Source organism: Hakea prostrata, chromosome 7 (genome assembly GCF_041222555.1).
Source record: "Hakea prostrata isolate BN-2017 chromosome 7, UWA_Hpros_2, whole genome shotgun sequence".
NCBI classification, from domain to species: domain Eukaryota; kingdom Viridiplantae; phylum Streptophyta; class Magnoliopsida; order Proteales; family Proteaceae; genus Hakea; species Hakea prostrata.
Window position 1 is genome coordinate 3,861,414 of NC_142606.1, and position 71,257 is coordinate 3,932,670.

Consider the following 71,257-nt stretch of genomic DNA (forward strand, 5'->3'; position numbering starts at 1 on the left):
ATTTGAAAATTGTTTTGATGATCAACGATAATAACCACACGTTACAAGATGCAGCCATGTGGGTCGTCTTATATTGTCTGTGGTAGTACTGCATTGTCAGAGATACTTCTACTATTTTTCAGGTTTCTTTCAGGTTGGCTGTTGCTATTATTTAACTAATGAACTGCTATGCTTCAGGAATCCTTTAGGTGTCCTTACACTGAAACCTCTCTTTCCCTTTTTTATCTGTAGGCCATATATTTAACAGTTTCTGAGATGTAGTTTCCTGGGTTCCTACAGTCCTAATTCCCCCTTAGGAGTGAACACTATAAGAGCTTAAGTATAACACTCTCAGACATTGGAAATGCCTGGAAACCCTCCCATTCAGTACTTGATGGCATTTGAGAGAAACCATCCATACTAGTTAGAAGTGAGTCCTCTTGAAGTTAAGGATGATTTGAAGTATTGATGATGTTGGGATCCTCTTAACATTCACAAACAAAGCAGTTGAGTTCACCATTTGTTGCATGGCAGGCGTTGGGTGATTCCAATTCATATAGGAGATCTTGACCAAATATTAGCCAAATAGGTCAATGGCACATCCAAAGGAGGGAAAAAAATCACAAAATGCCACTAACCACTGAACATCGCGGCAGTTTATAATTCTGTATGACACTGAACTAACATTAAGAGCTCAAGTTTTGGCTGGATGGGCTCGTAAGACAGATTCAATTTTGATCAGAGTTGGGTCATTTTTCTTTCTGTCCATTATATTGCCTTACTTTTGTTGGTCTTGTACTCACTGGTCGTATTTCTTTATTTTCTGGGCTTGCATATTTTTGTTATTGGTGTTCATCTGTATCCTTTTATTATCAAAGTTCAAAGATATTTGATTAGCAGTGATACAACTCTGTAAGAACAATGAATGTTAATGGCATAGTAAGTAGTAACAGTTAATGTAAAAAGTGCTGACTGTTTGTTCTGAAGTTATTTACCCGAATGCACTTAGCTTTTGAGTAGTACTGATGTTGGACAAGTTATATAAAGTCCTATACCCTCTCAAGTAAATGTGTCCATGAGATTTTAATAATTGCGTATCTCACCTATTGTTAAATCAATGAGAATAGGTATCCAATGTTCTGAACTTTATCAAGGATATAAATTCCATTGCATCATCAATCCATATCCAGATGCTGTGACAAAATATGTAGCAATTTTGATCTATTTGTGCTTTTGTTGAACTACTCTGTCGATAGCAATTCATTTCAGATATTAATAATTAACTTGTAAGACCAGATTCAAAAAGGCTGATTTGCTGGTTCTGGGAGACCAAAATCATGCCTTGGTCTCTTTAGCGAGGAAAGGACTGTAAAATAGTAATACTTATCCAATCATGCTAACTACTAGTAAACTGGATAACCAGTAACAATAATTGTAGAACTATAGCAAAAGCCATAGCTTAGTAAATCTGATCATGGACACAAATCTCGGTTGTCTGAGAGATCTTGGCTTTGCAAATTACTGAGGTGAAACCTTGGGGGAGTTTAAAAGCTCCAATTTTTGACATTATTTTAGAAATTTCCACAGTTTTGACAAACATAATACTAAGTTTTACCAATTTCAACCAACCACACGTTGTTGGTAGTTTAGACCAACGTTGATCAGCCCATCACATCTCAACTTTTACACAAAAATACCATGTTTTGGTGAATTTAGGTTTCTGCCTAGTCAGAACTTGGGTTGGCACTGAGATTGTTATCCTCGGATCTTATGAACACTCTTATTACATGTTCCCCCCAAACCCCCAAAAAAGGAAAAGGGAAAGAAGCAGTAGTCACTAGCTCCTTTACAGATCTAGGTTACCCTCAAATAAAAAGAGGGAGTAATTTTATTTTCTTCCCCTACTGTTATAAATAAACCTCCTGTTGGTTAAAGACTTGTCTTGGCCCTTCCTTTTGTGAATTAAGGTCCATGCTTTCTTATTTGGTTGGTTGGCTTTTTGGGTCTCTTCTTAAGTGGAGGAAAATACATATTTGGCTTCTTCACTGCTGACCTGGTGGGTTACTTGGACCTCCATGACAGTGTTCCCTCATCAACTTGAACCAATGAATTAAAGTTTTTCCTAACTTGACTTCCGGGACTTGTTAAGATGATTGAGGGCAAGGGTTCGTGTGGCCGATCCAATTGGTTGGACTAAGACTGGTTATTGTCTTGTGATGATTTAAGTAATGGTAGGGTTTTTCCATTGCAATCTAGTGCTAGTGGGTTTGAGTCAGGAGACGGCCTTTTGATGAAACAGGGTTAATTGTGTATGTTGCGACACTCCTTAGACCCCACACTGGTGGAAACCTCTTGCAGTGAGTACCTTTTATATTGTGATGATTTGAACACTTAAATTCGTATGTGAAAACAAAAGTTATTGCTGTCCATACTTTGTTTTCCTAGTTATTATTGCTGTCTGTATCTCATCTGTAAGGTTGGTAACATCCTTTTTCCTTTCTCTCCAGCCTATTGTCATGATAGTGATAAGAAAACCAGAAATTTCTTCTATGATTGTCATTTGTCAAAGTTCTAGCCTTCTAGGTGATCCAAGGCATTGAAGGCCCTCCCAAGTTTTTGGGCAATAAAGTGGAGGGCTTGTAGTTTTCTTAGTGTATCCATTATCTAGTATTAGTAGTATTGCAAGTACCAAATAGCTTAGTAGTACTGGTATAATTATACTTGATGCTACATCCAAAATCATGTCACTGCAATATGATATAATAATACAAGCATTGATCTAATCTGAGGAAACTTTTACCCCCCAAAAAAAGATCTAATCTGAAGGAACCAATAAATAAATGGATGAAGTATAGGATGTAAAGAAATATATTTATTAGGACAAGAAATCAATAAAGTGAGACCATAATAACATATAGTTAAGTAACAAAAACTATAGGTATATAGAAAAAGGGACCATTAAAACTAAAAGAGTTAAGACAGCTTCCATATATGCTCCAGTCTATGTATCTCACAGGCTGGATGTACAGAGGATAGTAAAACACCATCAGAGCTAGAGCTGTATGGTTAGCAACCTGCAACAAACATGGATATTCAAATCTGGTATTGATACCAATCAGGATGATCGCCATCTGTGGGTGCTGGTCATATACTCATATGCTTCATTCAAGATGAACTCAAGGCAGACGAAAAAACAGCAATCATATTTTCGAGGCTTGGAACTTTCTCTTCAAAAAATTAACGTGAGATTATCAACTTTATTTGATCAATCTCGACATAATCATGTCCATGGAGTCATCCATGAATGTGTCTTCAACCTTCTCTGCTTCTTCAAAGTATTAACTCTTTTAAGTTCTTTGTTGTACGCTGTTCACACCGTTCTTAGTGGTTTCTTTGGCCACCTTACCAATTTGAGTGCAAACTTTCATGTCATCCCCTGCCTCAATTTTGCCTTTTCAAATTGTTCATGGAAGCCTTGGAGCAGGCACAAGGTGGACGACATTTATAGCCTAAGGTCAAGGCATGAAAACAGCCTCTCAGCAAAAATTGCTGAGGTAAGGCTGCGTACGAAAATTGCTCGCCCAGATTCTGCTCGTGCAGAAAGCCTTTCGCACTAGGTTTGCCCTTTCCTTCATGTAAGACCGGGTATCTGAAACATCAAGGATTGGTTATCTCTTGATGGTGGAGATTATTGAATCTTCTTCAACATAAACCTCAATTCTAGGTTCTGGTTCTCAGGTTGGAGGTTTCTTCCCTTGTTTCTCTTTGGAAAATGAAGGTAGTGTTTGGTATGTGTCGACTTTGCTGAATTCAAGTTAACGAAGCATTCAATTGGTTCGTTGACTCGCATATCTTTGTGCTGTTGCTTCATGGCATTTGCTTGACCAGACATCCACAGTGTTGTAAAGTAACCGATTCACTTCCTTGTGGTACAGAACTATTACCGTCTCCAGCCTTGCTCTGGTATCAGATTGGTGTAGCCTAGGAGGCTTTTACACTAAGACCAACTTAGTTAGAGAATGTTATCCAGATCTAATATTAAATACTTGTGATGTTGATGAAAATGATAATGGGATAGGTGCAGTCCAGAGTCCATTGGCTGCAGACCATCAGAGTTCCGAAGTCACGATCAAAGGAATCTCACCTTGATCCTGCTTAGTCCAAGCCGTGTCATTTTGCTTACAATAAATAAAGTCTCAAAGTAAGGGTAGTCATATTCAGATTTTTCTTAGATTATTTAAGAGTGCAGTAGTGCACTAATGATTTCAGCTTATAGATGGAGGAGGCTGAACCTCAATTGATTGTCTCTTCACCAACATTTGCAATTCCCAAACAGAGTCCAAATGCTAGATGCATGGACAACTAAAAATGGTGTTCTTGAAATCCCCAAGACATTCTGAGACTTCCAAATAAAATATCTACTTAGCTAGGAAATTAAAAAAAATAATCAATAGTCAATTCTACCTAGGAAGGTTGAACTGACCACATTAGTTAGCCTAGGAATGAAAATAAATTACTCTAGTCTAAATCTCATGGGCCGTTACAAGGATAACCCATGGAATCAAAGACTCGATGCATAATCCCAAGGCTTCTTCCAATAAAATTTTCACATATGTTTACTTATCTGCATCATATGGGTTCTGGGGAGAAACAGGAAAGGTGAGGCAGAGAGATGATGGGGTTAGGTTGCGGGGGGCAGAAGTTACTTGTTGGATAGGTAGAGGTAGTATAAAGATAAAGTGAAAAAAAAATCACAAGGAGTGGAAACAGAGAGGGAAGCCATGGATTTGTTGAAGGATAAAGGGAGCACAACACAGTGAGTGGCTGATTTATTTCGTGTAGAGGGATGACATGGCTAATATGAACCAATTGATTCGATTGTTTCAAGAAGGCATGTTTTGGTGGGGAATGACTCGTGCAGTCTTGTGGAGTTCATTGGTGAGAAAGGAGTTGGAGATTCTTCTAACATAGCTGATCCACTACAAGGGTATTTGCACATATTAGATCACCTTTCCAGGATTTGGCTTTATTAGCACTGATTTGTCAGCGTCATGGAGATGAGATAAACAACACCATTTTGGTTGATTGAGATGTGATGTATTTTCTTTTTTCTTTCTGATATTATTAGTTGGGTGCTGTTTGGTTAGACACAGTAATAATTTTGGATGTATAAAGCTTTTATTCATTAGACATAATGATTAGGAAATACTTATTTGTTGCATATTCGGCTACAATGAGGGGTTGTTCTTATATGTGCAACAGTAAATCTGGCCTCACATATTCAAAATTCTCTTGTGTAAAAGTGTGCTATCCTTGTTTATTCTTAATGTTCTTCTTTTCCAGTTATTCCTTGCTTGTCTTTCTAAGTAGTTAAATATTGTCAATATTTTTTCTGAAGGGGAAAATGGAAATGATCTCCTCTTATTATATTCCTATATGCTATAAAATACCAAGACCGTACTCATGTTGCTCCGTTTCTCCTTGATAGAAGTCATGTTGACTATTCAGTGATTTTTTATCTGATCCTTGTCTCTGGTTTGTTTTCTGAAGCTGCTATGTAGAGCTTAAAAATAGTGATATCGGTTGTTGCTTCCAGGTTCTTTCTAGGACTTTGAGCTCCATTAAAGATCTTGCGTGTTTCTACCCCTTTTTGGTGTGTGGTGCAGGGTTGGGTTACAAGATAAGACTGGATCTCTTCAAGGATTGTACCTTATCTTTCACCTCATGGGATGATGTGATTTTCGGTGGTCGAGAACCTTGAGGAGTTTGTCAGGTTATATAGTTCATGATCAGTGCTGCTTAAAGGTTCCATCGTCCATGAGTAATGTCAGGGTATGGTTTGCTGTTTTATTTTCAGGTCTCCAGTAGAATGTTGAATGCTAAGGTTACGGCCAGCTGTTTAGTTATCAGGGTTGTGGCATTGATGTTTTGCCACTTAAGTTTTGGAATCCTTTTAATGGCCAAATGTTGGGTTCCTGCAGCCGTTTCACCTGTATTATCAACGCACTGTGATGCCAGTATTGATGGAGCAGAAGAATGTTCTGTTCAGGATGGCCTAAAATCTAATCTCATTGGGTTGGCTGTAACCCAGTTGAGTGATGATCTTGTTTGTATGGTATTAGATACTTGTTTAGGAATTAGGATCCAGACTGATAAGATCCTTAAATGTCGAACACAGTTTAGCTGAGTGAGGCTTACTTCATATGTTCAGCTTGTTCACCTATAAGAGTGTTACACGGTTTGCCTTTAAGCTTTTTTTTTTTTTTTTTTTTTGGGGGGGGGGGGGTGTCAAGCCTGAAGGACTTCTTGCCAACTACCCAACATTACTCACACGTTGGATGTATGTCAGTCAATTATTCAGGTCACTTCATTATTTGTGGCTCCTGATTTGCTTACTTAGATGGTGTAGTAGGTATTATTGTTTTCTATATTAATTTATTTACTGTCTAATTCCTTTTCATTTACCATGATATCTGTAACTTCTTTGTATGATCAATGTTGTTTATGGCATATTCTTCTTATGGTTAATTCTCATGTTTCTCGGCTAAACATATATCTCTGTGGTACAGCCTGTTCATCTGCTAGAGTGTTCAATGTTGAAATGGGCAACTTTTTTAGTTTCATCATGTTTGGAAAGAAACTCTTGTGGCAACATATATTTAAGTGACCCAAGTGGGAGGAGTTCTAACTGCTAACTGAAATCGAGTAGAAATACATAATGTACTTGAAAATGTTAATGAATTTAATGTATTTAAAAAATTTCTATGTACATTAGATCATGCAATACTATTATATTCAATTAGTGCATTTATGCTTATACATTTTAATGAAATTTTGATACGAAGGTGGACCAATTACATTAACATTTAAAAGTTTGTTAGCTCTCATAGACTTGTAGAATCTAATCTAGTTTTTTATTATTAAAAAAATCATTAACGAAAAAAACACGCTGAAAAAAGGGTGAGAATTTAGATTTTGTACAAACACGAGAGGATCAGACTTATCTCATTCCAATCTTCTCTTATGAAAGACGAAAAGGCTGAAGTTTTCGAACAAAAACTTCCGTAGTTTTTTTTTTTTGGGTTAAAAAAGAAGTCCCATAATTACTTACTGTTGAAGGTTTGCTCATCACTCATCAGTAATGAATTTTTACTAAAAAAGCTATTAATAATCTTCATTCTTTATGGTGTATGTAATAGCTTTCATCGAGTCCGGATCAGCTCCCCGACCACACAAAACAGTGGGGTCCACGGAAAAATACTTTTTGGAAAAAAGGAAAAAAAGTTTACCCGTGGGCCCCACTGATTTGTGTGATCTGGAACCTGTCGGAGAGTACTCTGTACTACCCTGACCGGGTGAGGATTCAGATTCGTTTTCATCATGTAATATAAAATTATTTATTTAAAAAAAAAAACAAAAATTCGTCATTTTTACGGGCCGGACTCCGACCCGATCTGGTCCGGATTGCAGATATACTTTGTGACAACAAAGAGAAAGTGAGAAACGTGCGCGGGGAAAATTACAGTCTCACCCTGTTGGTTGAACATCGTCCAGTTTTGTCACCAGCGACCTTCGCCCGTCGCCATTATTGAGCTTTAGGAGTACAGCAGTGGATCGCTTAGATCTTAGCATGGCATCTTCGTTGGTTTTTATGTTCCAATGAAACCCTAAAGGGAGTGAAGCAAACTTGGAATTCGCAAAGGAAGGATCGAGAAAACTGTAGGAAAATGTCAGTTGCAGCAATGAACCAGTTCACCAAGCCACTCTCTCATCTCCTACTCTATCCAACGAATATTCGTGGCCGTCCTCTGAAGACCTCTGCTTTCGCTCTCCCAATAGTCCCACCCAGGCCTAACGAGAATCCTTTACATTTCCCAAATATATCTGGGGGCCTGGTTTTGCAGAAGAAATTTGAACCCTTTTTAACTGATCGATGGCGACTCAGAGCTTTTGAATCCAGCGAGCCCCTTCACAGAGAGGGCTTTGAGAACCTTAGTTTGGATGCCTTCCTCTGTATAGTTGAATTGTTGTGTCTCGTTACTTCGGCTGCTCTTTCAATTGGAGTTGTTCTGAATTGGGCGTTTTCTGGCTCGCAGAAGTCGATTCAGTTGTCATTGCTTAATCGGGTTCTAGTTTGGCAGCCTGCTCTATTGGTGGGTGCTGTTGCTATTGGTGTTGTGATTCGAAGTAGACAATGGAAGAGGATTTGTAGGGATTCATTTAAGTCGGGTACTAAGGGTTTCAATCTCATTGAGAGGATTGAGAAGCTGGAGGATGATATCAGGAGCTCTGCAACAATTATACGTGCGCTCTCGAGGCAGCTTGAGAAGTTGGGCATCCGTTTTAGGGTTACTAGGAAGACATTGAAAGAGCCCATTACTGAGGTAAGTTTACTTCTTTTTTTCTTCTTCAATTTTCTTTTTATCGTTGTTCTGGTTGAGGGGCAGGCTGGTAGCTACAAATTTCCAGCAATGTACATAGAAACGAAAATTGTGTCGTCTAAACTGTGACAAGATGCCTACTAGCTTGTCTGTTTATATAAGAAACTTTTTGCTACATTTACACAATTTCAATACATTGGACTCCTTATTTCAAATTCATTCGTAGTGAATTTTGGAGAAACAATTAAGAAAAGTAGAAAATTTGCCCCTACTAATCTTTGATTCCCGTCCCACCTATTATCATGTTTTCTTTGACTCCCCACTTCATACGCAACTAGTTTTCACTTCGCATGAGCTTAACAAAGTTCTTCTTTTTGGAGGGTAAATGGGATAGAGGAACCTGGGTTGTATTAATATTAATTTAAATCAGGGAGTGGGTTTGTTGGTCTGGCAGCTCGTGTGGTGATTACAGTCCCCTGCTTACATAGTTACATGTCCAACTTTCACCAGATAGGTTTGGGTAAGTGGAAAAGTAAAAGTGTCCAGCACATTGAAAACTTATGTGGAATGAAACTTCCAAAAAACGAAATGGACAACTAAGAAGTACGGGAGAGTTTGTCAATTCACGGGGAGGTAAACGATAAATTTATGCGAGAAATTTTACAGTCATCTTGACTATTTCCTAGATATCTAGCAGTTGAAATTCTCATGTCATCCTTCTGTTTGGCCCTCTTGGATCCACAAACCAAGTATTCCATCTGGACTTGAAGGTCTAGAAAGCCTTTGCCTTAAAAGAAAATTGTATCTTCCCTATTCTATCTAATTATTATAAGATTATCACCCTTTGGTCTGTTCATATTGTTTGGTTGGCTTTTCTTATTTATTGTAAAGAACCTTTTTTGTGTAGAGTCACAGTTGCAACAAAAGGAAGGGTGCAAGATATGAGCATCTGATTAATGCTAAATCACCTAGCAAATCAGTTTCATGCCTTTTAACCTGGGGAGGGAGGAATATTGCACCTTTACTATCATTACTAATATGTACTGTAGCTAATTATATTGTTGCTTTGATGAATATGATCCAGTTTACCATTCATCTGGCCATTTTCTTTTTACTTTTTTGTTATTCCTAAATATTATTCTCCTGTTCAGTTGGCAGCTTTAGCTCAGAAGAATTCTGAGGCAACTCGAAGTCTGGCCGCACAAGAAGATAATCTTGAAAAGGAGTTGGCAGAAATTCAAAAGGTCTTGTTGTTAATGCAGGTGAATCTTACATCCAAGATTTGTTCATGAACTTGTTTTCTGTAAAAAAGATGATTTTTGGTCTTAGGGAAGCAGGTTTGATAATTTTATACTTATAGAAATATTTTATCAATCTAGGAGCTCATTCAATTGCTCAGTTTTTGTATTGCATTTTTTTTTTTGTTTAAGAAATCTAGTTTAGATTGTATGTACTTGGCAAGCTTGTAGATTTTTGCACCCCCTCTGTCTGTCTCTCTCTCTCTGTGGTGGTTTAGTTGTGTATCTGCTGGATAATATGGATTCGTTTCCTGTTTTAGTTTTGCACCTTTCTTGTCCAATTTGTGGATGGAATTGGTCCAAGTTTGGAAGACATAGTGTCAATCATAGTTGTCATGGTGCCTAGGCAAGCAAGGCATTCCAGAGGGAGGGCGAGGGTGGTAAAAGATCAAGATGACACTGACCAAGGCTACAAGGTATTGCCTAGGAGACAAGGCAGCACCTGGATGCCCAGGCACTGACAGATTGACAACTATGGTGTTCATTTTTCTTCATGGCTGACCTACAGCCTCAAGTTTAGTTGCTTGTAGAAAATGTGCTGTGTACCATGCATTCACAAATGTGAATTGCTGAACACTTTTATTGAGGAACAGTATCAAACTCACAGTAACTTCATCTGATTGGCTTTCTTAGTCTATTAGAGACTGACCGTAAGAGAAATCCTGTCTTAGGAGGCACTTTGTAGTGAAAGAAACATAATCTAGCTCCTAGGTTTAGTGAGATAGATATTTTACTTTGCCAGTTGAATATCTGGATGAGGGAAGGCAGGTTTTTTTTCACCCTTGATATGAAACTTACTGACATATAGTTCTTTTGAAACTTCCCATTTGCATTCGTTGAGTAGACTATACAAACTGATCTTGACACATCATACTTGAGAATTTTCATGTCCTACATGCTTCTGTGTCATCTGATGAAACTTGTCAATGTCACACATCTAAGAAGTATGACTTTTAGTGCACGTGAAGAAATATAGGGGCTTAGATAATGCAAACACTATAACTTTACAGTCTAAAACATGGAGCTCAAGCCAGGAGGTTGCATTTCTGGTCCCAGTTCATCTAGAAGAAAAATTTTAAAAATAAAGGGCATACCCAGTGCACGAGGTTAAAATCATTGTGGGTCTGGAGGATAGTGCATGCAGTGATGCAGCCTTACCCGTGCTTCTCAGAGAGACTGTTTCCAAACTTGACTGAGTACCCTCTTTATCTAGGACCAAGTATAAAGAACATAGAATCATACAGAAATGTGGAAGGAAACCATAAATCTGATAATCATTATGTTCTTTTACTTTGAAATTGACATCTTTTGTAACGTTATAGCATCAAGAAATCTCAGCATCTGGTAGACACTTCAAAAATTTTATGATATTCAATGTCCAGCATGCATTCTGAGAAATTTTACTGCGTTTTGTGGGAACTTAAGATAACATAATAATTATTCCATTTCTTAGAGCAACAACCCCCTGGTGCGGGGGTTAACGTCAGTCATTGTGCTGTCGTATTTCATTACTACTTCTGTTGCATCTACATAGCAAGTTGAGCAACCACAAACTAGTAGTTGTTATTCATCACTTCTTATACCACCACAAGAAAATAAGTAAATAAATCATGTCTTATTCTGAATGATATCTTTGGTTGACGTGAGGAGAGAATGTAATGGATCTTCTACGGATTATACTCTCTATTCTTGTGGATATTCCAAGGATCATACCACCCATTCCCATGGATGTTGTAAGGATCACACTTCTACCTGTTACCACCATACTGCTTCAACAAAAAGGAGCCTTAAACAACTCATGTATACTGATAATATACATTATGGACGAGATAAATGACAGGTGGATTAGTACCTAAGCACTACCATTTATCCCACCTCTTCAGAAGGAAAATGATCATCAAACTTATCAAAACCCACCTTTCATCCCCACAAAAACAGGGAAGAAGTCGTGAGGACAAAATTAATGTGTGAAGTGGTCACTTATTTGAAGCCTTATTTGATTCATAGTTGTTAAAGCATAGTCTGAGGTTTGGGCGGGTTTCCAAGGACTTGGTGGTCATCTGCATTCTTCTAATTTAATAAGGCAAGTGCCATGGCATGCCTAATTCTCTAGGCAGATGACTGCCACATCGTAACTCAACGGGATGGTTGCCTTTGAACCCCCGAGTCCCTGGGCGGTTAAAAAAAAAAAAACTGATGTTTTCCTTTTCTCTGAATAACGATGTTTCTGACATTCTCTTTTTATTTATTGGCTTGTGTACAAGTTTGTGTATGGGTGAGAAGACTGGGTTTACTTAGTATGAATAGATAAAGGGCAAGATATCACTGCTGACCAAGTAGCCCCTGCTTCCTTGGGGCAATGAGATCATGCGCAGGGGCACTCACTAGTATGGAATTTTTTTAGTTTCGGATACCCTCTTTTTTCTGAGTCAATGAATTATACGTCCAAGCAGCAGCATTCTTTTCCCCATATATAAGTAAATAAGAAAGAAATCAGAAACATTTTTGGTTCTCTATCTCCTGTTTTTCTATTGTGTGTGCCTTTTTTTATTTTTTATTTTTTTATATTTAATTCCTTCAAACATGTTGTTTTTGGCAGAATCTTGTTGCTGTTAATCCTGTAATGAGGTGCTAAGTATAGTGACAAATTAGTGTTTATATTTATGCTGATTAGGGATTTGGGTCTTTGCTGTTTGGATGAATTATATGGTTCTGGTGTTCTTTTACTGTAATATAAAAAGGAGGGTATCTTTGTAGACGAAAAGAAAATTTTCTGTCAGCATGAAATGAAATCTTACGTACAGATTCGTAACATATATGATGCATGCAAGGAATTTGTCTTAAATTGTCAGACGGAACAAATTATCTCTTGTTTATTTCTATCTGAAAAGGGCTTTTAAGTATAATCTTCTACCTTTATACTTTTGGAATTTCAGGTGTTGACTTGTCGTCTACCCTGTTTTGCTCCTCCTTTTCTTCCTTCGTTTGCTTATATATCTTCATTGTTGAATGCTGCTTTTGTAGGAACAACAACAAAAACAGCTTGAGCTAATTCTTGCAATTGGGAAAGCTGGGAAGCTGAAGGAAAGCAAGAGAGAGACCGTTGCAGAGGAAGAGCCGATGGAGTCATTTCGCCCAGTTGTGGAAGGGGTAAAACAGGTGGAAGTTGAAACTGGGGTTAGAAACGTGGGAACCAACAATGACAAGCCGTAGGACTCTGAGAACAAGAGATTCTGAATGAAGGATATGAGCGTACCTTATGTGGCCAAGGAACTGTAAATTGCTTGATTATATCTGGTTTATATTGATAGTGATCTTTGTGGGGCAACAGTGTGTATGTTGGTGGGAGGCAGAGGCTATTCTCTCCCAACTAAAGGGAAGTTGAAGATTGCTTGATAGGGTGACCACTGCAAAAGAGATGAAGGAAAAGGTGGTAGCTTATTGCACATTTAAGCCAATAAATGGGGGGCTTAGGACACCAAAGCTTCATGTAACTTGCTTTGTTTTTGGTAAGAAAAGCTTCATGTAACTTGTTCCACTATTCCCACCTTAGTGCTTTTTGCTCAAGGCATTGTTGATAAATTTGATATCATGTCATACCAGTTACTCAAGTTCCATATGATCCAGTAGACATGTTTTATAGGTTGTCTTCTATTACAGTATGCCTTTCGATGAGAATCCTAATGTGTTGGTCTTGAAAATTACTCTCACTAGGCGACCACCCTGGGAAATGGATTCCTAGTGGTAAGCCACGGACTCTCAATATGATTCCAATCCACAAAATAATCAACAGTATATTACGATTCTTTTTTTTTTTCTTTTCTGGGTAAAGATTACGAACACTTCAACCCAAGTAAAGAAAGGAAAACAGAACTTGTATAAAAGGATATATATATATATATTTTATTTCGAGTCTGTGTTTGTTGTGTCATACATGACTTCTGCATATTTAGATGAGAAATTTTCGACACTGACATGCAAAGCTAGAGTAAGGCTGAATTGATAATTTCATTTGTCTTTATTTTAATTGGGTAACTTGGGTGTATTGGGTGTATTATGTTTATTTTCTTTCAAATAATAACAGTATTACACTAACACCCTTGAAACACGGTTAGTTTAAGTAGAATCATGAATCAGGGTTGGTAGAGTGGTAAGATCCATACTTCTCAGTGGAAAGGTCATGTATTCGACATTTGCGAACGACAAAAGCTCCCTCTGAGAATGTAATCAAGGTGCGCGCAAGCTGATCTGGATAAATCTTAGACACAAAAAAGAAAAATAAATCATGATATAATTTATGCAATAATAATGACTACACCTAATTTTAGGTCGAATATAAAAAAGACTAGAATACACAGATTTTAGTTCGAATATAAAAAAGACTGGAATGTAAAAGCTCTCACCACCTTCCAAAAAGAAAATAAAAATTTCAAGGACATTTTAAATAAATAGCAAAGAATGAAAATACTTAAAAAAAAAAAAAGTTGGTAGAGACACTTTAAAATGTTTTTTAAATTGACAATCTTTCTTTTAAAATTATAATTATAATTATAATTTTACCATATTCTTTTTTTCTCCCCCTATCAAAATCTCCTATGTTCATATCTTACTTTCAGAAACGATTTGGGTTTTTTTTTTTTTTAAGCTTCAACCAGTGGACCCTTGATTTTTTTTTTCTTTTCAAGAGATTTTAACTTGAGGACGGGTTGGATGAAAATCCCATCAAAATCCACAATTTAAAAATTATATAGAAATGATGAAATTATCTAATAATGACTAAAGAGAATAACTTACTATCATTGTGCTAATTGAAGAAACGTTTTAAGGTGTCTCTGCAACTTCATATATTCTGCTAATTTGAGAGACATTTTACGGTGTCTCTGCCAAATTCATAAAATTTTCTTTTAAGTAACCAAATTCATACATTTTTGGATGTATCAGTGTGTGAGATTTTCACTATTTATTTTGACATGTTTTGAAAATTTTATTGAAAAATATAATAAAATAAAAAAAGGAAAAAAAAAAGGGAACCGGATCCAATTTAGGCCGAAAGACAACGTGTCGGTCTAGTGTTGGTTCTTCTGGTGCCGGCAGGAGAACTGGAAATTGAGATGAGATGACGTTTCAGTTCTCTGTGGCATTTCCCGCCTAGTCGACTTTTGCGGTTCGCTAGTATTAGTAAGAGTGTGCGGAGATTTCTACACAAACACAGAAGCAAGGCGATGGAAGCCCTTCGGAGGTTGGAAGAAGTGCAGAAAATGCTGTCGTTCATGCGATCACGCGACCTCGCGTCAGACCATCCCGATTCCGATCGTTTCCTCGCCGATCTCATGCTTCACTTGGTACTCATCTCCAATTTCTCTACTATTTGCGACCTTTTTCCTCCTAGAGATCTCTTGATTTCTTTTGTTTTCTCTCGTTGGAATTCCATCATTTGATGTATGGTTACTTTTGTAGAAGGATGGAAAAGAGATACGATTGAAGGATCTTCTTAATTTTCATCTGATTCGAAGTCACATATTTAAAGAACTCATTGAATAGGACAGCCTCAAAATAATGATAAATACATGGGGGCTTATATATTCTGCTAATGAACCAATCCTATGAGGTGAAATGGTGTTCAGGTACAAATTAAGTTGGCTTCTAATCTATACAATCAGCCATCTCCATCTGGGTACCTAGGGGTTGAGGATGGGGTCTAGGGAAGGCTACTATCTTGCATCTAGAATGCTGTTAGGCGTTTGCTTCGAAACACTTCCCCCTTCTATCACTGACTTTATTCTTTCTGTTCTATCTTTGATTATTGGCCTACATTAATCCCAACACATGGCCTGTTTATTTCCGGAATGGTGTGTTTCTTTCGTTGAAAAAGAAATGGTAAAAGACTGTCTCTGTTTATTTGCTTTCTTCTTGATTTGAGAGTTGGCTGCTATAGGTAAAACCATGTGGTGCGCTGAACATGGATAAGAAGCTTCATTTGATATCTGAGCTTCTGTCAAGGGTGAGCTAACTCCCTTGTTATTTTTCTGCTGTTTTTTGCCTCTGGTTATACGTTCTGAGTCGATTTTACTTGTTTGGCAGGTTTCTGTTGCTATTCTTGAAGAAGCATTGCTCCTTACTGGAGAAGGTGTGTGGAACTGGAACTGGACACTTTACTCTTTTCACTGAATAAAACTTGATGCTATAATCTTTCATGCTTGAATTTTTCTCAGGATGAATAAAGAACTTATACTTATGGTTTGCTAATTCAGTGAAACTTAACACTATATTCTTACTCATAGAGGTGCTGGAATATTGAATAAGAAATATATATGTTTCCCAAATATCTATTTGTGGAATTCTTAAAGCTATAGAATTGTGAATATCAAATATATTTTGACTAATATGTCTAGAAAAGACCCTTTGGTGTTTTGTGCAGCACTGTGGAAAACTGAAAGACCACAATTGTAGCCTATGCTCAAGGTATCCAACAGCCTCCCAGCAAAACTAGTTGGGGTAAGGCTGCCTAGAAAAAAATTCCCCCCTGGACCTTGCTTGTCGGGAACCTTCGGCACCGGTTCACCCTATTATGGAAAAATGAGAACCCTAAGAAGTTCCACTAAGACTCTTTGCATTCTATTGGAGTTCTTTTGGGGCTGTATTAAGGCTTTTTCTTTCTTGATCACTTTATTCCTTCCAAGTCCCCTCCTCTCCACTTGAAAATTTCCAAATTTCCAGTCAAGGATGTCACAATGTGTGTGGTCAAAGGAACCAAAAGCTCCAATTTTTTTCAGTAATTATAGTAAATTATGAAATCTAACAATCTCATCCAAGTTGTTAAAATAATTATAGGAAGACAGAACCTATAAAAGCTTACAGGGTGCATCTAATGGTTTTAATTTTTCGGGATAAATGTCTTACGGGATCTGAACTTGTATTATTTTCTGCAGAGAGATCCCAACAAAGATGCCATGGCATTTTCAAGTGTTATAATCATAATTTGTTGAATGGATATTGATTTTTGATTTTTTTTTTGGGTAAATCGGAGTTGTCTTCCTTTCTTTTCTGATAATCTTCTAAAGGATATACAGTTCTTTTCCAATCAAACAATTTCCAATGTTGTTTCTTTTGTTTCTTATTATGGACTTAACAACAATCTATAGGTTTTCAACAAGATAATGTTGAACATCATACACAATTACATGTCAAAAATAGAACAGAGCTTGGTTCGTGGGCGATTGGTGCGGAAGAGATGACTGTGGTTGGACTAGATGCAATGAAGCGGGCAAATTCTAGTCTTGAAGATTTTGTGAGTATCACAATTACTGGGGCAATGTGTTTAGTTTTGTCTATTTTATCTTAATTAAAAGAACATGGAAATTTTGAAACATGTGCGACCCACAGGTAGGTTTAACTCAAGTTGGAATTGAAGTTATGTCTCCATCTGGTTCTGTCTGGCTTGAGTCAAGCAGTGTGATCTTGAGGCCTTATAGTACTCATCCAGTTGATTATTATTTTTTCTGCATTCTAACTGCTTGATGAATTACCCTTCTCATTGTGTATTTATCCAATCGAATATTCTATTCTTTTGATTAAAAAAAAAAAAAAATTCTAGGTAAATCATCCATGAGAGCATGATTTCAATGCTTGTAGGAAGGTAGAATCCATCATTTATCTACTTGATGAGTCATAGTCAAGTACTGAACAAGTTGTTTAAATATGACACAAAATGAACTACGTGATTCTTGTTTTGCAAATTAGATGAGCTAAGAACAAGTAATAACTTTGGGGATGAATTTAAGTGGCATTGTTATTGATTTGACTTTGACCTTGGTAATAGTGGCAAAAAAAGTTAGATTACAAAAGAAAAAGAAACTTTGTGGGGGTGATGAGTGTGGACAAGACCAAGGGGACCTAAATCTTACTTCAGTTCTCAACTTATCAATAAAATGGTAGGTTGCTCCAAAACTGAACCATTTAAACTGATTTCTACTTTTTTTTCTCATTATTGCTAGAGAGATGTTCTTTTTTTTCAAGGCAGTCGAATAGAAACTTTCGAAAATATGCCATTTTCCATAAATCATACGCATAATTATCTTTCTGCAATGTTAACGGAAACCACGATGTTGGGCCCTGTATTATGAAGCTCCATTGCATTTTGAGTTCAGAATCTTCCAGCTGATATGTCAATTTACTTTACCGTGTTTTATTTAGAAGCAACTATTGAATTGGAAGAATTAAAAACAGAAAAAGGATTTGCAAGAAATCCTTGATGTTAAAAACACTACATGTTTCTCAGATGAATTTATCAACAACAGCATGCTGAGGGGGTGAAGTTTCATGTTTATACTATCCTTGGTTTTCTTGCAAGCCAAATTTCACAAAATATGTAAGAACCTTGATGAGTTTTCTTGATGTTGTTCTATTTGTGTCTCTTCATTCTTTGTTACAATACCTTTCCTCCAAAAGATGGATATTCTCCTTCTTGGCAGATTAAGCCTTAATTATGTTGTCAATAACATGAATTGTTTTGTCTCATATAGGAGACTTGTTATTCAAATGGTCGTGAGATGATTATGTGGTCTATTGCAGTGCAGGTCCTACTTTATGTTTCATGATCTGGATGTGAGCAAACCACACTCAATATTCATATACCTGCCAGTTCTTTCATTTACTGAGAGTTACATTTATCAAGTAAGTAGCTGAGTAACACTGTTGACAATAATGTTGTAATGGTCTATTGTCTTTCTGCTAAGAGGAAAAGCTTTAAATTAATCTAGTGGAAGTGTTCTTTTAAACTCCATTTCTATGATCCTGCAAACCAGTGGTTGAACTTAGAGTCATGCATAATTGTCATGTCATTTAGGCAAACCAAGGCACGGTAGTTATCAAGGCACCAGGATGCCAAGGTGTGTCACCTAAGCGATGCCTTGAGAACTGTGGAATCGTGTGAAATAAGCAAATTAAAATATTAACTGCTTTTGTGAGATGGTCTAATGACATACTAAATAATATGCCGCATAGGATTTTGAGCATTGGATTTTCTTAATGTTGCATCATATGAGTAATATCTTCTATAGGAAATGAAACACTGCGTGTTCCCATGCGGCCATGCCTAGACACATAACTGCTCCAAGTACCTAGGGATTTCCAATTTTGCATAGGGGTAAGGTGGTCATTTCCTAGGTGGCTGGGGTAGTATGTGTCTAGGCATGGTGCCATGTCAAGCGCATGACCAGTAAGCATTCTTTATCCTGTCCTTTTTTAAGATCTCTTGTTTTTCTTAATAACCATCACCCCTGCTCCCCCCTTTTTTTTTTTTTTTAATTTTATTTATTTATTTTTTTAAAATTTTTTTTATCTTAATACAGCTTGACAGATGTAATGAAGAGATTCTGCACCCATCAATAAAAGGCAATATAACTTCAGAGAGAGGACCTGACCATTCTAATAATGTTTATGAGGTTATAGGAATTTTGGAAGCTCCCTTTCATAAACCTTCAATCACTCAATCAACACCTAATATCTAGTCCATTTGACTTTTAACTGTGGTGCAGGATGAAAAGCAAAGGTCGAGAAAGAAATTCCTGGAGACTTTTAAAACTGATCCATTTAGGCCTCTTCTTCTTCTTCTTGAGCAGCAGGGACTTTTGACAGAGCGGTTAGGAATCCTGCTTACTTGAAATTTAGATGCAAAGATTTATTTCTTAAGAGCGTGCTTAGGACAAGATCTTCTCTAACTTTCCATTGTTTCCGTTGTGCTTAATTGGTTCAGAATTATAGAAGAGCTTAGGTGTGGACACGAGTATTGGGCTCTAGAAAGGAATCTTTGTAATGCACTTTTAAGCAAAGAAAAGGTACTCATGAAATCATGACCATACTAATAATTCTTTTCTGTTTGGTTTGCAATGCTTTTTAGCTTGTAGAATCAGTCTTTTAAGATGTTAGGCACGCCCAGTCACATCTCAGTAAAAATGGCTATTATGTGTGTGGTTCATCATTTGTCCATCTACAGCACTGTCTCCACATAGTATTATCTTCTCTAATGTTGAAATAGGGATTTGGTACATCAGGTCCAGGTTTGTTTCTTTGTTGTAATCTATGATTTGCTAAATCCAGCTGCTTCAATCGCCAATAATGATAGATTTTCCAGTATTAAAGAAAGTGGTGTATTCACCTATGTCTTTGAATGTTGATAATATTGCCTTGGTGTCTAATGTTCAGAATTTTCTAGTTCTAATGATTTAGTATCTTCTATTTATAGGTAGTGCAGGGGAAACAATTCTGATGGCTGTTATTTTTGGGATGCTGGTGGAACGGGGAGTCAGATTATAGGTGGTGTTTAACATATTTATGTTGCGTATGTAGGGGTGGTTTTTGGTATTTTTCTATGAGTGGGTAGCAGGAATTTCTTTTACTTAGGCAGTGAAACACCATCCAGATGCTGGATGAGTTTTTCCTTATCATATCATGCTATTACCTACCAAAAGGAGGGAAGGACTGTACAAATTTAAACCACATGCATCTGGTATTTATAGATGAGAAGATTGTCTTTTGCCAATCCAATAGGAGTCCAAAGCATGGTTGTCAAAGCGTCTGCCTAGGCACAAGCCACACACTTAGGCGGCAAGGCGGTTTTTCAACAGCCTAGTTTTGAACGGCTTAAATGATGCCCAAACTGCAAAGGAACTCCAAGGCCCTAAGTGACATAGGACATATTTTTTGCTCCGGGGGCAACACACCGCCGCCAGGGTGGCCTCCCCCGTGCCTGTCAGCAACATAATGTGAAGCATGAGCCATGCTCAACATCACTAATCAATGAATTAGTAAATGCCTTGGTGGACGCTTTGACAACCAGGGCTTGATGAGATGAACTTATGTTTGTGTTGTTTTTTTGAATAATTTTTCATAATTATGATTCTTGAATGCTTTTTTTTGGGGATAAATGTGACTTTTGAATATTTGTTTAGCTTATTATAGAAAGTAGTTGTATTGAAAAATCTTGACCTAATTGCTTTGGTCGCCTTATTGCCACCTAGGCGCCGCTTTGTCACCTAATCACCCAGGTGGAGCCCCAATCGCTTTGATCACTTTGCCGCCTTGACAACCATATATATATATATATATATATATATATATATATATATATATATATATGCTTGGTAGTTAGATTGAATAGGCCGTTTCTCATTGGATTCTTAAATAATGTGAAATAGGATTATGAGTTCTCCAAATAGAATATACTTAGGTTTCTAACTTGTCCCATGGCCGCCCAACATGTGATCCGCCAGGTCAATAATTCAACACATTTAGCTTTAACAATGCCCTAGCTGTAAAGCCTTGAGCTTTTAACTCCCGAAAGGTGGTACTAAATTGTTTCTAGCTTTAGTGGATTTCTTTTCATATATTTCGTTGATTTTCAAATTTTACTAATCTGAGAAACTAAGGATGTGAGTAGCATATACCTGATCAATAATTCAACATGGTTAACTTTAACAATGCCCTAGCTGTAAAGCCTTGAGCTTTTAACTCCAGAAAGGTGGTACCAAATTGTTTCTAGCTTTAATATATTTTGGTGATTTTCAAATTTTACGAATCTGAGCAACTAAGGATGTGAGTAGTATATATCTGATCATACCGTGTAATATGTTAGTATAGATTCCAAAGCAATGTAAATGAAATAGTATCTGCATTACGCATATGCCTGCTCATTTAGATTCTGATCAAGAACATTCATCTTAGGTTTTGATTGAAGATGTGATGAGGGCCATTGATCTGAAATCCTTTGATTTCCGGGTCTTGAATCTTTTGTTGTATCAGTTGAGAGGAGAACAGGTAGTGTTCCCTTCCCCATGCAATATTAGAATTGTTTATGATATTAATCAGTTCTATGTTCTAATTACTTGTAGCAAATCTCCTTTGTACTACATTTTATGTTTATGTTATTCTGGCTGCAGTGAATGTTAATGGATTTAAATTTGAAGGTCAGTTTCTTGTCTGTCTAGTTGTATTGTTGTAACTTGTAATGCAGTGGAAGGTTTTGCTCTCTTCACCCTCTGCTCCTTGTACTTTTCTCCGTCACTTGAAATGCAGTCTCCTTATCTACTTGCATTAAAAAAATAGAAAGATGCTGATCCATAGAACAGATAACGGCTTCAAATTTTATTCCTTTAATATGAATATAGGATTTAAAACTTCATGATGAGTGGTAAAGAAATCTAGAGGCATGAGACAGTTTTCATAGAAATCTACCTAAATAAATCTCAAGGAATGTAATAAAAGAAACCCTCCTTCGAACTCTAGGATAAATTAAATATGTGATTTTTTTTTTCTCAATTCAGTAGTTTCACCTTCTCAAAAAAAATTGGGTGATATTTTTGTCTATAATTCTCTTAAGTAATACAACTTTTTGAGGTTTTGTTTTGTTAAAAACTCAATGGAATAAGATTTTAATCCTTTCACAACGTTCTTCCTGCATCTATTTGTCTGAGGATTTTGTCATCATTACCTAATGCTGGTTACTAACTCTTGAAATTTCTGCAATTCTCTTTCTTAACTCTGAACTCTTAAACATTATGAATATTTAGCGTCTGAATATGGAGCCAACAGTAAGGTTTGGATTTCCTCACTGACCCAACATGTGCTCAAACTAATGAACTTTAATCAACCAAAATAGTGCAATAACAAGAAAAAAGGAAGAAGAAAGAAGAAGAATTGATAGGAATCACATAAGCTTGCGATTCTAGCTTAAAACCCCTAGAATCGCAGCCTCTTATTTATAGATATCAATAGTCTCCACTCTAGATTACAACTTGAGAAGCAAGGCATCTTGCCCAAAAAAAAGAAAAGAAATAAAGAGTACTACTTGTGGACAGAATTTTTTAAGTCTTCTTACTCCTAAAATCTGTCCAAAATAGAAAGTACTGTAAAAGGAAAGTTCTGAAATTAGTAGCTAACAGAAAATAGAAACTCCCAAACTTGTGTAGCAAGATTCCTACATTAGAAATAGAAAGTAGAGTAGCATTACTGGCATAATACTGTTCACGTGAACAGTAAAACAGCCCAAAACTTGCGTATACTTAAACAAAGATTATGAAGAAAGAAGATCAAAATTTGGGGAGTTATTTGGCATATCCTACTTGCTTCCAATTTTAATGATGAGATTGCTCCTCCCAGTTCAGGATCACCACTGAAATAGTCAAATAGACAGTATTCTGCTCATCCTAAAGATAAGGACATATAGGTTTGTGCTCTATTGATTTGGATCTAGTTTATCACAATATATCAGTCACTGTCCAAGCAATACCCACTAAAAATTCAAAGTAGGTATCTAATTTGTTCTTTGAATGTTCTTCATGGCCTTTTTGCTGCCTTGGCCTTATGGACTCGAACTAGTCTTACAACTCTTACCTAGCCTCAAGGAAACGTATTTATACCATTATTGTTCATTATGTAGCATCATGCTCTCTTTTATTTTCTCAAGATCTTGATGTGGTAAATATGAATCTTATATCCCCAAATAGAGTTCACTGAAGATTTGGAATATATTACTATGTACTGCTGTTACATATCAGAAGTACATTTTACTTTCCCCTTTATCAGTTGGGACATTTATTATGTTCTAGATCATAATACCTTTCTTTATGAAGTCGTGAAGGTTAATGAGTTGCACATGGAGTTTTTATCAATCTCAGAATTCCTTGTTGAAATATCTGATGACTTGTAAGTACTTCTGATCTCTGTTTCTCCTTTTTATTGTTCTGATTTTCATATGGAATCTGATAAAAAATAGGTTATATTGAAGGCCTCATCCGGAGCCATTTGTGGATCTAAATGGGGGATGCATCTATACTTTCAGTGTTCCACCCGAGGTTATTAAACTCAGAATCAGGATCTAGAACGATTGCAGCCCCATTTCGATTCTGTTGGGATTGATCAGAAATTGGCCTGAACCCTAGAAACAGAGCATGGATCACAGCCAAAATCAGGATTTGGCTTGGCCGTTTCCAGTCGTAATTACCACGTGACCAACTGATTCCGAACTTTGAAGCCTTGCTTGCACTGTTCGGTCACCCAGTCCTGGGATTATCTGTGTGATTTGGACTTGGAATTTTTCATCAATCTGCATTACCATGTGGATATTTGGGATGTAGACTTGGAATCCTTTCATTAGTTTGCATGATCATATGCATGTTTGAAATGTGAACTTGGAATTTGTGCATGAGTCTGCATTATCATGTGGATGATGTCCATTCTGTCTATTTCCTGCTTGGCAGAATAGGTTAAGCAGAGAATATGTAGAAGCCATATACTGTTGAGCTAGAAATTATTATTATTATTTTAGTTATTGTCAGTCTGTTGGATTATTAAGTTTACTGTTTCAGCCTTGAGACCTATTCCTCACATATTTTCTCCCTCTATTTTTTTCAACCGAGCGTGGAACTATTTGAGGTCAAATGATAATATGGTTGTGATGCTATAGGTTTGATTATGAGGTGAGGCCTTGTATTAATTGGATACCACTTATTGTCTGTCTTCAGTGTGACCTTTTCGCTCATGTGAAAGATGATTGCATCTTATGTAGGATGATGTGGTCGAAAATAATTTCAATATCTTGCGCATGTTTGTATGGATATATGGAGCTTCACTTGCGCCATCCATGTTGGTAAGTTTATCTAGTGGGCAGTCTACCTTTAGATAAACAATATGTAATGAATGTTGAGACTAGGGTTATGCAGATCATCTTGCTTTTTCACCAACACATTTTGCATTTTACTTACTTCATCTTGGATAAATATCCAGTATGGTTGGAAACTTGTGTAGGAAGAGTTATTTATGGCTCTTTTTGGTAACAATTCTCATTATCTAATATGCCTATTTAAAAGAAACAAGTACAAGAATTCATAATTGGTCAAGAATGAAAAATGATTTGGTGAATTTTGTCAAAAATAAATTATGGAATGAAAAATAAGTTTGGTGTCAAAGTAAAAAATTGTTAGGAAATGATAGTGAGCAAGTGAGAAAAGAGGGAGAAAGTATGGTTTTTATAAAAGAAATGTGTATTGACTATTTTACCCTCATCTAATTATAAAATATTAAGTAAACTTGTGCATAAATGAAGAAAATGGAATTTTCACCATAATCCATAATAGACAAAACGTCTATTATGGATTTTGGAGGTTTTTATGTTATTTTAAATAAAAATAAAAGTGATAATAGATGCCAAACAATTTAAAATAATGAAAATTTCTCATAATTGAGGATGATAATTGATACAAAAAAGAGCCTATATATCAAAGTCCTTGCGAGATCAGCTCTAATGCCCATAATTACTTATCTGTATGTTGGTTTATCTTAGCAATCTTCCATATGAGCTATAGGATGGTCAAGATTCTTGGAATTAGTCAATGTTCTTGAAAGATGCTCCTGCATTCCTTTAAAAATTTCCCCCATGCTCATATTTGTCTTCTTGGTCATTTTGGCTGAAACTCTTTGAGATGTTGGTTATGTGTGTCAACTAAATTGTTGGATCCTATGATTTTTTATATATATTTTTTAAAATTTAAATGCTAGATTTATTCTATACTAGGCAAAATGCATTACTGAGGCAGAAGAGAAGTATGAACGTCTGTCAAAGACGTTGGATCCTAACCTCTCCCAGAAATACTGGAGAAGATGTGAAGAAGCAACGGAAGAAGGTAGTTTCCCTTCCACAGATGTTTCAACCATTGCAACACATTCTCATTTACTGATATTCAGCTAGTGTGACCTTAGAAATTCTTAGACCTAATTTTTCATATTTTGTAGGTGGGAATGTATCAAGTCATCCTCTCGGTACATGGACTATTCCACCTGTGATTGTAGACGAAGAATCGTATCGAGCAGATCTACTATCTTCTAGGTCCACTGAAAATCCAGTTTAATTCTTTCATTACTTTTTTTTTATGGGTTCTTTTTTTTTTTTTTAACAATCAAACTTGATAGTTAATTATCATCTGCCAATCTCACTCAGTCACTCCTGTGTGGTGAGACGAAGATGGAGCCATTCCTTGCTTTCCATATTTGCCAGATGATAGAAGTCCATAAATGGGTAATATTGAGCAAATCAACCCCTGAAAAATGATCCTTGATAAAGAGGAGCCAATCCTTGAAATCATTATTCTAGAGCAACATAATATCTGAGCTTAGCAGGGATAAACCCCAAGTAATAGTGGCATGGGGCATCTGAATAGTGCAGGTGTTGAATGATAATAGCAGACAAATTCCCACTGGCGCTCAACCCTTGGTCTCCAATATCTTTCTCTCTCCCTCATCTAGTTTCCTTCAATGTGACTTTTCTTATGTTTATAGGTTGATTAATTTTGTGGCTGATTACCTAAGCAAAGGAGGCATTGTTTTTATTTTTATTATTATTATTATTTTTTGGAATAGAGGCATTATCATTACCAACCATGACAATTTGACTAGTTTCCACTCTGTGGTGTGGTTGGTTGAGTCTTTTCACAACTCCACATGTAATGCTTGGCTTTCTTAGAACTTTTTTTCCAAAAAAAAACTGCCATGGATGATAGGGTAAAGATGTTAGTAAATTATAGACACATTATTTATATCATTTTATTTTAGGTAATAATATCAGATATAAACTGAGTATGTACCATAAATGATGAGGAAAAGACACCAATAAATTACAGGTGGCAAGAGAGGTATATATGTATATCTTCTTGACTCTTTGAAGGTTTTATTTTATTTTATTTTTAGGAGCTTCTTTAAAATGTCTTTCAAATTTGAAGGGACTTTAGTAATAATTATCAACCTATTTTTGCATCAATTAGTATTTTTAGAAGCCAGACGTGTCCGCACTATACAAACAAACAGAGTATTTAGTTAACTAGATTTCTAAAATTACTCAGATACTGAACATTAGGTTCAAACATTAGAATCGCTATTTTAGAATCAGATTCTAACCGCCAGGGCCATGCTCCCAAATTGAAAACAAATCTCAACCCTTTTCGAATAGCTAACCGTTCTCATTTTGTCTCTGGTCATATGTGAAGGTTTTCTTTATTAAAAAGACCAAATGGATATTCATATTATTAAAAAAACTAAGGAACTAATATTTTGATTTATTTTTTATTTTTTTGAAACAAAATGACGTTAATATTAGAAGTAAATCAGAAATGGCATTTTCAAGTTTCAACCAAAAAGTCAATGGTGGCATATTTTCCCAGGAAGAGAATGAACCAATGGCATAATTCCACATAATCTATGGTCGCGGCGTCGCGTCTGACATCCATATATTAAATATGTTTGGTCTTCCACAGTAACATCGACGTGATTAACTACAACTCTACAAAGCCCTAGCCCTTTCTCTTTCTCTTTCTCTTTCTCTCCTGCGAATGCAAATTGCAGGGTGGTGGAAGGAGGATCGGACGGAATTGTTTGTGACACGAAAATATCAAAATGGAACCGGAGCGACAGGAAACAGGGTTACAACACCCGCAGCAGACGTGTGCTGATCCCTCATCTCCCACCAGCCACGATCATCTCTCTTCGCCACCCAACACGACGGGAACTTGCTGCAGATGTGGCGGCGCCACCACTATCCCGCCGCCCCAAACATGGTCGGAGCCAGACATCTCTTCCCCACCAACTTACCGCCCCATCCGCTCTCCGGCCATTAACCTTCCTCCCAACAACACCCGGCAAGCCATAATCCTTTCCCCTGTTCCTCATTCCGAGAAAGTTTCTGCCGTTTCCCCTCCTTACCTCTTCGAAACCCCAGCAAAGAAGATCCTTTCACTCGACGACATCCGCCACTTCCACGAATCAGATTCCGGCAAAAATTTCCTCGGCTTCGTCGTTGCCCTCAGCGAATCAATTCGCGGCCACAAACTCTCAGATTCATGCCACCAATCCCAAACCCTAAACTCTATCGTTTCAATCCTTGAAACCCTTTCTCGCTGGGTCGACGAAATCCCTGCTGTCTCCCAAAATTCTCGCTACGGCAATCCCTCATTTAGAACTTGGCAGAGCCGCTTGGCCGAGAACGCCGTGTCCTTGATGCTTCAGTTCCTCCCAGACGATCTATCATCCGCCATCGTTGAGATTGGTCTTTATTTCATGGATAGCTTTGGCAATTCGAGTCGCATTGATTATGGAACCGGTCATGAGACCAACTTTGCTGCTTGGCTTTATTGCCTCGCTCGGCTACAACTTCTTAAGGAAGAGGACTACCAGGCTGTTGTTTCTCGGATTTTTGCCAAGTACATTGACTTGATGAGAAAGTTGCAGAGTGTTTACAGTCTCGAACCAGCTGGGTCGCATGGCGTATGGGGTCTAGATGATTACCATTTCTTGCCATTTATATTTGGTTCTTCGCAGTTGATTGATCACAAGTATATGAAGCCCAAGTCGATTCACAACCAGGACATAATTGATAACTTTTCGAATGAGTACCTCTACCTCTCCTGCATTGCTTCTATAAAGGAAGTCAAGAAGGGGCACTTGGCCGAGCACTCTCCATTGCTCAATGACATCAGTGGCGTGGCCAAATGGAGCAAGGTGAATAGCGGGTTACTGAAGATGTACAAGGCCGAGGTCCTGGAAAAGGTTCCTATCATGCAGCATTTTCTATTCGGATGGCTCATTAAATGGTATGTAAACATTTCGTTTCTCCCGGAGTAGTAGTTTCTGCTGTTGGATTAATCTAGTTCATATATTTTGTATGTTGGGACTGGAATTTGCATCGCGAAGATTTGAAGATAGGAATTTCGTCTCCATGAGATTGTTATCCTATTTAATTTTTTGGAACATACTTAATACTTCTATTTAGCATCATTCTTCGTGGTGAAGGAAACAAGAGAAATTTGTGAAGCTATTGAGCTAGGCGGAATGCTGGCGATACGCTCAATAGAGCTGTATCTATTAGTGTTCTTGTCCAATACAACTGGAGCGCCAATAAGTTCCGAAGTTTTTTATACTTACAATAACAGGACCCTTCCACCAATCAAACTTCTACACTTCTTAGGGGATGCCAGCTCATAAGGAAACACGACAAGAAACTTTTCTTCAGTGTTGATAGTTCTTCAAAGTCACATTAGGTTCTCTTCTGACGCTTTTGCAAATTTCTTTCAAAATATGTTGTTGATCACACAAGCTGGAGTAATTTTGTACACTTGTACATCTTAGAATGGGTCCAAAATACTCACAAAACTAATGTAACTTTGAAGAACTATCAACACTGAAGAAAAATTTATTGTCATGTTTACTTATGAGCTGGCATCCCCTAAGAAGTGTAGTAGCAGCCCATATATTGCAACCACATATCTGAAACAGAGTTCAATACTTGAAACTTGTCGACTCTAGAAGTGGTTCATGAACTCTATGGGACTGATATTGCCAGCGAGGAAAGGTCCAACTGGGGTGGTGGAACACTAGAAAATCAATTGATGCCTGAAGATAGAGAAGCCAGCAGGTCACTAAATAGAAGGTAAACTCAGGTAGTATCTTAGTGAGTAGAGACCAAAGCAGCTGGTAGAATCTCTTCAAACTTGGATTGAGTGGAGTAGCTTAAGATGTTTTTAGGGGGCTGTGTATTTCGAGTATAAGCCAAGATAGCTGGTTACAGAGTTATGATCTTCACAAGTTGCAGCAAACTAGATTGCTAGAGCGGTAGCAGCCTTCTGTTGATGATCAAGGATGGAAGATGGATCCTGGCCTTAATGGGGTTATCAACAACTGCAGGTGTCACACTCACAGCAATGGAAGTAGCAGAGGCTCAATGGAAGATAAAGGAGGATTAGGAGATTGACACTCTCAGCCTTAGGGTTTTGGCTTTCCCAAGCCAGGCCTCTCAGCCTTGAGTCCACAATTGGACGATAAAACTTTGAACAGAATGCATATTCTCATTCAGCTTTCTTTTATTTTTTAATGAATAAATAACTTTACTAAAATGAAAGAGAAGAAGGAATGTACAAAAAGGGAGGGGGGGCAAACCAGCCTTCAATAGGGAGGCCTTAGGGGGGAAGCCTAGACCCCAGTAGACAACAATGAGCCTGTTCCTTGGGGTGTCAACAACAGGGGGATGGGGGAGCCTTTTAGGGCACTAGATATTTATGGTGTGCTTTGCTTGACCTCTCATGTAAGGAAACTTTTTTTTAAAACAAATAAAAATATAAACTTCAAAACAAAAGCTAAGCCGACTTCTAAATTCTGGAACTAGAAATTAACAAGCTGAGGTTGCTTACAACCACAAGCAGGGCAGTAGGCATAAATAACAAAAATTTATGAGTGAAAGTGGATTTACACCTTACCTTAGGGAAGCTATCTGTAGGTTTCCCTATTTTACCATGGAAAACTTGTGGTTGAATGTTAGTTGTTCTCATTATTAATCACGTAGTTTTCTGTGTAATCCCTGCTGAACTACATGAAGTGCAAGTGTGGTTGGGTTCTGGAGTTGGGACTTGTTAGCTCTGGAAATAACTGTTTTTAACAGTGCTGATGCTAAATGGTCATAAAGCTCTTGAAGATTCTGCAGATGGTGACTTTTTGCTATTTTCGGTGGGTAGTAGTAGGAAAAAGGGGGGAAGAGCTGAACAAAAAATATTGCCTCATATTTTCAAAGTTGTGTTGGAACCTCAGCATTGGTGTGCACTTCTGTAACAGTCTCTCTAGGAGTTTCTGTTGGAGCAGTAATGTCTTTCACCCTTTTGATTACTGCATTTTAAAGATGGAATTCGAGGTTTGAATTGTCTCACACATTCCCCCCCCCCCCTTCAACCTCTGTAGCTTTCTATTCCTCCTACTTTAAAATTCTAATTTTTTTAGTGTTAGTCTAATTTCATGCAAGTGGCTGGTAAGTTCCCAATCATTATAAGTCCCTTTTTTGTGATGGCAGTGAATTTTATGTTCTGCCAAACACATAAGTATTTATCTGGCCCCTCAAACAGGTCCTTTTGTAAGGTGAACTGTGGAATAGTTACTTTATAAAAGTGTCATGCTAGCATTCTATTTGCCTACATGACACCAGCTACCCCATCTTCCAGAAAAGAGGTGAAGGTTTTTTTTGCTTTTGTGTCGCGGGGGGGGGGGGGCGCTGGGCATTTGAAGTCCATTAAGTTGTGAAAGTTGTCTTAGGCTCTTTTTGGTATCAATTCTCATTCTCTATTATGCCTATTTAAAATAAATAAGTACAAGAATTCATTATTGGTCAAGAATGAAAAATGGTTTGGTGAATTTTATCGAAAATAAATTATGAAATGGAAAATAAGTTTGGTGTCAAGATAAAAAATTATTAAAAATGATAGTAAACAAGTGAGAAAAGAAGGAAAAAGTATGGTTGTTATAAAAGAATGTGTATTGACTATTTTATCCTCATCTTACTTATAGAACTTTAAGTAAACTTACACAAATGAAGATAATGAAATTCTCATCATAATCCATAATGGACAAAAAGTTCATTATGGATTTTGGAGGTTTTTCTATTATTTTAAATAAAAATAAAATTCAGGATAGATGCCAAACAATTTAAAATAATGAAAATTTCTCATAATTGACAATGATAATTGATACCAAAAAGAGCCTTAGAGAACTGATAATGTTTAGGTGTTTAACCTACAAGCTTGAACCCTTAGAGAAGGACATGTTAAGGTATGCATAAATGATCCCCCTACTTGCAGACCAAGATCTGATGGTTTTACATATGGAGGCAGCACCGAGGCAGAAGAATTTTGGGAAACTTTTTTGATGCACTTCCTAAGAATTGAATACTTGACTACCAATGGGTGGTGTCAATTTATACGTTGACAAACATTACAAAATTTTACTTTGATTAGAATTCATTTAAGACATGTGGTTAAAGGCTGCATACCTTTGCCCCTCCCAGATACTGCAGTAGCATGAACCTCATGCTTTGATATTTAGGTTGGTGGTAATCTAGGTTCTAATTACCACAAAGAAAAAAGAAATCTTCGTATTAGTGTGTGGGAAATCAAATATAAGAGTATTATAGCCATTAACCAAGCAAGTAGTCATAATTAAAAGGAAAACTGGTTGTCGCAAGGTGAAACTAACAGTAGAAATGTACATGGAATGAACAAAAACTGAAAATAGAAGGGAGAGAAAAGTCTTAACTTGTGAGTCAGAACCCTTTGAATCTGAAGGCTCCGTGAGAATCCACTCTAGTTCCTGGAAAATCCTCCCAGCCAGAATTCAAACAAAGCCAAACAGTATTATATCATAACTTGTGTTAGCCCGGGGACCTTGCATCTATTAATTGACAATGATTCAGACTTAATTTTCACCGACCAGCTACTTGGGAAACTCAAATTCCTATAGGATAACTGTGGGAACAAAACACAAGGTTCTGGCTGCTGGAGGCTTCCCTACTTGTTCTAGGACTTAAACATAAACTGAAATAAAGGGGACCTGAAACTCCTACAGAATCTGGAATTCTGATTAAAACCTAGATAAGAAAGCAAATTCAAACCAACCCCAATATCAGACTGTCTTAAACTCTTTAGAGTTCTTGGAAGAGAAGCTTGTGGTCCCCTCTATTTTTCCTGCTGTGTCAACCTTTGCTAGACAAGTTCATTGTATAGAAATGACCATATTATTGCTGATGTTTTATTTCTGCTTTAAATCTGGATTCCTTTGATCATCTAATTTGGGCAAGTTTAGAAAACTAAGTGTCTTTGTCTGTAACTTCCACAGGTGAGTAGTTTGGGTGGACATTTGCTGCAGAATAAAGCTGAAGGATTCATCCAGGTTATAAGGAAAAAGGATGTTTTAGAGATGAAAATTGAAATATTATTGTGCATACGTATGTATCCATGTGATGAATTGAAATATTTTTGTCCATACGATGTATCCATGTGATGTCCCGTTAGTGTTGTAATACTGGTTTGCAGTTCACATAGTTCACATCCAATGTCACTGATGCTGTTTATTAGCGTTTTGGTTGATCTATTGCAAGCTACCGGAACATCAAGAACTCTTTATAAAGTTCCCAAGAAAGGAAGAACCATAACAAAAAGTCCTACAGATCTGTGAACTGATAACATGATCCAAACCCCCGTAAAAGGAAGAGGCAATCAGTAAAATCATGCCTATGAATGTCTCTTTTGGTCTTGGTTCTACTTTCCCGGGAAGAAGCTTCAGTGAATATGCGAATTTTCTTTCTTTGGCAGGGCCTTGTGCATTTACTGTTTGATCCATTGCCACTGGTTTACCAGTAGAGGGACAACGCAGGAAGAAGATGAGACTGTGAGCCTGTGAGGTACAAGGATGACAATGGTAGGTTACTAGGTTTGAAAGTAGTGGATTTGAGTTTCCTATTGCCAGTATATTTCTGAGATTCTGGAAGGTCCATTTGAACCTGGAGATCTTGGAGGTGAGATGTCACCATATTAATGGGTCAGAGCTGTTCCCTCCCTACGAGGTACTGAATCAAGACTAGACTCCTGGTCTTGCTGATGTTTCATTCAATATGTTACCGACTCCAAATTCATTTTCCACGTACATTGCAAGGATTCGTGCTCCAGATATTATTGTTCTTTTTTTAATTCAATGAAAGATGAAAAATATATTTTGATTAATTAGTACAAGTGCATATAGGTTTGTAAACCAATTTTTGAGTGTGAGGGATTGAAAACGCTGAAATTAGTATCCTTAATACATTCAGTAATATCTTCCAAAGGGTGATGAAATTCAAAGGCCATGCTCTTGCTCTTTTGAATTTAGACACTAATTTTAATCATATGCAGATCCCTTACACATAAAATTAACTTAAAAATTATTAGTCGTGATTATTATTAAATCAAATTTCAGGTTTTCTTCCCCTCCACCCCTTCCTTTTTACTCATCACACCATAAAGGTTTGTGCTTTTTTTGTAATTTTTTATTACACATTATGAAGAGGGTCTATGGGTCTTAGTGTGATGTTATCTCTAATTGGCGAGTTTAGATCTTTTACTTGTTAAAATAGATGTATGTATTCATCTAATAATTTTTTACTATATAATAGGTGTGGAGCATAAAACCTCATTAAAATTCTCACATCTGATTTATTTTGTCATTATTTTTTCATCCGGGCCAGCTTTGCGTGCACCTTCATTACATCCTCAGGGGATGTTTGTTGTCCGCAAGGATCGAACCCATGACCTCTCCATTGAGAAGTATGGATCTTACTATTCTATCAACCCTGCATTGACTAAGTAATGGTGATTTTTAACCATGCCTGATGCTAAAATAGAATCCAGACTCGAGAGTCTCATTAGAAAACGGACAAAAACAAGTATGTGATTAAAGATAAAAGCAATAATAAATTAAATTAATGAAGAATTGATCCATTGATTCGACTCAAAACCACACATGCGAGGCGAGGACCGAGGGAGGAGAGGCAGATCAGGAAGAAACGAGCCGATACGCGGGAAGAAGAGATCGATCGATGACAGAATGTCATGATAACGATAACAGTCCTGTTGGCACCGACGCACACCGATTTGAAATTAGAGTCTCCTCAGATTCACGGTGCCGATGGTTTGCAAGCTTCGCTGGTTTGCAAACTCGAATAAAGGAGCGGGAAATCCCTTTATTTTACCATCTTTCACACACAATTGGATTCTTTTCAAGCTCCTACAAGTCTTCAGGTTCTACTTCTATGCACCAGTGCTCTCTGTCTCTCACCATTGTCGGTAGGATCGTTCTTGCGGAGAAGTGAGGGGAAAGTGTTGCATTTCCAACTGTCGGTTTCTTCGTCGGCCACGGTTATCCCCGCCGAGGAGTCGGTTCTGATTCCGATTCGTTCCATTTGGTATGCTTTTCTCTTTCGTAGGGTTTTTTTTTCTTCTTTCGTGGTTGTCTTCATCACGATCTGAAACAGGAGCAGCTCTTTTCTCTCTAGTTGAGTTCTCTAGAGAGATCTGAGTTTCTTTCGACTCGTTTCAGATAAGCCTTCTCATTGCTCTTTCTTCCCATTCTCAATTTTGTTGGCTTTTAGAGCCTCAGCCTGGCTGCATCTCACTTACATCCTTGATTGGATAATGAGTTTCAATACTTCGATTGGTGAACTTCAGAATCTTTGTTCTCTAGCTCACTCATCTGGTATACTCTTTTAGGGAGGAAATTTGGGCCATTACATGTTGTTTTTGTGACGGATTCCCCGCCACTAGGGTTTCTGGTCTTTTTCCTGGATCAAATAATTTCTTCTTTTAAAATCGATCTTTCAATCTTCGCTAGTGCATTATTGCAAACTCTGTACCGTCTCTGATTTCTTATTCTTTCTTCACTGGCAAATTCTAACAGAGAGGGGGAACTGCTACAAGGATTCTGAGTGTTACCGTGCGGATTTCTTCATAATCTGGAAAAGTGGGAAAGATTTCCCCCTGCTCCGATTGTTTCAACCTAAGTAGCACACCAAATGCTGTCAGTGTTTCAGCAGTGAGTTGAAATGGCGAGGAACAGTGGAAAGCACGCATCGTCCAAACTGGTCTTTCTCTTGGCCTGCGCAGGGCTTCTTGGAGTTGCTCTAATAGCAGATTTCCTCTGGGCGTCTTCTTCTTCTCTATCTTTTGCATATTCGTCTATTGCCTCCAATTGGATGCTCGAGAAATCTAAGACTGTAGTCGTCCCCAACGTAAAAAAGGTGAGTTAGATCCAATTACATTGCTCTTTCGTTTACGAAACATGGATTTTAATTATTGTTATTATTATTTTTTTGGGTTCGCTGGTTTCATCCGGGAGCGTTATACACTTGGTTGAATGGGAACAATGCTTGTCCATAATATTTACGATATGTTTCATCTGCCCGGTCAAAAACTAGGGTGATGTTCACTGTTCGTTGACCACGAATTGATTCTCTATCTTGTGACTGTTCTTCTAGCCCATTTCTCATAAGAGCAAGAATGGAACCGCATGATCCAAGACTCCTGTCGGGAACTTTTGCGGATTTACCTGGACCCACGCTTAAATGGGAGAAGATGGCACCAGCACCAGTACCTCGTTTAGATGGGGCAGCAATTCAGATTAAAAATCTTCTTTATGTGTTTGCTGGATATGGTACCATTGACTATGTAAGAATCTTAGCATTATTACATGTTTTTCATTGTTTAACTGTGACTATAGCCTTATGGTTGCCTGAAGTGCTTTTGTTTTTAGGATAAGCTTCATTGTACTTGGTTATGAGTTTTCTGATATACGTTTATTGATTTACAAGTGTTCAGAATCCTTTACCATTCTGATATAGTTGTGACTATTATTGTATTTGAGGTCAGTACATAGCAATTTAGGATGCTTCTATGCAAAACTTAGCAGAGTAATGGCTTTCTATTGGACGAGAATATATTGCATAGAAGAACTGCTTGATTTCACTTAAAGAGCATTATCATTTTGCATTGCAAAAGGGAAGTTTTATGATTCCAATTTGTCTGCATATTTGTAGAAATTTTCCGTTTAGATACTACATTCACACTAATTCCTCTGACCTTTTTGTATAGGGTCTATATACAAAAAACCATAGTGCTTGCACCTCATAGTGCTTGCTGTTAAATTCTATTAAGTGATAAAGGAAATTAAAACTCACCTTTCTTTCTGTTAAGTTGTCAATGCTTTTGAATGAATTATTATTTTCAGCTCCTCTGCTTTTGGATATTATGTATTTCCCTGATTCTTGTGTGCTTATTTTAAAGATTTATTAAGATAGTTATGGATAGAGGAAGATCTACAGAATGATTGGGCATTGAAAAATTGTATATCCATAAAAATATACTTGTCCAATAGTAACTATTGGATATTATAAAGCTGGCCTAACTGTTCTCTCTCTCTCTCTCTCTTTTTTTTTTTTCTCTTCTTTTTCTCATTTGCCAGGTGCATTCACATGTTGATATCTACAACTTTACAGACAATACATGGTGTGGAAGGTTCGATATGCCTAAAGAAATGGCACATTCACATTTAGGAATGGTGACAGATGGGAGATACATTTATGTGGTGTCAGGACAATATGGTCCACAGTGTAGAGGGCCAACATCTCGTACCTTTGTGCTGGATACTAAAACAAAAATATGGCGTGACATGCCCCCTTTGCCTGTCCCTAGGTACGTCCTATGATCAAGTGGTAATGTGAAAAAGTAGTTATTTTTGTAAGGAGCATTTGTTAACCATGGCTTTTATCATAGTCATGCGGAATATGTTTATTTCACTTATCACTTGTTTCTCTAGATGCATTAACCAAATGTGTAAGACGTCCAGTGTAACGTTGTGGCCTGACCGTTGGCATGTCTCTAACACTTGTGGAGGCACACAAATGCATGGCTTGCGTGCTGGATGATGACCTTTGTTGCTAGCATGGGGCAAATCGAATAGAGGCCTGATTTAAAAGTAGAGGACCAGAAGACTTGTGGAAACTTGATAAGAATTTCTTTAAGTCTTTAGGTTTTCTATTTTTATGTCAGCTCTCCATTACTCTCACCATTTTACCATTACTTTAAGGGTGCAGTCGTAGTTCTCAAAAAATCTGGAATGGAATTATTCCCCCCTCCCCCCCCAAAAGAGTTGAAACTGAGATCAGCTCTCTTCCCTCTTGCTAACTCAGCCTCTCTCTCTCTTGCTACGATCTGACCCATATCTTCTCATATATGTGATCTGAATCCCACCACAGTAGAAATTGATCGACGCAATTTGCACAGCCCCTGAAGATTGTCCACCATGCTCTCACCATTCCGTACTTAAGGGGCAGTTGTAGTCTCAAAAATCGTAATGGAATTTTCCCCCTCCCCTAAAGAGGTGAAACTGAGATCAGCTCTCTTCCCTCTCGCTAACTCCACCCCCTCTCTCTTGCTACGATCTGACCCATATCTTCTCATATATGTGATCTGAATCCCACCACAGTAGATAATTGGTTTGATCTGCAATTCTGCATCAGCTTCCCTTGAAGATTGTCCACCTTTAGTGATTCTTCAAGTAATTTGAGACATAATGTCATTCTTTTTATTGAACTCTCTATTGTTTTATCTGATTTCATTAAAGAAGCCCTTACGCCTTTCATACTCTTGGATTGTGATCTTTTTCATAGAAAAGGGTAAATTATGGAGTGCAGATGTATTGATGTACTTACATGATATGATGAAATTAACATGGGATAAGAGAACTTGTTGATAGAATAAAGTCCAAATACTAAAGTTAAATCAAACCCTAGAGAGCTGTTAATATTTAACTCATTAGCTCATTGCTAAGCCGCAAAACTAAACCCCAAGCTAGTCCTAATACAAGCTGCAATAAGCAATGCAGTCCATGCACCACTTAAACCTGCCATCTTGAGCTTTATTTTTCAGCTCATTGGAAGAATAAAACTGAAAATCTGAAGCCCAGACTAAACTGCTATAAAAAACTTGCCCTTTATTCCCGGGTTTTCTGTACTGCCGTCTTCTAATTACTTTGGGCTTATTTCAGCTTCTCTACTGCACCCTCAATAGAAAATGGCTTTTATTGGTGCCGTGGGATAATACTTGCTTAATCAAATTGACTTTCTCTCTGTAGTTGTCCATGTAAATTTTGTGAGTGATTTGATCGTTAAGAATTTGATATTCTTCTTTTCATTACCAAGTTCCTTTTTTTTTTTAATTGCCAAATTTTAGATATTTTAATGAAATAGTGTGTTTAATGCACCTTTTGGTGGCATGTTGAGTCCATCAGTGCCTGTGAACGTTTGACATCTGACTGTGGTTTTGAGTATCAACATGTATCATGTTGTATCAGTCAGTATTATTACAATTAGAACTGATACATATCTTCTTTTTGTATAAAAAACTATATATTGATTGTTATCTCATTGTGTTAGTGGGTATGGCCTGATACAGTACTATTCATACATACATACATCTATTATAGCCTTTGGTGAGAGTATCAGTACATATTGAGCTGTATTGGCTGATAAGGCTTAGTATGATTCATGTGATGTGTCTCAATATGACCATTTATAGGTCCATTTTGGTTCCAGTCTCAATACATGACCCAAAAAAGGGGGCAAAGGCCAAGAATTCCTTGCTGAGAGTCCTAAAAGTGCCCTTTGACCTGGTTTTTTGCATAGATTTTAGTTGGAAATTTTGATGTACAGTAAAAAACAGCTCAATAGTTGCCAAGAAAAACCTAGGTTTTATTCATTGGACAAGCTGAAATCAGAGATTGGAGAAGATTCCAGAGTGTTTAAATAAACTTTTTAAGTCTTTTTTTTTTTTTTGGGGGGGGGGGGGGGGGGGGTTCTATTAACTCAATAGTTTTAGGTAAAACTAACACACATCAGATTTGATCATTTGAGGATTCATACTTAGAATCATGAAATTCATGCAAAAACAAACTTTCTTCAGAGTGCCAGGGTCAGTATGGTACTCGTGTTCAGTTGATGCGCTACTTAATTCTAGTTGTTCCCGTTCCTCTAAATGTTTCCAGATATGAGTTGAGTTTGAACCATCCCGCCACTCTTTATTTTATTGTTTATGCACGATATGTGTTATATTGCTTATTTCTTTTCTTCTTTTTTTTTTAATACTTTTGGAAGAGGGCGGTGCAAAGTATTTACACTTGTATCTTCAACATTTCTGTTTGTGGTTTCAAATCAAATACATCTCTTAAAATCACTACCCTTGTACAATATCTGATAGTGATACTTTGAACCTCATTTGATTTCTTCTGAAGATTTTGATAGATCATAATTAATCTTTGGACCATTGGAGCATTGGAGTTAAAAGGTTTGAACATGACCATTTTCAGGTATGCCCCAGCAACTCAGCTTTGGAATGGTAGACTACATGCAATGGGTGGTAGCAAGGAGGATCGTCATGAACCTGCACTAGACCATTGGAGCATCGCAGTTAAAGATGGTGAAGTATTAGAGAAAGAATGGAAGAAAGAAATACCCATACCTCGTGGGGGACCTCACAGGTTTTTTTCTTCTTTTTTCCTCTCACCATCCTTTGCGGAATAAGTGATATATAGGAAAAGGATTTTAAAAAGTAAAACAAGAAAAGGAATTTACCAAAATAAAAATAAAGAGGAAAAATAGAAAAGGTTTTCTGTACTACTTGATGCTTTGGATTTATTAACAGCCTACATCTTATACTAAGTTTCCTGGCTACCAGTATTTCTATCAAACAATTATTTTTATAATAAATGAATGTACAATTGTTTGGCCTCCTTGTGCAAATCTACTTCATTATCATTTCCGCTAAATGACAAAGGATCGTCTGTAGTGCAGTTACGAGTTTTGGATCACTTAATGTTTATGTTGTCTTAGTTCATATATATATTTTGTTGACAAAAATATCCTATGGTTGTCTCAAAAAGTATTACTTTTCTAGTCCTTTCTCTCTCCTCCTCTTTTTGCATGTTCTGGAAGGTGACTTATGTCCAGGGGTGCTTGCTGAAATGTGTTGCAGGCTTGAGAAGCATCCTAGGATCCACATTGAATGGCTAGGGTTTTCTCTGCAAAATATATGGTTGGGGGATAATTGGAATTTAGTTTTCTTAGTTGTGCAGTTTTTGAGGGTTGACTGAGGTATTTAGGTAGAGTTTCTTTTATTCTGAAATCTTGATATCTAGTTCATATGGTTTTTTTTTTTTTTTGGGTGAAATTAAAAGGAGTCCATTGGAGGTCAGGGATTTAATTTTGGACTTCTTTTTTCCTTTTAGAATTTTTCAAATGCTGTTTCTCCCATTTATCTTTTTAAGTTAAAAAGGGTCCATTGGATATCATGAATTGTGTCTATCTCATTTATCTTTTTCCTCCTACTTTACCTCTCATGTATAGCAATTTTTGCTTCTTTGTAATTTCTCTCTTCGTTTACTGTCGACTAGTTGTCACTTTTCAGACCAAAATTGGCATAAAATAATAATAATAAAAGAAAAGAAGAAAGAACAATGCTGTGTCTTTTCCCTTTCTTTCATTCGGTAATGATGTCTTATTTCTCTCTCCTTATTTTCTACTGATTTCCCTATTATGTGCCATATTACAATTTTTTTATCTATTCAGAAATTTCATATATTATTTTTTACTAATGTTTTCATCTAATGCTAAACTTCATATCCATCCATCAATAACCCAATACACTCCCCTTTTGCCTTGTTTCACCTGTATGGCCCCATTACCCCCCCCCTCTCGGCCAGAGAGTTGCCTGAATCGAAGTGTCAAATGGGTTTCTTTTGTCTAAAAAGTCTCCTATTCCTCTCTCTCTCTCTCTCTCTCTCTCTCCCCCTCGGCCAGAGAGTTGCCTGTGGGTTTCTTTTCTCTCTCTCTCTCTCTCTCTCTTTCTTCAGAGGTACGGTTCAAATCTTGGCTTCGAGGCCCATTTGGTTGCCCTGAAACCGAGTTATGGTAGGTTTTGACTGAATTCTGGTGATTTTTTTCCCAGGCCAACTAGAAGGTTCTGCCTATTTTTTACATGTTAACCCAATCCATGAATAGTTTCACAAAAAGAGTACTCAGAATAAACTATTTAAAGTTTGAAACTATTAGCGCATATGTTTGGTGTATATTGTTTGTGCAAATGATATTGAACCAGGCTTGGCAGTGAATTTTAATGTTCTATCACAATAAGGTATATGAAATTTTTTAGATTTGAGAAAAACCCTAGTGTTTGAGGGTTGAAATTTTGGTTTTTGTTCTTGAAATGGGAAGTTGAATTTATGCAATATTTTTTATTATATTTTTTGGTTCTTGGGGGGGTGGGTGGGAGCTTGAAGGGGTGCTAGCTTATGTATGTGTATTGAGGTAAATGGAGAGATAATTACAAATTAATTTACTTTAATTGTAATTTTTTCTTGCAACTGGAGTCTGAATATGGAATATTCAGTCTATGACTATAAAGAACAAGCATAATCTTTTGATTTTGGTTCATTTCCTGTGTATTTTGTTGAGAACAGATGCAAAGAATCTTTTACTTAAATGATGTTTGGCATAAATTAGTTGAAAATCTGGTCTGTTTCCATTTCAACCCTAGGTTTTGTTTTGGTTTCTTGAACCATGGTCTGACGACTGAGTACATTAGGTGGTTTAACCAAGGTCAAGTTGAAACTAATGCATCATCTGATACTGTTTTGCTGCTGACAGTCTTCTGTCCTAGCCCTGTCATACAAGGGTTTTTTTTTAATTGTAATTTTTTCTTGCAACTGGAGTCTGAATATGGAATATTCAGTTTATGACTAAAGAACAAGCATAATCTTTTGATTTTGGTTCATTTCCTGTGTATTTTGTTGAGAACAGATGCAAAGAATCTTTTAGTCAACAATTTTATACCCACTTATGTTTCCTAACAGTTTCATGTTTGCTTATTTATCTTTTCTTTCCTAGGAATTTCTAACTGCATAATTTCATCATTATTTGCTCATTATGCATTTGTTTTCATTTACATCATTAAGGATGCTAATTGGAGGGGGCAAGGAAAGTTCAGCTCTATTAGAACTACCTTAAAACTTGCCAATGTGATCTTATGTTGTTTCTCTGATTTTTGAGTTTATATTGTGGCAGGGCTTCTATCGTGGTTGACAATCGGTTGATAGTTATTGGTGGTCAAGAAGGTGATTTTATGGCCAAACCTGGATCACCTATTTTCAAATGCTCTCGAAGGAATGAGGTAGTTTATGTAATTCCGATATTGTAATTTTTAATATTAGAATTTAACAATGAAGTCAATCACTTATAATTACATATAGGGCCAATCTCATCTGGAGAATTTGTTATATATTGGATACTACATGCAGTTACAAGCCAACATTATACCCGTTGTGATATTAGATGGTTGTGTGCCTTTGTTTATCAGGTTACACGAATTCAAGTCTTTTCCATGTGACATTACAAGTAAAGTAGTAGCTTTATAAGGACTTAATTTTTTACATAGTTTTGAAGTATAATTATGCTGTATTTTGTCTATTACCAGTCAAATTAGTGACTTAGTTATAGTAGAGTTATGGAAGTTCCAGTTGTAGGAATCAGATGTTGAGAGTTCTATTTGAGCTCTTTAACCGTGTACTTTTGACCTCTTGAGCCTTAGGCTTTTCTTTCTCTCTTTTTACTTCTTCCCAATCTAAACCATGTTCAAACACCTATTTGTTTTCCTTTCTATTTAATTAACAATTGCTTTAATTCTTCTGATTTCCGCAACCTCTTGCTTGGACTTGGTCTTTTGGTCTTGTTTTATTGTCTCAATTTTCTTCTGCTAGAAGGTATAAAGAAGAAAAGAATGAATAAGAAAAAAATTAAATTGCTTTCCAGCTCAGGCTTTGTGCATATAGGTTTTATTTGTAGCACAGGAAACAAAGAAATAGGTGAATTTAGGAGCACAGGTTCAGAATTTAATTTTGTAGGGTACTTGAGTTGGATTAGGAAAACATGGAATTCAAATTAATTAAATAACTAGGAGCATGTATTTGGTTAAAAATATATCTCTTGGTTCTGTTGAAACGTAAAGGTGCTAATGGATGGGAATTATAATTGTTTTATTGTTTTTCTGGTGTATATGAGTTGAGTGCATGGCCTTCTTTTAATGTGGTTTTGTGGTGTTAGGGTGATGTGGTTCTTCATATAATGGATTCATGATGCTTACTCAACATTTCTGTCAAATGTGACATGCTGGCCAAAGTGTCATATTGGAACCGTGTTCCCTACATTTATGAGGCTATTGCTTGTTCTTTTTTCATGAATGGATTTAGGTTGCTAGCTTTGCCTTTCTTTACATGTAGTTTTTAATAAACGATATACATTTTTAATTTTGACTGTTCCAGGTTGTATACAGTGATGTTTATATGTTGGATGAAGAGATGAAGTGGAAAACGTTACCCCCAATGCCGAAGCCCAACTCCCATATAGAGTTTGCATGGGTTCTTGTGAACAATTCTATTTTGACTGTTGGAGGCACAACAGAAAAAAACCCTTATACAAAAAGAATTATCCTTGTTGGAGAAGTTCTCCGGTTCAATTTAGATACAATGGTATGGCCCTCTTTTCCCCATCCATTCACTTGCGTTAATGAACATAAACAAGCATTTTGTCGAAGACAGTACTTCTAATGGTCGTGGTTTTTTCATTTGCTATTGTGATAAATTTTGCCTCATTTTTAACGACTTTATTGCCCTCTGGGCTTTGTTTCTAATCACAGGAATGGTCAGTTTACGGTAAGATGCCATATCGGATGAAAACCACTCTGGTGGGTCTCTGGGATGGTTGGTTATACTTCACATCTGGACAGCGAGATAGAGGACCAGAAGATCCACAACCGAGGAAAGTTGTTGGCGAAATGTTTAGAACCAAATTGCACTTGTGATTTTTTATGTTTCTGTACCAAACAATTCTGAAGTATAGCGAGAGGTTCGGCTTATTCCTTGCTATTGTTGGTCTTAATCTAATTAATGCTCGACCAATGTAGCTGTATGCGGTTAGGGGGAAATCACACCCTTTCCTGCTTCTTTCAAATTCAGTGGATGAAGGATAGTGTTTATACGGACTCCATCCACCCAATTTATGATAGCTCCCACCACCAGAGAACGATTATTAACAGGTGTTGGTTGTTAGTATTCGATTGTAATTGTTTTCCATTCGTTTGGAACGAAGTGCTTCCCTTCTCATGTACAGCAACTGGTTGCAAGACTTCTTGGAAGAGTCTTTGGTTGGTGTTGCGGGAAAAATACATCTGGCTGGCTGGTACACTGGCAGCCGAGGAAATAAATGGTAAAATAGTTCATTCGAGCAGTTTCTCAACCTCCTGGATGTCGTTGCTCTTTTAGATTCTGTATGATATAGAAAATTCGTCTTTTAATCCCAGTTTCTCTTTTATTTGTAGCTGAACTTCAAATCCAAATGATTATTGATTCTTCATTATGCTGATTCATTGTTTCTCTTCACCATTAATCTGACGATATTAATGATTAAACGTTCAATGACCTCTTTGGAAGAAACTATTTGGACATCGGAAGGCGTCAGAGCCCATTTATATCACTCTTACAGCGCCGTGATGGTAATATAGCAGACCTCAAGCGAACTTGGAACTCGACGTTCGCAGCCTTGAAATGAACCCTCATATTCTGAATGTATTGGAAAAGTCTTTTAAACCCATTTGCTTTAGTCCTGCGCGAACTGAAGCAATTTCAAACTCACAATCAAACCTTTTCTTCTTAATCAAACTTTCTGCAAGAACAATGTAAGTGACGACTCAAATATCCGTTCTCCTGGAAAATGGAATTTGTCGAGCAGAACCAATGTCAGTTGTAGTTATATCTGATACCTACCTTTCAAATCTGATGTTCAGTAATGCAGCAGTGTTGTGCATTTAATGCACACCTACAAATCTACCCCTTATTAGGAGTTACACAAGTGGATTGCAATATTTTGGTTTGATTTCTTGATTTCCACTTTTAAGTCCTGAGTCTGGACGAGTCCGAGAGTGACCAATTAATCCCCAATTTTTCCTCGTTTCCTTGAACGGCTGAACCTCACAATCAGTTTGAAAAGTTTCTCACATTAATATTTTCTATAAAAGTCATACGATTATAATATCTTATATCTTCATCTTCTTCTTGTTAAGAGAACGAGAAAATTTACAGGGCAGAGCCCAAAACAGAGCGAGAGAAACCCGAGACGAGCTCACCACATTTCATAATTACCATCCATTATTAATTAACTACCACTGTATCTATATACGTATAGAAGCTCACCCCGTCAACCGTATGTACTTATCTACACAACTTTGATCAGGTTATGCTCTTCTTATTCATCTTTAATGTAGTATGTATTAGCAGTTTCAGACCAGAGTTGAGCAAGCAAAGGTGGTCGGATCCCACATGGCCGGCAGCAAGTACTTACGCCCACGGATCGCAACAGCATTATAGCTAGCACCCGTAGTTTTATCCACCAAAAGATTACCTGGGTAACCCGAATACGCCCCTTTTCCATAAATACCAGTACAAGCAGAAACAGCCTCTAATGGCACATCCGACGACCCCTGATAGTAACCGCTGTCAAATGGATTCGTTACAGTACCGGCGAGCAGAGTAGCTAAATTGATGATCATGCCGTCTACACCAACGTCACCATTGGGAGGCACCAACGGCGGTGTCTGTGGTCCGTAAATCGGCTTGTGGAACGGCCAGGCACACTGACCCGGGCACTGGGTTTCCGAGTTTCCAACCCAAATGTAGGGGAACCTGGTTTTCCCAGTCGAATCGGCCTTGGCTGAGCCATGGCTACCACAACTGCTCATACAGAAGCCATCCACGGTTACGTCTTGGGCAATGAAGACGATGCTGATGCTAGCTCCATTGTGATTCCCTCTGCGAGCTAAACGAGCGACGTGAGTGGTTTTCAGAAACTTGCCCAGTGAGAGATTTTCGTCGAAGGTCTGCTTCCCAAGGTTTAAGCGAGTGAAACCCCCTTTGTATTTGTCAGTAATCTTCCACCATGAGGGGACGGAAGGTGCGTGGAGGTGGTGGTTGAGGGATAAAATGAAGTCGATGAGGATGGCACGTTGAGCAGGAGTGAACTTGCCATACCAGACGAGATGGGCTGTGATGTCGCCCTTGAGGAGAGGGCCGTTGTGGTACTTGAGCACCAGTGGCTGTTGCGGAACCAAAGATGTGAGTCTCCGGGTTGTGGACGTGGAAGGGGCGAAGAAAGAAGAAAGCAAGAAGAGGGAGGTGACAAGAAGGAAGAAATGGTGCGTAGAAGCCATGACTGGAGACTGGAGACGAATCGAGTGGAGCAGAGAGAGGAAGATGATGGATGGAGAGTGTTGAGGAGGGATGGGAGGAGGAGTAGTGATATTTAAATGCAGGAGACAGAAAAGAGACTGAGACGTCTCCGCTCTGCTCTCTAGACAGCACAGCTGTAGAAGACGGAGACCACGTCTGCTGACCGCCACGTGGGTTTGACTGGTTGGATTCCAGGCTGTCATGTGAAACATCGCGTGACGTGGTGAGGAAGCCTTGGACAACGGGGGAATTGGGAACTGGGAGGGGAAGGCGGCTGCTTGTTTTTGTAATGCTAATAATCTGGTTTTTGAGTGGATATTTATATCATTCTTACTGCTAGTATTATTTTTTTGGATAGTAGACTTGGTATTATTAAAAACAAAAAAACATTTGATTGGAATTTTTTGTCAGTGAGTGTGAAGGATGAACCGGACATTCTGTTTTGTAGGGAGCAATGCTACCATGCACTTCACCCAACCATAACAACTCTCGGGGGCTTTTCTCCATACATATAATAAAGATAGAAGGGATAAAAGTGTAAAACTCTATTAGAATTACCACTTCTTATTTAGTTTGACAAAAAACTGAATCTATAAATTATTGTTGAATGGAAAAATATAAGAGATTACATACTTAGTGAAAAAAATTTTCAATGAAGCCTCTAACTCTATTCGTCTTTTGCCATTCCAAATAAGGAAGAAAAAAAAACCCCCAAGTCGTCTAGCAGAAAATGCAAATTGATGCGGCATACCCATAAATGGTAAAGTATTCATATAACATTAAAGTTTTATTTCAAGTGTTGAAAGGTTTGGAACCTAGAGTGTGAAACTAATTGGGAGAAGGGAATCGACAAGTTTTATTAAATCCTCTGACTCTATTCATCCACTTACACTTGTAGTGTATGTCTGTATCAAGTAAACACGGTATAAATCTAATACTCATATGAATTTGAGACCTACACTCACAATATTTGTTTGTATTAAATAAAAAAATGAGATCTAGATCAAAACATCGTGTGATACAGTGAGGAAAATCTTTTACTTATATGAACTTAAGACTCTATCGACATTTACACTTGTATAATATGAGTAAAGAAAATTAATCGTACGTATATGGACTTTAGGACCTACACTTAGTATTATTGAGTAAAGAAAATATGAGAACATTGATATTGATACGAGTGTGAATAAATAACTAGTGGAATATACTAGGTGGAGAGTATCTGAACTTAGCTCTTGCCTATTCTTAAGAAAATAGAAATAGAGATCAAAATTTGGCCGAAATTTAAATTGCAGAAATTACAAAGGGTTGTAGGAAAAGCCAATTACCAGCTTGGTCCGGGTGTACATCACCATTTACTGGGAATTGGACCTGGGACCTCTGAATTGGGAATTGGACCGGGTGTTGAAGTACAGGTACAATATTTTGGTAACGATGGGCAAGGTACATAAAAGACCAAACTTTGGAACCGCGTGAGTCTGGCGCCTTCGACTTTCGCTGTCTGCGGGTTTAATCCCTAAGCTTGTTCTTGATCGGGTAAACTCCAGTGACTGATTCCCAGTCTGCTGGGTTTGGGGGGTTCAGTCCAGCCTGATTGTGATTTGAGAAATCAAACCCAATTTAGACCTGGTAAGTCTGGTTTACGAGCAAAATGACAATGTTCTCTTGAGGAGATTGCATGACCAGTTGATGGGCATAGCCTTCGAGCTTAGTTGATCGCGGTACCTTCACAGCTTGATCAGTCAATTAGTATGTATGTTCTCAATCTGATTAACTACTCAAGCATGATATAGGAGATTGTTAATTGGCCTAACTAAATGGTTGGTTAGGAATTAGGATGTTGGCCTTAAATTAGATAAAATCGATTAGATTTGACCAGAACCGATCTGACCAACTGATTAGATTCTCCCTCCCCGGCCTAACTGCAGATTAGGAAAGACCAACCAGGAACGAAAATCTCTAAAACTTGGGGTTCAAGAAAATGTTAGCAAATAGCAAATAGAGCCCATTATTGTAGCGGCAGAAGAACCAAATCCGGGGATTTTGGGTTGGTAGCTCAATATATAAAATATTGAAAAGCAACACGGCAAGCGAGATTTCAGAGAAAGAAACGTGGAGGGGAGAGGAGAAGCCGAGAAGATATCTTTTCCTTTCCTTTCCTTGCAGCTAAAGTATTTGGCACGTGGCAAATGTGGATGAAAAAAATTATAAAATTAACAAAAGATGGGCCTCGACATCGCTCTTTTCCTCATCATCGTTGTGTGTCGAAATAAATGCAGGAAAGAAGGAAGGAAGGACGAATGGTTATAGTTTTGTCATCTTAATGAAGAAGATAGATATCCATTGGGTGTCCAATCCGGTGAATCATCCGAACCAGTCCCATAGAAATTGGACCCGTTTCAAATCTGATGCAAAAAACCGATCAAAACAGCCAAAAACAAACGACCATTAATTAGAAACCATGACTAATTACATTGAAAGAGATCATTAAAAATTTCCTCATTTAATCAAGCAAATGATCGAGGAAGAGGGTATGAAAGATGCAATCATTAGCTAAATTTTCTATCATTCATCTGCCCACTTAACAACTGTGAAGGAAAAGCAGATAAGTGAAGATACATCCAATCAATCAATCAACCAGAGTTGTAAGTTTTAACCCCAAAAAAGCGGTTCAACGAACCGGTGCCGTCCATCCAATCAATCAATCAATCAATCAAACAGAGCTTTAATCCAAAAAAATTGAGAGTTCAACGAACCAGTGCAAATAAAACAGACAGCAAATTAGCATAGAATTGAACATTTTGATATGGATCTATTACTGTTTAATTTCGTCGGCAATCATCCTATCTGTACGTTGCTTGTGTACGTAAAACTCCGCAACGTGCATGAATTAGAACCATAAATGCATGCATGCACGCACGTCATGGATGTACTCAAGTTTGGTCGTGGTCGGCTGTCTTTTCCTGATGCATCTACCAAAAATATCGGGTATAAGAAAGTGACCCACAAAGCATTCTATTTCAATTTTCAACGCACAAATTAAAACGTTATATCTTCTATCTAAGCTAACTTGGCCCTCGATGGCTGCCTTTTATATATATTTAGTAAAACAAACAATATCCATTCAAAATACTTCAACTGTGAGAAACGTCACCATTTTTAAATCCACCAACACACCCAAACCTAATGCTGTTTTTGTTCGTAATGGTGGGAATAAAAACATGTAGGGCCTATATGTGATGCGTCTAGAAATTGTCAAGTCTTTGGATATATGAAAATGATTTGCAAAACAGGGTTAGACGTAGCCCGACCGATGGGGTAGGGAAGCTACCTCCGAAGCTTAAGTCAGTCTCTGAATTGATACAATGTTTTTGCTGAATGCAGAGTCTAATTATAAATACAAATAATTGAAAAACCATTCAAATACCTCTGGAGTGAGTGGATCACTCATTTATATAGATGTCACTCATTAAATTGATTAATGAAAGGTTTAAACCCGAACCGAAGCAATTTTCTTCGTATCAATATGTAATGTGGTAAGAAAAAAAAACAAAAGGAAATTTTTTTATGAAATAGTATTAAAAATGATTTTTACAAAAGGAAAAAATTTTATGAAATAGTATTAAAAATGATTATTACTTTTGAATTTTTCACAAAAATTTTATATATTTTATAAAGTTTTGAGAAGACATAGGATGAAAAAATTAATATTTTACCAAATCAGACAAACTTTTTTCAGTTTTTTACCTTATGAACCAAATAAAGTATACTTTTAGAATTTAATGAAAAATATATATTTTTTAATTTGTGTTTTCAAATAATACAATTTCTTACCAAAAAAAACAAAACTGGGTTAGGAAATGAAGGCCAAAGTTGACCAGTGGAGACGGGGAGTTTAGCTAATAGGTAGGAGGGCATCATCATCAATTCAATCTTAATCATGATCTCATCTATCTGTACGTACAAGGTTAAGTGCGCGTGCGATTATTAATATGGGTGGCCCACATTCTTTGAGGAATATGATAAAGATAAACAACACACTCCTCAATAATTGCAAACCCTCTGGCTGTGGGCCAGGTCTGGCCCACTTGGCCCGCTGTTGAATGGACTAAGGTTTCGTTTTGTCAGTACTGAGTCTGACTCGTTCGTGACTCGGACTATAACAGGTCCGGGATACCCTACGTAAGGTAAGGTGCCCCATGATTAATGGACCACAAAACAAACAAGATTTCAAATAACTTACTTAATTGGAAATATTTATCATTATTTATTATTATTATTATTACGTAAACCTTCTTTTTCTTTTCCTAGCCCTGGCAATTGGCAAATGGCAATAGAATGAAAAGCAATGAAGATTGAAGAGAATGAGTTGTGGATAAGGATGGACAAATTGACCAACAATTCCCGTACGCTATCATCATCATCATCAATAATTGAAGGTAGCTCACTCACCACTGCTTCCAGAATCCAGAAGAGGAGAAAAATAATAATAATAATAATGAACATCATCTTGCAAAATAATTTATTAGAAACGAAATCATCTTTTTTTTATTTTGTTTCCTTAGTCATGAAAAGCTGTTTTTTTATTGGTAAGATGTCAATGAGTAATCACCAATCAAATCATGAATTGAGCAATCCTTATCCATGAATCTAAGCAAATCCGAGACAAGGATAATCCCCTATAACTGTAATTTTTGCTGATTTTCTTTTTTACTTTTTCTCATTCTTAATTAATGAGATGATATTTTAGGCTCCCTCCCCCACCTCCCCTCTCTCACACAAGGAAAAAAAAACACCCAAATTCTAATAGAATTCATGTTCTAACTTTCAAACACTGGAATTACTTATTACTTAGTTATAATTCCCTTTCTTTATTAAGTTCATATTCCCTTTTAGAAATCTTATGAAATTAAGATTCTAAGCCCCGAATGCCTAGATGTGTTTAGTAATGTAAACCAAGAACAAAAGATTAAGCAGTAGGTGTTTGTTAAGGCAGCTTATTTTCTTTTGCTTTTTAAGAATGAACGGTGAGAAAAATGGCTCGAAGAACAATTTTTATAAAATGTATTCAAACAAAGAACTTTTCTTGAGAGTTGAGACTGTTAGAACCAAGAGACCAGAGGCACAGTACAGACAGACCAATTACAGAATCAAGAAGAAACAAATATATAAAATATTCTTTATGTCAGAATCACTTACCCGAATGTAGTACGAACTTTCACAGGGTGAGTTGAGGTGTATGAACTGTACTTTTCCTTAAGGTATTTGAACGCCCCCTTTATGCTGCTGGGTTTGACCTTGACGTTCTTACCTCCAAGATACAACAACTCTTAGATCCGAAGGCAGCACTCCAACGGAGTCTACTTGCAAAGGAGATCCGAAGGTAATACACAGCACCGAATGAAGAAAACAAAAGAAGGAATTTTCTAACACTAGTTTTTTCAAAATTCTGTTTTTCACCAAAAACGGAATAGCCTCTTGTTCAGAGCTTAACTCTATTTACTAACTCGTATGGACACCTTCAGAGGGCTGCATATGTACGTAAGGTCATCTGCAGAGAGTTGTGACTGTATGATCAGTCACCTCTCTACTGCAAAACCCAAAGCCGGGTTTTTTAGATCCATGACCCGCTTTCTAGATCCATGACCCACGACCCACGTCCCATCATAGACAACTTAATATTATTTATATAATATTAAGGTGCCCCATGGCTTGGTTAGACTAGGGTCTACGGACCACTACCGCAACCACGCCCGACTTAGTCCAGCTCATTGCATACGCGTGATCCACACATAGCTCTCTACCAGCATACACCCCACTTAGGAGCTATATACGATTATATAATCATATAATCATTAGCTCCATCCGATGTGGGACTAAACGCATATGGTAATCTGAATCACCTAATATACATCCAGAAGAGTCCTATAGAAACAAGAGTCCTAAAACAAAACTAGGGAGATAGAGTTTTAATGATTTTTGAAACTTATCTAAATAGTATATTATATTATATATATATATATATATATATATATATATATATTTTTTAAAAACAAAATCCAACAGAGACCACTCCTCCATGTATTTATTTGAAAAACAAGACCTTTCATATGCTCGGTCCAATTCATAAGTATTTTCCCTAATACAAATATCAATGCCGATGTTCAAACAAAAATTTGACTCCGGCCGTCTCAGTTTCCGGCCGTTGAGGCGGAGAGTCTCGCTGCTATAGTCTCTCCGCCTCCTCTGGCTTGTCTTCCTCTCTCCCAGCTCCGGCTCTCTCGTCTCTCTCTCTCATCACCCGCCTCAATCTCAGTCTTTTCTTCTCCGTCTCTGTCTCACATCTCCCGTCTACCACCTCCCACCTCCCGTCTCCCACTTCCCATCTCCATCTCTCCCATCTCCTTCTCCCTCTCTCCCTTCTCGGTTACGGTTTTGTTAACTAGATCTAGGGTTTTTTCCCTTAGATCTGTGTTTGTTCTTGTCGATTTTGCTCCTCTGTTCCAGATCTTGCAGTCTCCTTCTCCCTCTCTCCTCTCCGGCCTCTTCCACCACACGTTTATTGTCTCCGATCTCCGCCTCTCGCCTCTGCTCTCCGTCTCCTCTTCCACCTCTCCGATATCCTTCTCCTCTTCCGCCTCTCCCTCACCGATCTCCTTCTCCGCCTCTTGCCTTTTTGCTCGGACACTCAAATCTGTAGTTTTTTCGCTTTGATCTGTTTGTTTTTTTCCGGCCGATCTCTCCCCCTGGTTGCAGTACTTCTCTTTCCCTTTTTTCAATTTTCAATAACGAAGAATTTCTTTGGTTGCAGCGATCATTGGTGCACACTGCCAATAAACTCCAAATCTGGATACAAGTTTTTCTGCGGCAAGCTTGAACGCCTTTACGGCAGCGCCGGATGGCAGGTCTGACCCTCCTCCGCACTTTTGATGCTACCACTGCGACAACCGAAAGACTTTTGTGTCCGCCCTTGAGGCGTGTTGTGTGTCTGTGTCCGCCCTTGAAGCGTGTTGTCTGTCCGCCCTTGAGGCGTGTTATGTGTCCGCCCTTGAGGCATGTATTTTGTTCCCCTTTGTGGGTGCCTGTGTTTATTTGGTGATATATTTGTTTCAGCTCTATTTCTAAGGGTATAGTGGGCTTGACCCATCCCTTACTCAGGATGAACCTGTCTATTGCATGTATGACAGTTTGGTTGCTTTCCGCTCCTTGGTTCGATGTGAACCTTGTGTTTTCATGCAACTGTGTGTTTGTACTTTTCTTTCTTTAATGAATGAAGTACTGTTTACAAAAAAAACAAAAAAAACAAAAATTTGCCTCCTACCATAGAAACATGTATAAATAATTTTCACATCAAAACTAAACTCCCAAAATAAAACATTACCATATTAAATTTTTAAGACATTATGTTTCATTAAAAACAAGTCATATATTTTGACGTTTATCGGCTACATTATTTGATTTGTGTGGATATCATAATTCAATGATAACCAAATAGCATGAAATGAATTTAAAATAGATAACATTGTCAAGGGAATAACTATCAACAAAAATAACAAGAAGTCTTTTTCCAACTAAATGGGATTGGCTACATGAACTATTGTCTTTCAATCAACTTCGTTTAAAGTCATACTAGATATAAGGCTTAAATTATGCATGTACTTTCTTAGCACTTTTAAAAAGTTCATCTTAAGTGTGCCCCTAGCTCTTCTAATTCCTTCAATTTGGATTAAATCATTTTTCCGTACAGGATCATTTACAAGTGTCCGTTGAACATGACCGTCCCACTTCAAATGACTTTCTTGCAACTTATCATTTATCGAAACTACTCCTACACTAACGCTAATATGACAATTCCTTATCATATCCCTTCTATCTAATCTTTCCATTCATCTATTTTAACATCTTCATTTCAATTCTATTAAGTTTATCTATATAATATTTCTTAACAATCCAACACGTTGCACCATATACAAGGGTTTTATAGAGTTTTCTTGTCCACTTTCACTACTTGGGGTTGAATACTTTGTAAGATAATCGAATGGTATCCTCAGGTATTCAACCTCGAAATATTTAAGAGATGATACTCAATACTAAAAATGCAACAGTGTTAGATGTATGACAGAATCAGTCACTGGTAGTAGAAATGTTATTGCAACCCTAGTTGACTGTACATATTTTTTGAAATTTGCCACCCATGAAAGTACAGATGGAAACAATATTAACCAGAGGGGTCGAAGTTAGCAGCAAGATTTGGAAGCATTGGTGAAGAAGCCCAGAAAAATGCTCTTGCGGTATGCTGAGGCATGTGGATCACAATCAGCCACAATAGCATAGCAGAGGCTCTCACTGTTACAATATCATTTCTATGGGTCAGTCAATGAGATCCATTAGATCCATTTTAAAAAACAGCAAGCAGCATTTGCATCTCCTCCGTTTGTGCTACCCAGCTATTCTACATTTCTATGTGCCAGCAGCTGCTGACTTAGGAATTGCAACAGGTCAGCTTATTTTGAACTAAAAACAGCCCCTCTCAAGTCTCAAGGGTCAGGTTCGTTGGTATGAATATCCAGAATAATTTGTATTTATAGAAATTATATCCATAATACATGGGTTAAAAAGAACAAATAAATCAATAAATTACTATTATCTGCACTTGTAGTATACGATCTCCCTTTCTACTCTAATCATACATATTTCTTCCTATTCTCTGCAACTTTCAATTTTGAGTCTTCTAGACGAGGGTAGAACATGTAGATGTGCTAGGATCGTACAAAGACGGAACAAGGTACTTCCTACCATTAACGCCATGGGCATTGTAGCTAGCACCGGTGGTCGAATCCACCAACAACTTGCCAGCATAACCTGGATAAGCTCCTTTCCCATAGATTCCAGGACAAGCCGAAGCAGCTTCCAAAGGTGCCTCTGCAGATCCTTGGTAGTAACCATTACCAAATGGGTTCGTAGCAGTTCCAGCAAGAAGGCTCCCCAGATTGATAATCATGCCGTCCAGGCCAACGTCGTTATTGGGGGCAACCAAAGGAGGGCTCTGAGGTCCATAGATGGGTTGGTGGAAAGGCCAAGCACATTGACCCGGGCACTGTTTCTCCGAGTTTCCAACCCAGATGTAAGCGAACTTGTGTTTCTTTTCTTGACTCGGAGATGATCCATGTGTTCCACACCTGCTGGAGCAGAACCCTTCAACTGAAACATCAGAAGCTGTCAAGACAACGTTTATGGCGTTACTCTGTTCGCCTCGGGCTGCGATCTGGACGAGTTGTTTGCCGGTGAGGGATTTACCCAGAGAGTAGTTTTCGTCGAGGAGCTGCTTACCCAGATGCAGAGACAGAGACAGAGAAGAGGGTTTCTTGGAACTCATCATCTGGTAGTATTTGTCGGTGGTTTTCCACCAAGTGAGAACAGAGGGTTGTTGTTGGGTTTGGATCGTCTGAGTTGTGGAAAGGGAAGAGATGAAATCAGCGACAATGGCGCGCTGGGAAGGATTAAATCGACCGTACCAAACAAGATTGACAGAGATTTGGCCTGAAAGAAGAGAGCCCTTGTGGTATTGAAGCAAGGGTTGCTCCTGCACCAACTCAGTGAGCTTTCTCCCAGCAGAGGAGACATGAATGAGGGAAATAACAAGCAAAAATTTCAAGAAAAGAGAAAACAAAGCCATACTGGAAAATAGGATAGCAGAGCAGAGCAGCTTGAAGGAGTAACTACTGGAAGCTGAGATTGCTTCTTGGATGGTTGAGGCAGTGAAAGAGGAGGGGGTTTATATACGGCTTTGGCAATGGAGAAAGCGAAGAGAATAGGAGGAGGAAGGGAAGCGTAGTTGACACTCCACCATAAATAGAATAGAAAGTAGAAATAAGTCGTTGGACAGAAAGTTATTCACAGCTGGAATCGCTTCCAGCTGGGGTGCTAATATTACCTATTTTTACAACTGGCTATTGCTGCCTTTGGATTCTTCTCTCTTTCTCCCTACTGCAGTGCTACACTGCTACTGCTTGCTTTTCTAAATTCCTCGAGAATTGGATAAAAATCACTGACCTGATCCATCATCCATCTTAAAAAATGAGAGACAGAAGTTTAACACGTAACAGCACTACCCGTAGTTGTGTTCTTGCTGGCTTGGGCCGAAAGAAGTTGTACTGAGAGCGATAAAATTTGGTACTTTCTTAACAAACAAAAAAGAAAAGGATAGAACACACAATAAGATCGGAACTAGGTCAAGTGATCGAACTCCAAATTGCATCCTTCTAGTTCTAGCAAGAAGAGTATCGACAAACACACTAAATGCCCTTTACACATAAATCAAATTACAAGAAAATGGTAGAACGAAGGTGTTCAAATATTTTAAGATTTCATATGAACACTTCAAAAAGGGCCCAATTTAAACTTATTTAGTTTATAATTTTCTAATTTTTTTTCATAACTCATGCTTGACCATGCAAAATCTTTAAATCTGACAAACAATTTCTTTTTCATTTTAAAATCTGGCTGGAAGATGAACGAAAAGACTAACAGAGTTTCAAAGAGCAAAATGTTCTTAAAAAAAAAGCCAAAACTACACTTAAATAAACAAAAAGGAGGTCGTCGACCAGGCGCGACCGGTCAGAATTTTTTGTTCTTGTTCTGGTACGAGTGTTTCTTGCTGATGGTTCCAGCCTTTTGCCCTTCCAAATTTATCTCTTTGCAGAATTTTTTAGGTGGCGTTTGGTTCCGCAATTCCCTGGAATCAGATTCCAGGGAATCATGACTCCAATTAAATTAATCGTTTGGTTACAAATTGAGTCGGATTGAGTCAGATTCCAAGAATCACCTGGATTCTTCATTTTAGGCCAAAAATTAGAATCACCTGGAAACCACCTCAAGAGGTGGTTTCCAAAGAGACTCACCGTTACTGTAGCTAGGTATAAATATCGATAATTCTTACGGAGTCATCCAAATCGTGAAAAAAATTCTCCAGGCCCTTCTGCGACTCTTCCGTTTCGTCGTCTTCCTGAGTTATCGTTGTCGTCGTCCAAGGTTCCTTGAGCTCTCGTCGTCGTCGTCGTCGTCTTCCTTGAGAAAAGGGTCGGGAGCCCAGAGGTGTCACCAGTAGCTTATTTGGCTACGTTGCAGAGTGTGTCGTCTTCTTTTGAGCTCAGCAGCGATGGACGGTTAGAGTAACTGATTTGGTGAAAATGAGAATGTCGTCGAGTTCTGGTGGTTCGTTGAGCTTGATTGGCACACCCAGCAAAAAAGGTAACATCTGTAGATGCAGAAGGAGAAAGTGAAGATGAGGTAGAGATAGTTTGTTGGGGGGTGATTGGCTAACCCTGAGTCACTCTTTCAGGCAACCAAAAACGACTTGTGTTTTATGTGTACCGCTAATGAAAAATTCAAATAAATATTCTCCTCTCTCATCTTAGTTCCATTTGGTGGATTTTCTTTCCATTGAACTATTGATCTGAAAGTGCCGTTATACAAGTAGACCACGACGCATAATCTTATAGTGCATTAGAGTCAGCTCGAAATGGATAGATTGATCTGAACTAATTCAACGTCAATCACATTTCCACAAAAGGGGGCTGAAGAGTTGGTTAGCAAGTTGTCAATTGTATGAACAGTTGGGTGGAAGTCTATCGTCAAGGATGTAGACAGAAAGGTTTAGTCTATATAATAAATGTAAGGGAGAGCTGATATGATTGAATCAATGAAGTTATTAGGTGCTCTTTAGCCTAAGAATCTGTGAGAAGTGAAGTGGAAACCAAGCCGAGATAGGCAGACGAAAGGATATCAAGTAATGGCAAGATCTGGTAGATTAGAAAAAATGTCCTCAGACCAAAAAATGATAATGGGAATCAGAATGAGTTTAACCTGAACTGTTTTGGTATAATCTGGCATAAGTTGATCTTCGATTAAATGAAAAACATGGTTGCTTGAAACATGAGATAAGCAGACAAAGTTTGTTTAGTTTGTGAAACTCAAGACTCTTTTTCAGTTCTCTATTAAGAATTGGGTTTTCAGGATTACTTAGTCAGAATTTGGTTTGTTTTGGAACCTAGTGCGAAATAAACATGACCTAGAGGTCTGTTAAATTCCAGACAAATTATGGGTGCATTTAATTTGAGCTTTAGTTCTAGATCCACCAGAGACACCAACCAATTGATCCAACTACTTTATCGATCATTCCCAAGCAGGGTTCATAAAACTCCTAGTACAGCTAATAGTGGAAGTGTAGATTGCATCGCATGAGCTGTTAATTTGTATGATTTGTGTACCTTTAATGGCTGTTAAGTTATTTCTAAATCATACTTGCTGAAAGCTTTATATTGCTCTTTAATTAGAGAGTGTTTATGTGTTTGAGATCTACACAGGATGCTACATGTGATAAAAACCACATTTGAAATGTTGTTACTAATATAAAATTATTTGACAGTTGGTCTGCTTTTGTATTTACTGGTAGGATCAAGCTTCCTGGTTCCAAAAAGATGTACAATGGGTGAGGGTAGATTGGGAAGTTGAGTTGGAGGAGGACTGAGAAACAGAAGGCTGGAAATGCATACACATATGTTCAAATCCGAGACAGGATTTTTCCTGAAGTTTTGTAGTAAGAGGATTCAGTTAGTTTTGATATGCTGAGACCTCAAGTAAGTTAATGGTGCATTATCATTTGAGATTATTTAGTGTTATATATTGGTATTTTTATAAACATTGTCACTGAACGATTTTCCTTTTGAATTGCTTACTTTTTGATCAGCGGTTTGAGTTTGTGCTGGGATGTGGCTGATTGAAATGCTTTGATCTATCTTGTGGATGACAAGAGTTGATCTAATCATGTTGTCAAGTGGTGAGTTGGTTCCTCTTCAATATTCATCAAAACAAGTGGTATTTTCGCTAGGAATTTAAATGAAGGTTACACGATATGGCAACTTATGTATAGTTCATGGTTGAACTGAACACAGTGGATTTATGGGGTTTTTGGGTAGTTCATTTCAGATCATTCATGGGATATTCTAAGTCTAATAATTTTTTGAAAGCCATGAATTGTTTCAAGAGTTAGATCAGTCCAAAGTAACAAGAAACAAGAATGCACAAGAAATTAAGAGTTCTTCAAACCTGTAATGAGACTTGGTTGATATGTGGAATTCCTGACTTATTGGAATCCAAAAACACAAACTGTTGTTATTAGGCCTAAGATGGATTTTTGTTGATGGTTTATCAACTAGCTACATTCAATGTAAGTAAGTTCAAAGATGTTTATCATGGATGAAGAAAATGAATCGAAAGAAGTAAACAACAGTAGGAAACAATATGTAGGAAGGAAAAAGCATCCATCAATTTTAGGGAAACTGGGTACCCATTTGTCCTTGGCATATGTTTGAATTTAATTATCTAGTTTTGTGATTTGAATTGAAGCAATCCCACTCTATAATAGCTAAATGGAGTATTATTCGAAAGAAGAACCCCCCCCTAGTAATCATGTTTCAATGTGAGGTGTGATGGATAATATGAACTTAAGGCCTGATTTTATGCTGCATGCATCAATTATTTGTTCATTTCCTTTATTCCTGTTATGGGTAAATTATTATCAGAAATTTGATAATCAAAATGCGTGCTTGATATGGGTATTTTGTATTCCAGTTAGGGGTCACCTACCTTCTAGGATTAACAGGTAAAAACAAATCATGATTATCTCTCTTCAGCACTTCCAATTGGGTTATGAAAACTTGAAATTTTATCTAAATTTTAAGCCTCATCTATCTAGCTATTTTATTTACTGGTTTTCCCATTGCAGGATCTCCATCACTTTCAGAAAGTAAGCTGCTATTCAAATTCAAGATTGGCAATAGATAATTTGGCTCTTTCCAGATTACAGAGCTCATAGTTGGGTAGCGGCCTTGTTGGAGGGCCTCTTTCACTCAGATCTTGCAGTAGCCAGAGCCTCATTCATGGGGTGCTCTTCTTCTGTCATTTTTTTTAATAAGATCATCTGATCAGAAATCCAACCATTGGCCTGTAGATGGATCAGAATTTGAACTGTTGTAAAACATAGTGGTAGAGAAGGTCCAATTTTGACTCTATGGATCTTTTTTGAATTCTAGCCATCCATTGTTATCAATATTGTACTTTCTGAATTTATCAAGTTAAGAGTTATGTTTAGCCAGTGTCCAGGTTCCATCTTGGTCTTTTATCTTCTTTGTGCTCCTGTGTGACTTGGGGCTGCCTCAAATTATGCATGCATGTTCTCTAGTGAATTCTGGCGCCCTTTCTATGAAGTTACCTTCTTCACCAATTCATTTAATCCCCAATACTCATTAAATGAAATTCAAGGCAAAAATGGATCTATTGATTTAGAGATTGACCTTGAAAATAGTTGAAGAGATGGGCTTCCTTGTACAATGGTTCAATCGTATACAGTTGGATAAGGAAAGTTATAAGGACATACATTAAAGTTTTAAACATCATCATAAATTAAAGGGTTTTGCTTGATTGATGAAAAGGGTATTTAGGTCATCTATAGGCCCTTAAATGGTAGCTATGGAATTTAAAGAAAAATAAAGGATAATACAAAACTCGATGAGTTAAACACTAATAAATGATCAAGTGTTTGATTATTTTACCTAGACTTTGATTCCATTTAATTCACTTCCTTCACTTTCCCACTCGCCGCGGGGCTGCTAATAAAAAAGGAGGGCGGGGGGGGTGGGAAAACCCCCACCACAATCGGTAAATAAGAGAAAAGAAGAACACAATAATAACAACTAAGAGAAAAGAAAGAAAATAATATATGGGCAGAGAGAAAACTCATATAAATAAAGAAATTCGCGATGGGCAATATACAACATGGACTCTAGATTTATAGCCAATGACAGGTTGCCTATAAATGGAAAGAGATCCAAGAGGTTGATATTAGTCAGGTTGCATGAATGAAATCCTAATTAAACGGGTATTCGCAGACCTCATATCTTCAATTATAGGACCAGCAACATTGGACCCGGACGCAAGTTGTTGTTGGTGGTGGTTTGTTTAATTTGGTACTCTCATAAAGTTTTGGTCTTGCCATGTTTTATATTATGTAGTTACACTTATATAAAATTATATATTACTCTTAATAGGGGAAAAAAAATTAATCCAAATTAAAGGAAAAAATTGTCATCTCAGTAGCTCTCAACCCAGTAATAAATGGTTGTTCAAAGTGATTCAGGTTGAATTTACTCACAGAATTAGGGTAACCAAATAGTTTTTCAAACAGATTCACTTTCAGAATCAAAGTAACCAAACAGTTTTTTTCGACAGATTCACTTTCAGAATCAGGGTAACCAAACAGTTTTTTCGAATATGATTCTACAGACCTAATTCCCCAGCCCCCTTTTTCCCCCGGCGGGGGGTGGGGGGGAGGGGGCGCCCCCCCCCCCCCCTTTTCTTTCTGGGCGGGGCGGGTTTTGGGGGGGGGGGCCCCCCCCCCTCCTTTTTATATATTTTTTTTACCTTCTCCCACCCTCCCTCCAATAAAGGTGTGGTTTATGCTAGAGGTACTTCATTTTGAAATGAATCTCATGTTTATCATGTTTTATGCTCCTATATTTCACTGTTAGTGCTTTCCCCCCAAAAAATAATTAAATTTAGCTTAGAAAACATCAACTTGCCTTGCCCAACCTCAGGAGGTACGAGCTGTCCTCTTATGATAATATTTACTATCTCGAAAATTAAGAATGAAGGTTTCCATACATTTGGCAACCATAGAGAATTAATAAAAATGAAAAACTAACCCAATTCAGTGTTTGGGCTAGTCCGGATTTTCAGGAGCGGCCATTAATGATCTGACTAGGCGAAATTTGACCTTCCAAGCTCTGAAGACGCTTCCTAGGATGAAAGCTTCTCATTTCAGGTTTCATCACAAATAAACCAAGTTGCTAAAACTTAACTCACCACTGATCGTTTTGATTGCGTTAACCCTCGTTCAAAAACTTGATCATCTCTGCTGAGAATAGAACGAGAAGAGAGGAGAGGTAATTGAGCAACAGTTGTTTAAACTTTAAAGTCACAAGATTCTTGATTGAAGGAGCAAACGGACATAATTTGCTTTATGCAGAATCAGAGAGATCCCATGACAAAGGGGCTAAGAAAGAACAAATAAATCAAAGAATTACAGGATTTGCTATCAGGTTCTTGTACATTAGAGTCTACATGTCCTCCCTAAACTATCCTTAATTTCAAGAAATATACAGGTAGCTATTCTCTCTAGACCAGTGTCGAGCACGAATTTGTGCTAGGGTCGTACAGGGAAGGAACAAGGTACTTCCTTCCATTAACACCATGAGCATTGTAGCTAGCACCGGTCGTCGAATCCACCAACAATTCACCAGCATAACCCGGATAAGCTCCCTTCCCATAGATTCCTGGGCAAGCGGAAGCTGCTTCCAAAGGAGCCTCTGCAGATCCTTGGTAGTAACCATTACCAAATGGGTTGGTAGCAGTTCCAGCCAGGAGGCTCCCCAGATTGATAATCATGCCGTCCAGGCCAACATCGTTGTTGGGGGCAACCAAAGGAGGGCTCTGAGGTCCATAGATGGGCTGGTGGAAAGGCCAAGCACATTGACCAGGGCACTGTGTCTCTGAGTTTCCAACCCAGATGTAAGCGAATTTGTGTTTCTTGTTGTGGGAATTCTTCAGCTGGTGACTCGGAGAAGATCCATGTGTTCCACACCTGCTTCGACAGAACCCTTCGACAGACACATCAGAAGCCGTCAAGACGACATTAATGGCGTTCTTCTGTTCGCCTCTGGCTGCAAGCTGAACGAGCTGCTTGCTGGTGAGAGATTTGCCCAAAGAGTAGTTCTCGTCCAGAAGCTGCTTACCCAGATGAAGCGAGAGAGAAGAGGGTTTCATGGAGCTGAGCTGATAGTATTTATCGGTGGTTTTCCACCAAGTGAGAACAGAGGGTTGTTGGGTTTGGGTTATTCTCTGGTTTGGGTTAATGGAAGAGATGAAATCAGCGATTATGGCGCGTTGGGAAGGGTTGAATTTGCCGTACCAAATGAGGTTAACAGAGATTTGGCCAGAAAGGAGAGAGCCCCTGTGGTATTGAAGCAGGGGCTGCTCCTGCACCAACTCGGTGAGTTTTCTCCCGGCTGAGGAGACATGAAAGAGTGAAAGAACAAGCACAAGTTGTAGGAGTAGAAGAGAAACAGAAGGCAAAGAAGCCATACTCGATTAGAACTTCAAATTGACGAAGTGAATCCAGAGAGGAGAAGGCTTTGATGTTGATGATGGTTGAGCTTGGAAGGGTAGAGCCCTTTATATATGCATAGCTCGGTGTTGTGGGCCTTGTGGCTAGAAGGCGCTGGGAGTCAATTCTCTTTTCCAGGAAATGAGAAAAAAACGTAATCTTCACTCAACATAATTCCTACTTACTCTGAATTGACAAATATGCCCCGTTAACGTCGATTGATTCTTTTGCAGACTGTGATTCACTGCGTGGGGGTATTAACGACATTGCAAAACCAAATTTTGCAAAAAAGACAGAAGGAAATGAGACGTTGGACAGCTGGAACTAAAGTGAGTGCTGTTATTAGTATTACCATGTGCCAACTGGCTTTTGTTTTTTTGGTTTCTTTTTTAAATTTTCGAAAATTGGGAATTGGGGGCTCTTTTTTCTTGGGGTATGACGAGTGGGGACAAAATAGAAACGCTCGAACCCAGCAGCAGTGACTCAGCATTTAAGAAACACGTACAGTGTCAGTACCACACACATAAAACACGTGAAGAGGAATATTGAGCGCGCCTCTGTATGTGTGTGTAGGGTAAGACCCAGCTGGATAACAGCTGTAGCGCCACATAGCTTGAGATTAAATAAAGAGAGAGAGTCTCTAATATTGTTGGGCAATGCAAATGTCATTAATTCTCGCCTCTTAGGTATTTAAGGGTAGCACCTTTATTTTCGAAAGCATGTACAGTTCATAGTGTGGTGGTCAAAAAGATCAAAATGAATCGCTAGCTGTAATGGCACACATTAATATGACCAATTAATCTTGTACCACCCATGGTCATCTTTGAGTATTTTGACCATGTTTATGGTTGGAAAAAAAAATCTTAACAAAGGTTTAAGTATGATATTTGACATTAAACATAATAAAATTTCTACCTATTATCATTATCATTAAAAAGAAAATTCTGATCCAAGGTAAGTGCTCATCTTTCACAAATTAAAAAGTTAAAGGAGATCATAAGAAAGATGACTATTAGAGAAATGTCAACAGATTAAAAAGAAGAAAATAAAATTGAGAGGGGAGATCGATGCGACCTCAATGTAGCTCCGTTCATTTTTATCCATTTTGATAGAAATTTGTATTTACATTGTTCTATCATACAATAGGAATTGAAGACTCTTTGGTACTGAAGAGGAACTGTATCCTTACCGACAAGGTTTGGCTGACCTATTTCCACTACCTGGATTTCCAGGCTCTATAGCTTAGATATTTATCATGTTATTATCTCTTGAATGAATTGTGGTTTACCAAGAAAAAAATAGATAAAATTCATCTATAAGTATTAATAAAGGGAATTAAATGTAAAGTTTTGTGAACTCTAAGTGGTGATTCGATTTCTATTGTGTGATGAAAGTATATAAGTAATACAAACCTCTACGTGAAGGTAGAAAATCTAGAATCGAAAAATCTTAGAGGGTTTAGGATAAACGACTAGACTTAAAATTAACAATTATAACCATTTGAGTAAGGGTTGTTTTGAGTTTGTCTCCACTCTCTATCAAGAAAAGATTATGCCCGAGAATTGTCATTATATGGTGTTGATTTGGTGGATGTTGGCTTGTATGCATGGTACCATGTGTCGGCGATATATCGGACACGATGATTATTCGGTATGTCGCTAGGGGGCGACACAACACCCCCAACGACACGATATATTCCTTAAGTCGGCGATATATCGCCAATTTCTTGGCAATATATCGCCAACTGCGATTATTAGACGGAGGGAAAGCAAGAGGTGGTGGAGGAGGTTGTGTAGATGGAATAGTTCACGTGGTGGTGGGGGGGGTGGCTGTTGAATGGAAGGACCTTCTTGAAGAGGAATTTCGAAGGAGAACAGATGGGGTTCACACCGCTCGGCACCACCTCACCGTTGCTCTCTCCGCCTACCTCTGCTCTTAGTCTCTTATTGACTTTGCTGCCGGAGAACCTTCAAAGATAGATAGATAGAGAGAGCGATCGTCTGTTTTTTCTTCCTTTTGCTGGTCGTTGTATCTCCTTTCCCTCTATTCCAGGGGTGTAAATGGATAACCGAAACCGCCCGAACGCATCCGCACATAGGTACCGAACCGCGATTATTAATAGGATGCGGATATGGTATACCTATTTCTTACCGAATATTATCCGTCCGATAAAATTATCTGATTAAGTTATTTATTTAAATTTATTATTCTTATTTTTATAAATTTACCTATGATATGAGACTATTTTTCTAGATTTTTCTACTAAAATACACCAAAGATTAAACTAAATCAAACACCCACAAAAAAAAGGAAAGATGTAAATAGGTATCAAAAACTATCAACTATATCATTCCTTAGAAGAATTTACTTAAAATCCCGATTCACAATCCCGACGCCAAACCGAAGGATATATCCCTAATAGGATGCGGATATGGATATACCACTATCCGATCCGAATCCGGTCCGTTTACACCCCTACAGTCTATTCTTCATTTCTCCTCCTCTCTCTCTCTCTCTCACTCACAACCTCTGTTCTTCATTTCTCTTCCTTGGCTTGCGTTGCCGCATCATCAGATGCAGAAAGTTAAGGCAAGACCAGCGACATTCAGAAGTAAAAATCGACCGACAAGTCGACCTTTATTGACGTGTCAGCGGTGTCGCTCCCCTTGTGGTAATCATTTGATTGATCAAAAGCCCCAAGAATGGGAGTCACGAGGGACCAGCGACCGCACGCAGGCAGCGAGAGGTAGCACAGCGTAAGGGAGAGAGAGAGAGAAATCTCATGTAATACCAGGGAATTATGTTTGATCCTATTCATGGGGATACCACAGGCACCGATACGGTGACTATGATCCACATGTTGGACCATGCTTGTAAGTGGAAAATCCACGTCATTAGAAAGTTAATAAAAACGAAAGGACAGCTTACGTTGAGACGGCATAGCCAGCTTTTCCTTGAAAATAAATAATAATGAGTCTTGGATAGCAAGACTGCAAGACACCTTGACAGCTGTCATAAATAATCCAATAATGAATTCCATTACTGAGGCGGCTCACCCTCGCGTGTTTCTTCTCTTCCAAATCTTTGGGTCGATGCGCTTCACGGTTGAACCGGAAAAAGAGGATCTTGAAAGAATCCTCAATGCGTGGCAGTCAAACAAGAACGAAAATAAAATATTTGAAAAATTAAAAAAACTCTTTCTTGACTTGAGACTTATCCATAATACACGTAGCTTTCGGTAGCTAAAACTAAAAGTATTAGTTTTCCTCGTAAGTCGTAACCCGCATTCACCTTCCTTGGCTGACTTGAATTTATATATTTTATTTAACACTAAATGAGTAAACATATAGACGTGACACATTAACTACGTAAGGTTAGATAGGAACAAAACTGTTGGTAATGCACACGAGACTCCCAAGCGTGTCTGACGCTGCATGTATTGTATTTACATTATTGGATTTTGAAGTCTTCTTGTTCTATTCCTTGCCAACATATTTTGACAATATTACACTTGACTTCATCATTTTTTATGTTAAGATTCACCCCAATCATATAAGTCACGAGATTCTTATTTTGTTCCTAATTTAGATCATACGTCTCTCTTGTCATTAGAGGTTTGACTTGATCAATTAATTTCATTTTGTTTGTTTGTTCATGCTGTGTATTTTCAAAGCTAGTTGTGATGATAATTGATTAGATGTAGCACCATGTCGAGTCAGTTCTGTCTGCATCATCTAATTCAGATTTAAAGAGTTATTTAATTCTAATGACTTGGGTATTGAAGATTACAATTAAAAACTGTTGGGACCTTGTCAGACTGTGCTGAGGTTGCTCAAGATCCCACCCAGATCCAAGCTCGAAATCGGAGTAATTGCTGGCTACATTATAAAAAATATTTGTAGCACTGTATCCACAGGTCTAGACTTTTGGAACAACATCAAGCGCTTGGTCCTACAAATGGTATCAGAGTTATGGGGTTGAAGGATTTTAGGGCGTCGCCAAGCACCGTATCGACAGGTCTGAACTTTTAGAGCAACGATATATCTAGAGAAAATCCAAGTGTTTCTTGAATGGCAGATGCTTGGCTGGCTGCCACTAATTCAAGCTTCACATATAACCCAAAGAACCAAGCACAAAAATGTGCAGAGGAGACCAAAGGAATATTGCCACTCACCTTATTTCATATTTTAAGCTAAACTACTTCCTATCCTCCCCATTCAAACAATGTGATGTTTTTAAGCTACTTTTGTTTAATGCAACATGTCCTTTGTCGTTGGAGAAACAGCAAGGCTAGTGTTTTGTTGCTTTCTGATAAGCTTATGTCTCTTGCTTGAGCTCTGGTTTTACCAAAACATCGATTAGTTTTGAATAATTTTTGGTTGCACGAACGGAGCATTCTCTGGGAATCTAGTTAAGGCCAATTCAGGTTTCTGAATCCATGGTTTTGATTAATGGTTACACTTTCATTAACTAATAAGGGATATTGACTAAGCACCATATAGACAGCAAAGCTGACCTTCCAAGCCTCTTCCTTCGCGTGATGCTGGTCTTCTACTCCCTGTGCATCTAATTTAATTGCTTTTCATAAGCAGCATATAGACAGCAAAATCTTGACAGGTTGAGTTTAATAATACTAGTAATAATAATAATTATAACAAAATTTAAAGTGGTTCTCTCTAATCATGGTCCTTAATCCATTTTCAAAAGAGTTAGTTCCTGTTTGATGACTAATCCACTTTCTAGTGTTAGAATATCACTATTAAGTTCTTAGTTGGAATCAATTTTAACGAATCCCCTTCCTTTTATGATGTAAGAAGTTTAATTTGTTGCTTATTTATGGGTTTTATTTCGTTTCTTCTATTAAAATAGAAGGGAGTTGTTTAACAAATCTCATAAATTCAATTAGTTTGCATTTGATCAAGTTTCTTAGTCCTTTTGAAAATATCAAGACATGGAATGCCTGATATTTTGGAAAATTTTGTTTTTCTCCCCTGTATGTACCTGCATCTCTATTTGTTCTTACTCTCATTCCAAAAGTTTCACCTCTAATTTTCTTATAAAAATAAATTATTACCTTTCCTTCACCCACAAGTGAATATGAACATGGCTTTGGAACCTGAAGGCCATTAACCCATAAATTTATGAGTATTGATCTCTTATTCTCTACACAACAGTCCTTGATTTTAACTATAATATCCTCTAGAAAACCATTCTTATCTGGAATTGTGCTACCTGCATGGGATCAGACACTCTGTTCTTGTACAGAAATATCTCAAGAATTGGCTCCTGTGTCCCTGCTCTTACTGATCCCACATTCTTTGGCCGCATTAATTGTACAGGAATCAAAATCAGACGAATATCAACAGTGTTTTTCATTCATACGTTCCATCCTGATTACAGAATGCCAGTTTGTTTTGTTAAAACAACACCAAGCCCTGCAAGATATTGCAATCTATTGCAGCACCACGGTGTCTCCAGATATCTAGGTCGATATGAATTGGGCATTATCCAACTAAGGCATTAAGTGTGACCTTACTAACTGCTGCTGCTTCATGACACGCGGCAAGAAGCATAGACGAGGCAAAGATACAGAGAAAAATTAAAAAGTAAACTACTGAAATGCTGTGTGTCTCATGTCAACGGGACATTTGACTCGGCACCCAATGTAGTAGATTGCAGTATCAGAGGGATGAAACCATTTCTGTGTTTTGAATTTTAAATACCTGATATATCATATATGTATTCTCTAGGTGAGCCTTACTGGAGATTCAATGAATGTGTTCATTCTGAAGATTCAAATGAAAACAGGTTCAAATACAAAACTGCTATCCTTATTAAAAAAAACTTCAATTTTGGGGCCTCTGCCTACGCAACACTGAAGCAAAATCCAGAAGTGAGAAGTGGAAAGTTGAAAGTTGAAAGTTGAAACGGGACAGTTTAGTGAGAAGGATCAAGCTCATTCAAATGCAGGACCAAAAGTGTATAATATTGTAAAAGATCACATTTTTTTCAAGGTTTAAAAGTCATGATGCAAGTGGCAGAAAATTTTAAAAAGAAATAGTGAAGACATCATGATTATAGGATGGAGAGGACCTCTCTGTCATTTCAGCTACAGGGGAATCGTTTGAAAAACTGATCATGTGTATGTACAGTGTATCACTGCACGGGAAAAAGGAATTCCCCAACAATGCATTTGCCCAAGTTAAAAATGTGCCTGAATGACGAAAATGGAGAAATGCTGAAGAAGAAAACAAAAGAAAGAAAAAGTAAAGATGCGTTAATCATAAAATCATAAAATGAATAGAAAAGCAGATGCTAAAGCTTTCAATTCTGAAGTTTTAGCATTAAAGTAAGCTTATAATACATGTACAGAGTCAAGAGCCCTTTAGAGAAAGAAGTTTAATTAAACCCCCAAACTCAATTAACACATTAACATCATAACCAAATCTTCTATCTCAATTCTCAATAGTATAATCACTAATCTTTATTTTATATAATTAATTAATCTCCAAGGCAAGTGCTGTATCGATTGCAGTAAAAAGGTGACGCAAGGAAACTGCCAGGGAAGAAGACCTCCACACACCTGGCTCGCACGCCATTAATATCCATCCATTGTTTTACCTCCCATGGATCCCAGCAGAGAAACCAATGAGAGCAGAGACCATGAACCTCTACATTAAGAAAAAATTAAAAACATCAAACCAAAATGGACCCTTTATTGAGGAGATGCCGTTCCAGATAACTCCCCTCATTCCTTTCGTCATCTCTCCGAATCCCCGTGATACATTTAGATATATTTCTATTTACATAAAGCGAAGCTCACAAGGAAAGTGAATCCCTCACCCCTTCCCCCAAATCGGCATCAACTAGCCCAGTTCATGTATTCCTCACCTATATATAAACCCACACGCTCTTCCTTCTCTTCATCCTCACCCACAAGGCACAAGCAACCATACTCCTCATTCTTATCTTCTTTTCCCAGGTGTCACTTCTTGCTACTATTAATTCCAATCCAATCTGATTGCCCAAACATTGCATCGACGCATTAACGCATTTCGTCATCGAAATGGGTCTCACTCAGTCTGCAAAAGCAGTCCTTTTTCTTCTTGTTCTGGTTTATCTCAGTTTCCCCAATCTGTGTTATGGAGCTAGAAAGCTCAGTGCGCTTTACCAACCACCAGCCATGGTTGTAGCCTACCACAAGGGACCTTTGCTTGAAGGAGAAATCCCAATCTCCATTCTCTGGTACGGAAAATTCACTCCAGCCCAGAAATCCATCGTTGCAGATTTCCTACTCTCTCTGAATCAACACCAGCAGCAGCAAGTGGGTCTCTCTACGAAGACACCCAAGGTCTCTCAATGGTGGGATACGATCCAAACCTATGTGAAGAAAGCCGGTAAGAAGGGAACCCAGGTCGTTCTATCCGGTCAATCGACCGATGAAGGCTACTCGATGGGCAAATCCTTGAAGAGATCTCAGATTTCAGTGTTAGCGGCGAAAGCCGCCTCGAAACCCGGTGGAATCGCTCTGGTTCTTACAGCGGATGATGTAGCCGTGGAAGGATTCTGTATGAGCAACTGTGGGTTTCACGGATCTAACTCGGGGAAGAAATCGACGTTCATCTGGGTTGGGAACTCAGTGAGTCAGTGCCCAGGTCAATGCGCGTGGCCGT

General features: G+C 37.8%; 7 protein-coding genes and 1 pseudogene across 7 annotated transcripts in view; 5 read left to right on the top strand and 3 right to left on the bottom strand.

Moving 5' to 3' along the window:
- Positions 1-7,497: 7,497 nt before the first annotated feature.
- On the top strand, positions 7,498-13,397 carry LOC149009071 (uncharacterized). Its single transcript, XM_089163965.1, has 3 exons — positions 7,498-8,363; positions 9,512-9,622; positions 12,683-13,397. Exons 1-3 carry the CDS (start codon positions 7,707-7,709, stop codon positions 12,869-12,871), a joined length of 957 nt encoding a protein of 318 aa, XP_089020091.1. The 5' UTR covers positions 7,498-7,706; the 3' UTR covers positions 12,872-13,397.
- Positions 13,398-14,751: 1,354 nt separating this feature from the next.
- LOC149009072 (ATP synthase subunit B) lies at positions 14,752-25,812 on the top strand. The gene is made up of 14 exons (XM_089160923.1): positions 14,752-15,000; positions 15,594-15,659; positions 15,740-15,785; positions 16,801-16,946; positions 18,230-18,331; positions 19,009-19,101; positions 19,195-19,298; positions 19,413-19,494; positions 21,380-21,472; positions 23,295-23,359; positions 24,120-24,132; positions 24,222-24,302; positions 25,227-25,335; positions 25,445-25,812. Exons 1-14 carry the CDS (start codon positions 14,881-14,883, stop codon positions 25,558-25,560), a joined length of 1,236 nt encoding a protein of 411 aa, XP_089017049.1. The 5' UTR covers positions 14,752-14,880; the 3' UTR covers positions 25,561-25,812.
- Positions 25,813-26,567: 755 nt separating this feature from the next.
- On the top strand, positions 26,568-33,272 carry LOC149009073 (uncharacterized). The gene is made up of 2 exons (XM_089160924.1): positions 26,568-28,290; positions 32,348-33,272. Exons 1-2 carry the CDS (start codon positions 27,098-27,100, stop codon positions 32,349-32,351), a joined length of 1,197 nt encoding a protein of 398 aa, XP_089017050.1. The 5' UTR covers positions 26,568-27,097; the 3' UTR covers positions 32,352-33,272.
- Positions 33,273-34,007: 735 nt separating this feature from the next.
- LOC149009074 (kelch repeat-containing protein At3g27220-like) lies at positions 34,008-44,498 on the top strand. Its single transcript, XM_089161275.1, is given in 9 exon segments — positions 34,008-34,448; positions 34,940-35,279; positions 35,517-35,546; positions 35,548-35,706; positions 36,500-36,729; positions 39,401-39,571; positions 42,153-42,258; positions 43,406-43,612; positions 43,780-44,498. Coding segments are annotated over 8 exon segments (1,263 nt in total). The 5' UTR covers positions 34,008-34,448; positions 34,940-35,084; the 3' UTR covers positions 43,945-44,498.
- A 559-nt stretch (positions 44,499-45,057) lies between these two features.
- On the bottom strand, positions 45,058-46,390 carry LOC149009075 (protein EXORDIUM-like 2 pseudogene; annotated as a pseudogene).
- An 8,530-nt stretch (positions 46,391-54,920) lies between these two features.
- Positions 54,921-56,329, bottom strand: LOC149009076 (protein PHOSPHATE-INDUCED 1-like). Its single transcript, XM_089161687.1, has one exon. The coding sequence runs from the start codon at positions 56,037-56,039 to the stop codon at positions 55,095-55,097; it is 945 nt and encodes a 314-aa protein (XP_089017813.1). The 5' UTR covers positions 56,040-56,329; the 3' UTR covers positions 54,921-55,094.
- Positions 56,330-62,008: 5,679 nt separating this feature from the next.
- LOC149009077 (protein PHOSPHATE-INDUCED 1-like) lies at positions 62,009-63,636 on the bottom strand. Its single transcript, XM_089161580.1, has one exon. It carries the CDS (start codon positions 63,560-63,562, stop codon positions 62,597-62,599), a length of 966 nt encoding a protein of 321 aa, XP_089017706.1. The 5' UTR covers positions 63,563-63,636; the 3' UTR covers positions 62,009-62,596.
- A 6,674-nt stretch (positions 63,637-70,310) lies between these two features.
- LOC149009078 (protein PHOSPHATE-INDUCED 1-like) overlaps positions 70,311-71,257 on the top strand; it is a 1,559-nt gene continuing 612 nt past the window's right edge. Inside the window, exon 1 of the mRNA XM_089164126.1 lies at positions 70,311-71,257. This exon is cut by the window's right edge and continues 612 nt beyond it. Coding sequence (XP_089020252.1) covers positions 70,651-71,257 — 607 coding nt within the window. The 5' untranslated portion in view covers positions 70,311-70,650.

Coding starts and splice junctions, on each gene's coding strand:
- LOC149009076 (XM_089161687.1), bottom strand. CDS start 56,039: ATGGCTTTGTTTTCTCTTTTCTTGAAATTTTTGCTTGTTATTTCCCTC.
- LOC149009072 (XM_089160923.1), top strand. CDS start 14,881: ATGGAAGCCCTTCGGAGGTTGGAAGAAGTGCAGAAAATGCTGTCGTTC. Junction 19,495..21,379: donor CACTTTTAAGCAAAGAAAAG/GTACTCATGAAA, acceptor CATTCATCTTAG/GTTTTGATTGAAGATGTGAT. Junction 21,473..23,294: donor ATCAGTTGAGAGGAGAACAG/GTAGTGTTCCCT, acceptor GAAGTCGTGAAG/GTTAATGAGTTGCACATGGA.
- LOC149009073 (XM_089160924.1), top strand. CDS start 27,098: ATGGAACCGGAGCGACAGGAAACAGGGTTACAACACCCGCAGCAGACG.
- LOC149009071 (XM_089163965.1), top strand. CDS start 7,707: ATGTCAGTTGCAGCAATGAACCAGTTCACCAAGCCACTCTCTCATCTC. Junction 8,364..9,511: donor TGAAAGAGCCCATTACTGAG/GTAAGTTTACTT, acceptor TCTCCTGTTCAG/TTGGCAGCTTTAGCTCAGAA. Junction 9,623..12,682: donor AGGTCTTGTTGTTAATGCAG/GTGAATCTTACA, acceptor CTGCTTTTGTAG/GAACAACAACAAAAACAGCT.
- LOC149009077 (XM_089161580.1), bottom strand. CDS start 63,562: ATGGCTTCTTTGCCTTCTGTTTCTCTTCTACTCCTACAACTTGTGCTT.